This window comes from Eumetopias jubatus, unplaced genomic scaffold (genome assembly GCF_037043125.1).
Source record: "Eumetopias jubatus isolate StellerSeaLion01/CBP00866 unplaced genomic scaffold, mEumJub1_p1.0 scaffold_15, whole genome shotgun sequence".
NCBI classification, from domain to species: Eukaryota; Metazoa; Chordata; class Mammalia; order Carnivora; family Otariidae; genus Eumetopias; species Eumetopias jubatus.
This window is the reverse complement of record NW_028274821.1, coordinates 69,655,014-69,727,102: the sequence shown is the minus strand read 5'-3', so window position 1 is coordinate 69,727,102 and position 72,089 is coordinate 69,655,014. Positions and strand designations below refer to the sequence as shown.

Genomic DNA, 72,089 nt, shown 5'->3' with positions numbered 1-72,089 from the left:
TACTCTGGAGAGGGGGTCCCATCATCCCGCTTCTCATCTGCATCTGGGCATGCTGAGCAGTGAGGCATCAGCACCTTACACCCCCCTGCCCCGTGTGCCCTCAAAGACTTACTTGCAAAGCAGCCTCTTTTGGAGAGAGGTGAGGATGTGGCAGGAACTCAATACCATCCCTCCCCGCCCCCTGCCCTGTCCCATTACAATACTCCCCACTAACCTCTGCAAAGTCGTTCAACCCTCCTTCCTGATGGACCTCAGGAGCAGGCGGGAGTGACCCCAGGCCCCATCGCAGCCCCAGGCTCTGTGACGGGCCCCAGGGGGCTGCTTTAGCTGATAGAGCGGTGGGGGGGGGGGCGGAAGGGGAAGGGTCTCCTGCAAGCTGGGCCCACCAATCAGACCCTGTCTCTGCAGCTGAGTCTCTTGTGGAGCTCATTTGCATAATTCGGTTCAATATTTACTGAGCCAACCTCATTTTCTGGGCTGTCTCCATGGCCGACAGCTGGGAAGGCTGCAATTACGGCATTACTCGCACACAGGGAAGGCACGGCGAGCGCATTCTGAGAGGAGGCTTCCAGACACATGCAGCCCTCAGGGAGCCCCCGCTGTGGGCGACCCCATCCCCGCAGCTGGAACTCTGCCTGGGCCCCAGCTGCGAGCCAGGCTGCACCCAGGCGCAGCTGACAACAACAGCAACGGCAGCAGTAACAGTAGTCCTCACAGCCGGCTTCTGCTGGGTGCTCCGGTGCAGGCACTGGATGGGGAAAGTCGCTTCTCTTCTCCAGGGCTGCCCCTCCGGGACGCACCAGGGAGCGAGGGAATGTCGGGAAGGATCTGAGAACAGAAGGGCAGACGCAGGTCCCCAGCCAGTAGGCAGAGCCACTGAAATGCAGAGTTCACTGAATCTGCCGCTGGAATGCAGGGTCATTTAAAGCAGGGGCCCAGCACCTAGAAGTGTCAGAACATGGGAGGCTTTCAAATAAAGAGGCTGATTCCTGCTTCTTGAGGGACGGGACATATTTGAGGCTTAGTTTAGACAGCCATTAAATGTGGATAAAAATAGCTCTCCCGGGGCGCCTGGGTGGCTCAGTTGGTTAAGCCTCTGACTCTTGATTTTGGCTCAAATCATGGTTTCAGGGTCGTGGGATCGAGCCCCCCTGGGTGTGGAGCCTGCTTGGGATTCTTCCTCTGCCCATCCCCTCCCCTTCCCCCTTCTCTGTCTAAAAAAAAAAAAAAAGAAAAGAAAAGAAAAAAAAATAGCCATCCCAGTTTGGTGATGATTAAATGAAAAACTATAAGTAAACATGCCCAAAATTCTAGGTAACACACAATAGGAGCTCCATAAGGGGCTGTAGACTTTGTGAACTCATCCCTTTTCCAGCTGTCCTGACCGTGGGAATCTCCCCAGACAGACAATAGTGTCCAACAGATTACTTGTGTCCCCTGATATAATAAAGTGATTTTTAAAAATAATAACACTAACCATGTTATATAGCACGCTCTGCTATTTACAACGCACCTTTCCAATAATGATCTCATTTGATTCTCTCTAAACATCCATGTAAATTACCCGATAACTAATATTAGTTGAGAGCGTGTCCATGCCGGGCATGGCTCTGGATGCTTTGTCTTTATTGAGTCCCTTCATCTTCACAAAAGCCCTAAAAAGTAGCTGTTATTCTCCCCGCGGTACAGATGAGGGGGCTGAGGACTGGGAGTCACACGCGACCCTGCCCGCACAGCCGAGAAACAGCAGAGCCCCAAATCGTCGGGCCTCGGTGTGGCCTCTTTAACCCCTAAGCAAGATGCTGTTCTCCTTGGCTCCGTGAGAAAACTGGACGTGGAATCATGCAAAAGTCTCCCAAGTAAGTGGTGAGTGGCAGAGGTGGGAGTGGAGGGCAGTAACCCAGATCTTGTCCAATTCCCAGCCCGCAGAGTTCGGTCTCTCTCTGTCATTCCAGAGCAGAACGGTCATGTGCCTTCCGTGGGCAGCTCCCCGCGGGGCCCAGGACCCAGGGCAGACACACGGCAGGGAGCTATGTGGTCTGTGAGGCGGCTGCATGGTGTGGGGGCAAGAACAGGGATCCCCTGCTTCGCTCTTTTCTTCACACCAAACCTGCAGGGCCGGGGAGCCTGGGCAGCGGGCAGATCAGAGAGAAGGGGGGTAGTGAGCCGGGAGCTGCAAGCTCCGAGACAGCACCCGCCTCCAGACACACAGGAGAGCACCGGGAAACGTCTGAGGGGTGAAATCAAAACAAGCACATGACTGAACCGAGGCGGGAGTTTCCTCCACAGGCCAGCAGAGAGGAGACACAGAGAAAACAGTGAGCCAGTCAGCAGGTCACATTCTGGGGCTGCCCACACACACCTGGGGCGGTGAGCGGCCCCTGAGGGGTTTATAGCCACAGAGACTTTGTGGGAACGGCAGGTAGCCGGTGAGGGGACAGGTCAAAAGTTTATGCTGGAGAGTCCAAATCTGTGGGACACTAAATGCAAGGTAGTATCTTGGTTTGATCTCGGAACAGTAAAAGTATATTAGTGGAAAGCACATAAAGCCTCTGGTTTAGTTAATGGTAATATACCCGTGTTAATTTCTCAGTTGTGACAAGCGTAGCACGTTTGTGCAAGATGTTCACATCAGGGTACCCTGGGTGAAGGGTGTTCAGGAGATCTCTGTATTACCTATTCCTGAAAATTTTAAATTCCAAAAGAATTTTATTAAACTGGGACGCCTAGGTGGCTCAGTCGGTTAAGCGTCTGCCTTTGGTCCTGGGAGGGAGCCCGCATCGGGCTCCTTGCTCAGTGGGGAGTCTGCCACTCCCCCTGCTTGTGCGCTCTCTCTCTGACAAATAAATAAAATCTTTTAAAAAAAGTTAAAAAAAAGAATTTTATTAGACTTTTTTTTTTCATCTCCAGACGGAATGAGTCTCAATTGTGTCCCATGTTATGCAATCTTGACCGAGTCATTCAAGCACTCTGTGCCTCAATTTCTTCATCTGTGCCCACAAGCATGGGGATGATAATGGTCCCTGCCTTTGAGGATATATGATACTGAGCCTCAGCCTGCACTGTAAATAAATGTTAACTGTTATTATGATCAGTACAGTCTGCTTTCAAGTGTAAAGTGCGTTCCCGGGTTGTGGCTGACATGGGGAAGGCTCCCAGCACCCCCTTCAAGGAAGGACTTGCTGCCCAGCCCCAAAGAGCAGCCCTTCATGAGGTCATGAGGGGGCCGAGTGATGGGGGGAAGGGTGGTATAAAGACTCTACCACTTCAGCCAGATGGGGGACAACTCTGCCCAGCCAGGCTTGCTCCAGGCCTCCCAGGGGACCAGCCAAGGCCTTGTCAGGCCTGCGTCACAGGTGACTTCCCTTGCCCAGTTCCTCACAGGCATTGATTCCTGATCCACCTCTTGCCCCCACCCCCATCCAAACCCCATTTCATTGTTTACTTGCCAAGAACCTTACCTGCTGCAGCTGGTGCTGGGAGTGGTCCAAGAAAGCAGGTGGTTAGATGGGGGCTTGGGAGCTGTGCTAGCCCCTCTCAGCTGGCAAGGAGGACCCCATCACTGGCGGGGGGGGGGGTGAAGCGCAGGCAGGCCCTAGCGCAAGGTGGCTTCCCAATGTTAAAACTTGTGGCAGTGCTGGGGGCCCTGGGTGGCGCAGTCAGTCAGCTGAAAGGTCCTGATCTCAGGGTCCTGGGATCGAGCTCTGTGTCGGGCCTTGTGCTCAGCGGGGAGTCTCCTTAAGACTCTCCCTCTCCCCGCTGCACTCTGTCTCTCCCTCTCTCTCAAATAAATAAATCTTAAACCCCACACTGTAGCAGTGCTGAGTTGGATGGTGCAGCTGTGGGTGGAGTGTGGTAGCAGGCAGTGAATGCATCAGGCATTGGAGACTTGGGGGTCAGGTAGGGGCTGAGTAATAGTGGCTCTAAAGATCACAGTATTAGATGGCCATAGTAAGCACTATGGATGCCCCTACAGAAAGCTAATGAATAGCTGAGGCCAAGAAGCAGATAATGGAAAGTCAGGAATGGAAGCCACAGGGCCTCTTTAATTGCATCCAAGGAAACTTGCATCCCTCAAAGAGGGAAGGGGGAATGAATTCAGGACAAGCCTAAAGTAGTCTGAGCGGCTAAACTTCAAAGACAGTTGACTGCCCAACCAGGGGAAGTCTGTTAGGCCAAGGTAAAGGCCTGGGATCCTGGCCAGTGAGTTAGGGACACCTGGGTGGATACCTCTGAATGCTTCAATTCCCCAGACTCCTCTGAACCTTCTGAACCAGAAGCATGGTCCAGCCTTCCCCTCCCCTGAAGACAATACTGAGGTCTCTATTTGCAAGGCAAATATGCCCCACCCCACTCTCCAGGGCCCACTTCAACCTCCTCTTCCCCATCTGGAATCTCCTTTAATAAACCCTTAACCTTCCCTGAGATTAAAAGAATGTTCACATTCCTTTTTCCACCAAGAATCAATACAGCTTTTATTGTATCGTTAAGATACCACAAATAAGTCTGAAAAATCATCTGGCATCTTGCTGTTTCTGTAGCTAGATGACTTAGATCTTATTCATCAGTCTGCCAAACTGTTCCTTTTTCAGAAATATAGATACCATCCCAAACTTTTCTGATATCCTTGTTTTTAACTGCTGTGACTGGCTGAATCAAAGCAGCTGAGTTTTATATAAGTTCAATGTCATTTGCTTCAAGAATTAACTCATCTTTCTGGGCTTGAGATACTGAACAAGCAACACCTGGCCTCATCTGAGCCCTGTGGATGTATTTCAACAGGAGAACCATTTTCCTGAATAACAACATTGGATGGAGAAGTGAGCATTCCCAGACCTCATCTGGTAAGGGAAGCCCAGTATAACACGCCCTTGATCATGTTCTGTTCATGACTACAGATAGTGTGAACAGTAGCCAGTCTTTTTCTTTTTCCCACCATTTGTCAGCTAGGAGCCTCTTCTTTTTCTTCCCAAGGAGACTGAGTTCTACATCGATGTGACTGAAGCCCCTTCACAGGGCTCCTCCAGGGCCCTTCACAATAACACTGCATCCCTTCAGAGTGATGTTGACATTTTCTGGAATGTCGACAGTCTGATTGCTCAGAATGGTCTTCATTCTTGCAGATTTGGCAAAGAGAGGTATTTATATTCCTTTTATCAGTTTATTTTTTTCCAGCATCCAAAATCTTTTTAATAACAAGGCAGGATCTAAAGTTAGTTTTTGTAGCCACGGTGGGCCAGTTGGCCTCTGGTGCACTGGGACTTCTAGTCCTTGGAGCACTCATAGGGATTGGTGGGGCTGTGTAGGGTTCACAGGGCCTTGTTGAAATGCCTGTATACCTCTGGGCCCTTTTGAGGATCAGAGAACAGGATGGTGCCACAGCCCTTGTGGGAGTCCCGGGCCAACTGGTTGAAGGTGACAATCTTGTTCCTGGCCTTGATGTGGCTCATGCTCACACCTTTCGTTTGGAGACCTCTGGGACACGCACATCATCCATTACAGTTCCTACAAGCACAGTTGTTTTGTCTTCCTGGCAGCAAGCTTCATCTTCTCGAGCATCTAGGAAAGGAACAGAAGCTACCAGTTAGTGCAACTCATGAACAACCTCTTCAGCACAAACTGGTTGAAGGTAGAGCTGGTTTGTCCAGCCAGAGATCTGTACAGATTTACCAATAGCTTTGGTAGATGTCCTGGCTCTTGGGCTCCTTGCGCCAAACCTTTCAGTCCCTGTTGTGGTGGATGTCACCTCCCATGATGGTGCCGCCTGCTCAACCAGGTCTGTAAATCCCTTTTATTAGTTTCTACAGTTATAAGTTTCACATTTAGGTCTTTAGTCAACCAAAGGTAACTGAAGAACCACACACATAATAAGGTGCCTTTATTTTCATCTGGATAGAAGTCAGCTTCCCTAGCACCATTTATTACAGATTCCATCCTTTGTCCATTCGTTCTTGGTGTCACTTCTTTCATACAACAAGCTCTCATGTATTGTTAGATCTGTTTCACAGTTATGTTTTCTTCCATTTTCTGCTTTGTCCCATGCCTACTTCTTTGGCTATGGTTTTGTAATATGTCTTAATAGCTGGTGAGTGAGGTGAGCGTGAGTGATAATTATTATCATTACAGTTGAGGACACCCAAGCTCAGACAATCTAAGTGACTTGTCCAAGATCACATGACTAATAAATGGCCAAGCCAGGATTTGAACCCATGTCTGCATTATTTAAAAGACTGGGCTCTTTCCACTCCTCCAGGCTGTCCTCAGAGTTGTCTCTTTCCCTGGGAAGGAGGGTATTTTGATGACATTGGCTTCATGCTTCTGGCATCAAAGGAGGTCACGTTTCTTCCCAGAAGGAACTAACATTTCTTTTTGGCTCCTAGAACCAAAGGATGAGAAGCCTTATCCTTGGGAGCACCCACTAGGGTAGAGAGAAGCGGCCTTGAGCTCAGGGCCCAGAGAAACAGCCCTCCGGGAAGTGGGCTTGATGCTTCCTGTACTGTGGCTGCAAGCGAGGGCTGAGAAACCTCAGAATTATCTTTATCTTTTTGAAAATAGATCTGACCACATCTGTCTCCTCTGCTAAAAACAAAATAAAGAAATAACACTACACACCCACCTGCCACCACCCACCAAGAAAAAATAAAACCCGCCGTGGCTCCGCAATGAAGCAAGCGATAGGCTGCAGACTCTTGTGTTTGCGTTTCTTTTTAGTGGATAAATCTCTTTTTTCCCCCTATAATAGAATCATATGCAGAAGCCCCAAATGAAAAACAATAAAGTGTGGCTTTATTGAAGCATACTTTTAATTTATTCATTTATTTATTTATTTGGTGTAAAAAAGTCATTTTATTAAAGCACAGGGACGGCACCCGTGGACAGAAAGAGCTTTTCTGGAGCTACACTTTTAAAGTGTAGCTTTTAAAGTCTAAAATGTAGATCTGTTCAGCTCCCTCCTGTGCCGGACACCCAGTAGGTGCTCAGTAAATATGTACGGATTTGATGAAGTAGGCTGGGGGGGCCTGTCCATGGAACCCATTTGTCATCCACTGACCTTGAAGTCAAGCATGAGCCTCCATGATGGCACTGAAAAGCCTAACTTTGGCCGTGTCTTACCTTAACCTCCCATCTCTTAGACGGACACCAGAGCCATGCTAACCAGCTCACCCTTCCCAAATGTGCCCAGTCCTTTCTTGTACCTGTGTCTTTGCAAAAGCAGTTCTCTCAACCTGGAGTGTCTCTTCCTCCACGTCTCATGCTGTGTGAACCACCAAATCTTTATGACCCAGCTCACACATCCCCCGCTCCATGAAGCATCCCTGGATTTCTTGCCAGCTGCCCTGGAAGTCCATCTTTGTGCTAATTGGGTACCTGCTACTGTACTTGTTATGGGCTGGTAAAGCTCTGTCCCAGAACTCCTCAGGGCAGGGTTCAGGCCCTTTTCTCCCCATCCTCAGTCTAGCATTCAGTCTCTTGGTGCTCAACAAATACTATGTATATAAAGGAATGAAGAAGTGAATCAATACACGAATATGGAGACACTAGTCAACCCACTGGAGGTCGGCCATGGGAGAATCCAGCCCAGGACAGCCCTCCGAGAAGGACCAGCAGGGGTCAAAATCCAGCCATGTGCGGCAAGCCCCAGGAAGGTGGCTGTAGCTAGGTCACAGGCTGGGACCATCTATAGCCGTGAAGTGGCAGCCAATCAAGGGTCAGTTCTTGCAGGGGTGTGGCCTCTTCCTGCCTGAGGACTCCTCTCTTCCAGCACCCACACTTCCCTGACCTGGGCCTTAGAGAAATCACTCCTACCTCCATAGTCTCTGGACCACCCTGGGAAAGAGCCCCTTCCTCATTCTAAGTCCCGAGTTTTCTTTGGAGTCTCGTAGTTGGCTGTTCATGGGCAGATACCAACAGCTCCTCTGATCCCGGAGAACTTGCCTGAGGCTCCTTTCCAGACAGTGATCCTTCTGGAGGTTTTGGGTCCTACCTTATTAATCATTCTCTCTGCTGGCCCTTGGGGGTGCCTCGTGCTGGTCTTTGTCTTAGAGGCTCAGTGAATATTAACTGCCCAGCAGATCTGTGGGAACACAGAAAGGTCACCAAAACCATCAACAAGCTCTAGCCAGCCCTGGAGCAGGGACAGAGCCATGAGGAGCTCCACACCAGGGGGAGAGAGACAATGGTATCAGTGACACTGTGGTTGGCTATATACATAGGTACGCTTTCAGTGCGCACCAGTTTGATGCCAGACACTTGATGCTGTCATACATGGTGATGTCCTGCTCATCAGATTGTTGAAGAGCAAGTATAAAGATCCCCATTTTTTAGATGAGGAAACTAAGGCTTACAGAAGTAAAATTACTTGCCCAAATTTCCACAGTTCTGCCGTCAGAACCCACGTCTCTCTGTTGTAGGAACCTTGAAAATAAAAGCCATTCCCTGGTTTGTTTGTTTGTTTGTTTGTTTTCATGGAGGGAGGCAAGCATCAGGGAAGCCTTCAGGGGTGTGATCCTTAACCTGAGACTTGAAATCCCTGAACATTGGTTCATTTATTCAACCAAAATGTATTGAGCACCTGTTGGACGCCAGGCACTAAAGAGTACTTAGTGTAAGATACAGACCTTCCCTGAAGGAGCGCAGAGTCTAGTGATGGGGGAAAAAAAAATCAGACAAAGGCAAAGCTTGTGTCAGTGGCAAGTGTGACAGGAGAGTCCACAGGAGGCTCTCCATTCAGCAGCGGGGGGGTGGGTCATAGATAGTTCTCCATCCAGTATGGGGGATCACGGGAAGCTCCTATGACAGTCTGGGGCATTGTGGGAAACTCTTGGTTTCCCTCCAGGGTGGAGGATTGTGGGAAACTCTTTAGCCAGTGTGGGCATCATGAGAAATTCCTGGTCCAGTCAGGAGATCTTGTGAGGCTTGGGGAGGAGGGGCTATCTGGGCTGAATCTTCTAGAAGGCTGAATGGGAGAGCAAGGGGAAGAAGTGCCCAGGAAGACCCTAGAGCAGTTGTGCAAAGGTCTGGAGGCCAGGCCTTTTCCGAAGGCCCTGAGAACAGGTGGACAGACAGCCATCAGTGTATTGTGTATGTTCCAAGCCCACAGTGGGAAGTTTATGAGGCCTCAGTCAGTTGCTGGGGTTCGTGCAAGTCCAACGTTGCTCAGAATTGCATTGTGTAGTTTGAGATGATTAGTTCTGTAAAGTCATTAAGAAAGGGACACAAAAAGGTTGTAAAAGCATTCCAGGCCACAGGAAAAGAATGGCCCTTTGGAAATGTTGTCAGTTCACTTCTTCCAGGCACCTTCCTCTGCCTGGGGGCTGTAGGGGCCTCTGCTTGAAGAATCCACAGTCACGTGAGGGCCATTCCACCTCCAGTTGGAAGGTGGCTCCTGGACTGGGGCAGGGACAGCCAGCACGGAGCAGGGAGCTTCAGGTGATTCATAGCCCCTCAGAGGGGCCAGAAGATCCAGCACTCGCTGCACCAGCTGTCTCTGGATGGGTTTTGAAGGTGAACAGGCTGGTTTCTCTTTCTTCTTTTTAAAAAAAGATTTTATTTATTTATTTGACAGAGAAAGAGACAGCAAGAGAGGGAACACAAGCAGGGGAAGAGGGAGAGGGAGAAGCAGGCTTCCCGTGGAGGAGGGAGCCCGATGCGAGGCTCGATCCCAGGACCCTGGGACCATGACCTGAGCCAAAGGCAGACGCTTAATGACTGAGCCACCCAGGTGCCCCCAGGCTGATTTTTCTAAAGAGAGGGGCTCCTCCACCCCCACACCGCTCCATGTACAGTAATACACATTGGAAGGAAAAAAAAAAAGACCCATCTGACTTAAAATCCGTGGGCTTTCCATGTGCCTCTCCCTCCATCCATGTCGCAGGAGGGCGAAGGTCCAAGAGCAACTCCAAAGAAGAAAACCGCAGTCTCCCCACCCTCAACACTTGTATAGACAGAAAATTGGCATAAAGGGGGACTCGGGGGTGGCCTGGAGCCAGGTGTGAGCTCCCAGTCTCCCTCGGCTACATTCTAATGAGAACTTGGCAGATGCTCACTCTCTCGGAGCCTCGGCTTCCTCATCTGCCAGGCAGTTCTCGAAGAGGACTCAGTGAGTCAGTGCAGATAAAGCTTAGTGCCCACGGTCCTGCCTGGAGGTTTGGTTCCCTTCCCTCCGTTGCCCTGCATGGCGTGGGCAGTAGAAGTCCAGAAGGGCTGGATTTTCTAGCCTGGCCTCTTCCCCTCCTCCCTCTGGATGGAGTCCCCACAGCTCGCCTCGACTTTTCCATGACCCAGAGGTGCTGGGTCTTCCTCACCTGCCTGGCGTGCCCCACTTCGCCCTCCCAGCACGGCTCTCCCTCACCACAAGGGGGCATGTCAGGGCATGGTGGCGGGCATTCACCTTTCCTGCCTACTCTCTGTCAGGTCCTGGCTTTTCCCCGTCACTCACCTGGGCTTTTCATTTTACTTTTCCTTTACAATGTCAGAGCCGCCCTCCTCCCATCCCAACCCCATACCCAAGCTTTCAAAGCACAATTCCTCACAGGTCCCTTGTTAGCCATTGGTGCTGAGCTCCTACTGCCACCGATTGGTATGGCAAGTTTTGCTTTTGGCTTTGGGAAACAATGTCCAAAAAGCCAATGTGCAAATAAACAATTATGCTCAGCTAGGCACCTTTTGTGTGCTACATGATCAGAGAGTAGAACAAGGGGGCAGGCCTCCCCTGGCTCCTGGGCAGGGAAGCCTTCGCAGAGCATGTAACAGTGACATGGGTTTTGCAGGTTGAATAGGAGTTCCCATGAGGAGAGAGGAACATGGGAGAATTTCTAAGCAGAAAGAGCCCAGCATATGTAAAGGTGTAGAAGTGTGAATAGGCGTGGGTGATGAGGTCCTGCTGTATGTGGTAGAGAGGCAAGGAGACAAGGTGAAGGTGTAAACTGGAGCAGCCTGGACTGAAAAGGATGTGGGAAGTCAAGCAGAAGAGTTTCGTGCTTGTTATCCTGAAAGTAGGAATGGAGGGCAGTACGGCAGAAGGGCCTCAGAAAGTTCCAGGTGTCTGATATCCCAACTGTGTCTCCAGCAGACAAGAGGCAAACTTCACCAGTGCCCCAGGCACCTTCCCAGTGTTTTCTGGGTCACTGAACTGGTCAAAAGTGGAAAAACCATCACCTAGAGCAGTTCTCAAACTTTCCAGGACCTCTTTTCCCTCTTAAAAATTGTTGAGAAGCCCAAGATTTTTTGTTCATGTGGGTTCTATCAGTATGTACTTGATCAGAAATTAAAGTTGAGAAATCTAAAAAATATTAATTTATTTAAGAGAAACCCACATGTTAAAATTTTTAAAAAGTCTTCATGAAAAATAATTATTTTTAAACAGTGAGTGAGAAGAATGGTGTTGTATTTGGTTTTTGCAAACCTCCTTGTTGGTCTGGCTCGAGAGAGAGGCCCACCAGATGGCCACCTCTGCTCCTTTCCTATCCCAGCTCATACAGCCTCGGGCAAACTCCCCTACAGGCCTCAGAGGGTGGGAGTGCAAGCAGCAAGCAGAGTCTTAGGGCTGTTCTAAAAGTACTTCTGACCTCACAGACACCCCCTGGGAATGGCCCACAAGCCACCCGGCAAGAACTGCTGGCCCAGCAACAGCCAGGCAGGTCCCCAGAGGAGCAAAGAGCTGTCTGAACAGCGAGGAGGAATCAAAACAAAACAAAACAAAACATCATCACAGGAGGAACTCTTGGACACAAAGAGGAAGAGACAAACGTGAGGCACCTAGGGTGATTTGGGAGCCAATCGACATCGGTGTGCCTCCTGGCTCTGCCACGTTGGTCTGATTGACCTCAGTTGGCCCACCTGTAAAATGGCAACAATCCTAGTGCAAATAAAGCACTGAGCACAGGGCAAGACACCTGGACTTGTTCTCCTTTGGGGCCAGAAAAGGACTTTGTAAAAACAGCATTTGTTCAGGAGCTAGGAAATACATGTGATTTTGTGGCAGGCTGCTTTTGCTTCTGTAACACAGATCAGATGTGGACTCCAGATGAATGGAAACCTTGAAAACTCCGGTATATTAGCATAGCTGCTATGGTGTGATGTGGCTGTTAAACCAGCAACCTCAAAATCAGGCTGCATTAATAGAGGTATCACGCACAGAACAAGGGAGGCGAGAGCTCCTCCTAGAGTTCATACTGCTCAGACCCTCCCTGGAGTATTTTGTTCATCAGGATGGGGAAGGGACTTTACATAATTCATTCCAAGTGAAGGATTTTTTTCAGCATCTACAAGACTTGGCCAGAGGGTGAGAGGCGGTCAGGGAGAGACAATCACTCTTCAAGACCTGAAAGGTTGACAGAATGATTGGCAGAAGGGACTAGAGCCTGAGTCTGGCCTCTGCTGAGAAGCAGAGGGGTTTGACAACCACTAGAGTGTCTGAAATCTAAGGAGTCTGAGACGACAGTAAGTGCCACATCACTGGAAGTATTCAAGTGGAGGCTGGAGGTCAGGCATGAATGAGGCACTGTGCTTCATCACTGGAAGGCACCCACAGACCCCTTCCAAATCTGAGTTCCTCTGTCTCTGGCAGGCTGGAAAGACTGTCAGGGGAAATGGAAAGAAAACATGGAGAAGAGAGTCGCCAGGGACGTGTGAGAGGCGCAGTCGCCATTTTGTCAGGCAGGTTGGCTACGTTCTCTGCCAAATTTAATCTGGAGATGAGATGTAATGCCAATTGCTTGGCCTGGAAACTGACAGTAAAAATTCAGCATTGCTCAGAAACAGTTCATGGAAATGACATCTTTCCGTGCCTGAAATGCCAAGTGTTTGAGCTGTGCTGCCCAGCCTAGTGGGAAGCCCACCGGCCTCGTGTGAATATAGTGAGACCACTAAAGCAGGGAAGACAAAGGCACCGAATCAGACACACTCAGCGCTATCGGAAATAACTTAGCCACGCTCAGTCCTCTCGTGGCAACCTCCTCATTGGAGAGAGGTGGCGAGCTTCTTCCAGACTGAAGGATGGGCAGTCAGCACCCACATCAGAACACAGGCCTAGCCTTGGTAAGGGTACCCTCCCATCCAGCCTCTCACTCGAGGCAGGTTCGATTTGATGGATGAGGAAACCAGACCCAGAGGGAGAGAGGCATGGCTGACGTCACACAGCTGGGGCAGGGTGTGAAGGCAGAAAGCCAGGCCTGATCAGTCCAGGTCTTGACCCCCAAGGCCCTCTGACCTGGCCTTGGCCTGGGATTCTGGAGAGTGCAGCTGTTGGTCTGCTCTCCCCCTAAGTCTCAGATGGAGACCCATCTGGAATGTGTCACCAGCTGCCGCTGTGTCTACAACCAGCCAGCTCACTGGATTATGTCAGTCTTCCAGAATCTGCTGCAAAGGTCCCTGGGGTGAGGACACAAGACAGCAGCCCTGAGGATACTGTTCACTGTCCCTCAACTTCTTAGCTTTTAGAACAGAAGGGGTGGCAGAAGGCACAGGAGGGCCCAGAGCCCCAGGAGAGATGACAGATGTCCCGACTATGTGTTCACGGCCCATGTGTATCTGATATTGACTGGGCATCTCCTTTGGTCTAGCCCTACACCAGGTTCTGGGAATACAGAGATGAGAGGCATGGGTTTCCAGGAAGAGGGGCCTTGTAAAGTTTCAGATATATATTTGCTGAATGTATGAATCAGGAAAGCAGCCCTGTGCCGAGACAGACACAGGACAGAGCACAATTCATGGGGGCGGGGGGACTGGAGACCACGAAGAACCCTCCTCTCCCCCAGCTGGCTCCTCCTGCAGGCTCCCTGAGTGTTACCGGCACCCAGAACGCACGTTGGTCCCAAGTAGAAGAAACTGGGAAAATTCACCCAGCCTTTAAACTCCATGAGCATTTAAACTCCCAGGGCATTTAGAGATGGATCTGGTGGCCCAACAATGGGAACAAATAAGGCCTTCTCCAGAGTAGACAGGTGCTATTACTGGAGTGCTGAATTCAGAACTTATCTATGTTATCAATTCTATTTAAGTCCAGTGAAAAATAACACTTAAAATACTCATGTTCCAGCTGTGCAAAGAAGTGGCTGCACAGCTAATGGCTTGGCGCCCAAACGAGAAACGCAGCCTGAGTGCCTAAGGAGATGGGTTACACACGGAGCATGAGGAGAGCCAAGTTTCTCCCTGTCCAAGAAAGCAGACCACGGGCAGTGAGAAGCTAGACTGGGTCCTGTGGTGTTGGACTACAATGGAAAGTACCAGTGTGAACTTATCAGTATTCAGACGCAACTGTGTGCGCACACTCGTATACTTACTTTCCACGGGTCTACCTGCCCAGAAGACCTGGGAGCAGTGAGACTCCAGTAGCAAGGGGCACACCTAGCACCAAGTTGTGGTTTCTAAATACAATCTCCCTGGAAGGGAACCAGGGCTCCTTGAAGAAATGGCCAATTCCAGGGCTGGGGCACAGGGAGGACGAGAGCCTGGAACACAATACTGTGGCACAAAGCAAGGAAGGACTCGAAAGAGTGATGAGAGCAGGCCAAGCACAGAAGGCAGCCCTCAGAAGGCAAAGGCTGGGACAACGTATGCATCAAAACTGCAACACTAATGGATTATATACTACTGAATAAAACAGCGATCTGAGCCCATACCGATGCAGATTGTGAGCGGGGGAAAGAACGCCAGAATCCAGGAGATTGCTAATAAATGTACAAGAAACTATGCAGTCTGAAAATCACTTGGCAACCATCTTAGTAGTAATTCAGGCAAGAAATCAATGGATACTCAAATTAATGGGCCTAATTTTCATGAGAAATAAGATAATCTGTCTCAAAATACCTTATCATAAAACACTAAGTACAAAAGGACAGTGAGTAACAACTGTTCAGTGGAGAAGCTGGGCAGACACCACCTTCCTTGAATAATCAGAGTGAACCAGAAGTGGGACAAGCTGACACCCTGTGCCCTCATGGGATGCAGCAAAAAAACGCACAGCAGCACTTCTGTATTTCTTCCAAAACCACAGAACTGGAGCCCAGTCACGAGGAAACAACCAAACATAAATTGAGGGCCATCCTGGAAGACAACAGTCCTGTAATGTTAAAATAAAAAGTTAAGGTCATGAAGACCAAGTAAGGACTAAGGAAGGTACAAATGTGGTTTGTTATCCTGGATCCGGTCCCTTTGCTACAAAGATACTTCCTGGGACACCCGCACACTGAAATGGGTTCGGGGGTAATTGGGAGCACTTTGTATTGTCCCTGGGACTTTTCTGTAAGTGTGAAATTGTTTAGGGGTGAAAAGCTGTTAACGCTCTTTGCAAAAACGCAAACACGGTCTAAAAATTTTAACACCTAAGTTAAAAATATGAAACTACTGAACTTTCCTTTAATTTCCTTAGAACTGGAGACAAAATAAAAATTAGCAAAACTGCTATCAAACCAGCACAGGTAGGCCTAATTGACCAAAAAAGAAATTTGAACCCCCTCCCACCCCCAAAAAACCTCCTAAAAGTTGCAAAAATCACTCAAGGGTTCCTAACATCGTTCAAGACCTCCACCTCAGCTGTTCCAAGGCATAGCATCACCAGCCCCAATCATTCTCATCCAGTTTGTAGTCAATCACTTTTGAATAATCAAGTATTCTCCTAATCTGCTATTGCTGGCAAATTAAAACCCAGACTGGCTTCTAGAACTTACTGCCGAACTTTTAGGAGTTTTGAGACAACTGTAGACTTTGTTAAAGAGATGGAAGCTGTCAGTTCCACAGGCTTCCATGCGGAAGGCCCATTGGCTAAGATCAAGTGTGGAGAGCTAGCACAAAAGATAAAGCCTCCCAATGTTCTTGTCACGGCCTACATTAATAGTTGTCCAAAACATTGGGGAAAAAGACAAGGCTGCTTGAAAGGCAGCCAGGGTTGAGATCAACTTCCCCAAGTGCTCTGAAGACCACCTCGTTGCCTGGGAAGGGATTACGCACTCTCAACATCAATAACTCATAGCAAGCCAGCTGGGAAAGGATGAGGGCCTAGGTCAAGAAGAATGGAAAATAAAGTTTAAGTGATCTCTTTGTAGGCCCCAAGTCTAGGATGGCTATTTTCTCATCTGTGCTCCTGGAAGACAAGTTCTGCTACACCTGGTAAAAGAAATCATTACTAGTTAAATGTCACAGAATTTCAAACTCAATGGCAGAGACCTGGTCTCGTCATTCTGGAATTGGCAGCACCAGGCACATGAAGCAAACCTGTCACCACTGATGTTTCTTTGGTCATCCAGCCTCCTCTCCACTGAAAACCCTCCCCGGGGGACCATTGCTTTCCATACTGAACATCATGAAATGCCTTTTACAGCCAACTTGTCACCACCACCGTCCCCGTGGTTCCCCAAACACTGCTTCAGCGCTTGATCTTTTTCCTAGCAAGCCCAGGCCTTCTCTCCCTGTCACCGCCCCTCCCACCCTCCCATTCCCAAAAGACCCACACACCGTTCCGGAAACTAGTCTGCCACCCAAACAGGTCCAGCAGCTATACTCCCCCTCTGGGGTTCTACCCACTCTCTTCTTCCAGCCGTAGTTAAGGTGCTTCCTCCAGCTGTCTGAACTCTGATCCTAGGGCCCAAAGATTCCCAGATGTATTCATCGGACTGCTTTGTTCTGGCCAATTTATCGCCATGCTGTGTGCTTCTGAGTGTGTTTAGTGCTGAATGGCATTCTCTGACTTTAAGCGCAAGAAATAGCGCAGCAACAGCAATGAATTAATTTCAAGGTGGTACCCTAAGCCCCCACATACATGTGAGGCAAGCACATATGGAACACACTGCTTGATACCACTCCTCTGGAAAGAACCTGTGATGGTCACAAGTAATCCAAACTGAAGCTAAGACCCAAAGTCAAGAGGCCAAGATACCAAAAAAGCAAGAGAAAGCATCATATACTTTGATACAGGGTGGGCAAGTCACAGTTTAGAACAGGGGTGGCTAACTTTTTCTGGAAAGAGCCAGACAGTAATTATTTGGGCTTCGTAGGTCTCAGTCTCAGGTCCAACTATTCGACGGCAAACCTCCGCAGCCCAGAAGTATAGCTACAGGCAATACGTAAACAAGTGAGCATGGCTGTGTTTCAATAAAACTACAGACACTGAAATTTGAATCATCTTCCCATCATAAAATCCTTTTTTGAAAACCCTTAAAAACGTAAAGACCGTTGGTAGCTCACAGGACTGAAGTTTGCCAGCCCCTGGCTTAGAAGATCAAAGTAGAACAAAATGGACATGGGAGGTCAACTAAAAGGACATGTACCCAAGCCTCATGGCTAAGGGACTCACCAGAACAGACTTGGTCAGGAAGTTCTTACACCCTGAAATGGCTTAATTTTGGTTGAATATTTTGTACCAGTCTTATTAAGCTGGCTGCTATAATACAAGACCATGGGAAAAATGGGAATTGAACTAAAATTTCTAAAAGCCCTTTTGAACCTTGATTTATGGTCCATCAAGTATTCCAGCTGTGTTGATGTGTTGATGGAGAAAAACAGGAGACCCAATGTAACTGACCTAGCACCTGGCCCCCTACATGCCAATCACTGAAGAAAACAGAACTATGGGTGACAGAGGCATCGTCAACTCTCAATCTAAGATTCTATATGGCAAAAGGATCATTTTAAAAAATGAGAAATGCAATGGTGAATATATTGAAAATATTTTATAATTAATTCTCTAGAATCCTAGCCATGTAGTACAGGAAAAAATTATATGGTGGAACACTTCAGTATTTTTAAACAATGTAAAGACATATTTGACTAAAGGATGGCAGTAAGAATTTAACAAATTTAAAATTAAGCTTCCTCACATTTTCCACAGAGCAACTAAACAATAAAAATATTTCAAGAAATAGATGACAGAATACCTCAAACGTAAAAATTCCAAAATCAAAGAGCCAATTACATTGAGATTTACCAAAACTGTTTGTAAATTAAAAGATAACAGCAAAAGGTCACAAAAAGCCTATATTTTTCACAGCGATAGAACAAGGTAAAGAATGATCAAAACTTGGCCTCAACTGTTTTCTTGTAATGATTAATCCCACTATTTGTGGTTTTGTTGTCTGAGGACAAAAACTCCATGCCACCAACTTCTGCTGTCACTTTCCAGAGAAAAGAGGCTGCTGCTGGGGTTTTTTTGTGTTGTTTTTTTTTTCCTTTTTTCCAGTTTTCGCTATGCTGAGCAATTAGGTAGCAGACAGAATGACATAAAATAAATGAAAATATTCCATTATTCGACCAGAAATGCCACCCTCTTCCCAACTCATTGCTCTGCCTTGAAGGATGAACATATTTACAAATGCTCATTTTATTCTCCTGAGACATTTTGCATGATCCATTATAAAACATACAGGTAATACAAAGTCCAAAGGTGTGCCGTGTTTAAGGAGTATACATATGAAGATTAAACTACATGATAACACTGTGGGGAGAAACCATGGTCTCATTTATTTTCGTGAGAGACAGGTACGAGTGCATGACGTGAAAGCTTAAAAGTCATCCCCAAACTTTGCTAAGGATTATTGCAAGACATTACGCAGGGAGAAATCTGTGCAAATTCATTTACTCAGTATCAGATGGTAGGGGAAAAAATAATTCCTTTAAACAGTCTTGTTTATATTGAGGAAAAAATATCTGAAAAACAACAAGTAGACATATTCCCCCTCTTTACGATCAAATAGTAATGCCAATGAAGGAGATTCTAATAAAAAACAGAGTTGAAAAAAATCCAAATAAAAGCCAACACTGCTATTAAGATTTTTTTTTAATATGCCATGAGATATTCTTGATTGTATATTTTCCAAAGTACTTTTCCAGCTACATCTCCCAACCCTTCCAGAAGATTCCGCCAGTCTTTCCAATGCAATAAAAGATGCTGGATTATACTTTTGTCCACCTCCTCTTTTTGAAAGTAATATAATCCTAATGACTTTAATGGTCATACATTCTTATCTAATAAGGAAAAACACAAATATCAGAAACCCAGTTTTGGAACATCTGCATTACTTTTGAACTGAATCAGCATTTTGTGGGTTTAAAAAAAGGCAGCAATTTGAACTCACGACTTACTGACAAACACATTTCTGCAGAGGGATGGGGTAGAGAGGGAGAGTGAATGCTGCATTTCTCCATTGGCCCCAAAGTGCTAATTTTACAAAGGGATACATCAAAAGCAAACATGCAATGGTGGCTTTAAAACTTTTACTGCAATATAACAATGAAGTAAACAGTAATTAGACAACTACCAATTTCTTCCCAAAACAAACCAAAAAAAAAAAAAAATGTAAACAGGAAAATAACTCTGCCTATACTTGTACAGCTTCTCAAATCATGTTAGAAGGGTCTCACATTTGATGATCAAGAAATTTTAAAATAGCAGTAATTATTTTCATTTTAAGAAAAGGTTCCCCTTCTTCCTCCCCCACCCCAAGTATTTAACATGAAAGAATGGGCTTTCTTACACATTAATTCAATACGTATTTGAAGCAGCAACAATAACCATCAATAATTTGGCATTTCTGCTTACAGTTGCTCCAAAATTTTTTCAATTTCACAAAGCCATTATCCAGTGTTGCCATGAAATAGAGACTGTAAATTCTAGGTAGCAAAGATTCTTTCTGAAACCAAAGTTAAGTCAAAGAAATATAAAGCAGGGCATTACACTAAATTTCTGGATCTAGTACACTAAAAAGAGTGAAACCTAGGAAAAATTACCTACTGTTTTATAGAAGAAATAAAGACCTGCAAAAGCTGATTTTTGGTTGTATAGTATTTTACACACTGTGTGGATTTGCGGCATCTGCTAATTGAAGCAGACATGCACTGTATTTATCCCTGCCCTATATCCTAGATCCCTCCCTCCCCACCCCCAACAATCTACTACCTTATACCAAGTATTGTGGATATGAGCCCAAGTCATCCCAGACAATCCAGTGAACAAAGTTAGTGTAATGCACTGGTGTGAAGTGTGAGATAAAAAAAAAGTCCCTTTCAATCTTCATCAAAGTTTTGCTGTAGAAGAAAGTTGGCAGCCAAGTTCTCATTCTTCTCACAAGCAAAATACGCTTGTATCACAAGTCCTTCAGGAAATCCTAGTGCCTTTAACTGGAAGAAAAGAGAGAAAACTTTACACATGGGTTTCAGCACAGCAATAGGGGCAGATCAGCACTGAAAATACGAAAGGCACGACAAAACTCTTGAAGACATTAGGTGAACACATGCCTGCCTGAGTACGGATTCACTGTCCAACCCAAGCAGCTAGATGGAGCCTAGACCCCTTTATCAACCACCGATGAAATTCTGTTCCTAGTTAAAGCTATGAGACGAACAGCTACTCTGCTAACACTCAATGGCACTGACACTAAAAATTAGTTGCTGACTATGATGGTTTAAAAATAAATGACCCTAGAGCCTACAGAAACGTGTAAATCAAACAGTTTTTACTATGTAAGGGGGGGCAAAGATAAAGATGAGAGCAACAGGTGAGGAGTTTAACAACTTCATCCAATTACTTGTAAAGAAGGTCAGTCAGGTCAACTATCACTCTCCATCTCCTCACCTTTTGAAACACTTCACATACTAGAAAAATGGGTGATCAATTATTAATATTACATGATATATTTTGAGATCAAGACATATGGTGTTCTATTTATATCTGCTTACTTTTTACAGCACTTTAAATGGTGATACCAGCCACTTAGTTTTGTTTTCCTAGTCTATTACTGTGACTCCAAAATCACTGCTTTTAAAAGTCTTTAAGCACTCAGGTCAATTATCTAATTCACTAGGTACTATGTATTTGTCAACCAAGTATTTTTTATGAAGCCTCTGTTCAACTGTCTAAACCACCTGCATTAGACTATTATACCAAGAAATGACCTTAAGTTTCAATTCAGCATGATTCATGAAAGGAGAATGACTTTGTTACCTAGGTCTTATCCAGATTAAAGCTGGGCTAGCTGAAGTAAAAGGTAGACAGGGGACGATCCAACTATATGCTTCTACAAGGCACACACTTTAGATTCAAAGACACAAATATGCTGAAAGTAAAAGGATGGAAAAAGAAAGCTGGAGTAGCTACATTAATATCAGACAAAATACACATTAAGATTAAAAACTGTTACTAAAAACAAAGACATTTTATGATTAACCACCAGTAAGACTTTGTTATAAACACATGTTACAAGAGAACCCTGAAACACATGAAACAAAAACTGACAGAACTGAAGGTTCTGGTGATTCTACAGTAGTTGGGAGACTTCGCTATCCCCACATTCAATGCTGGACAGAACGACCAGGCAGAAGACTGACAAGAAAGCTGATTTGAGCCACATTATGAACCAACTTGACCTAAAAGACATTTACGGAACACTTGACAGAAGATCACACGTCCTTTTCAAGTATGTATCAAACATTCTCCATAAAGATGATGTCAGCCCACAGAACTCAATACATTTAAGAGGATTAAAATTGTGCGAAGTACATTCATTCTCTGACCACAACACAATGAACTCTGAAATCAGCAACAGAAGGAAATTTGGGAAATTCAAAATATGTGGAAGTTAACATAATCCTTAACCAATGGATGAAAGAAGGAATCACAAAGGAAATTAGAAAATACTTGAGATGAATGAAAACACTGCCAAATGCACTAAAACTTATAGGATGCTGCTGTAGCAGTCCCTTGAGGGAAATTTATAGCTGTAACTATCTATAGTAAGATCTTAAATAGATAATCTAAGGTTTTAGTTTAAGAAATGAGAAAAAAGAGGAAACAGAATCCAAAGCAAGCAGAAGAAGAAAAAGAATAAGGGTTAGAGAGAAAATAAGTAAAATAGAGACTAGAAAAATACAATCAGTAAAACCAGAAGTTGGTTCTTTTTTCTTCAGAGTAACAATACTGACAAATGTTTTAGGTGAAAAAACAGGTGAAAAAAAAATCGGAGGATTCAAATTACTAACATCAGAAGTGTGGGAACACTACTATTTTTTAGAGAAATAAAAACTATTTTAGGAAAATACTGTGAACAATTGTATGCCATCAAATTAGATAACGCTGACGAAATACAAATTCCTAGAAAGACAAAATCACTAAAACTGACTCCAGAAACAGAAAATCTGAATAGCCCTGTAACAAATGAAGAGGCTGAATTAGTAATCACAAAATTTCCCCAAAAGAGAAGCCAGGCCCAGAGAATTTTACTGGTGAATTCTACCAACTGTTGAATGAATTAAAACTATTCATCATAAACTCTTCCAACCAACAGAAAAGAGGGGAATACACTTTCTAACTCATTTTCTAATGAGGCCAATATTACTGACACCCAACCAGACAAAATCATCACATACACAAAAAGCTACAGACCAATATTCCTTATGAATACAGATGTAGAAATCGTCAACAAACATTGGCAGACCAAATCCAGCAACATACAAAAAGGACTATCCACCACAATCAAGCGGGATTTATCCTAGGAATGCAAGGCTGGTCCAACATACAAAAATCAATCAATGTTATTAATAAAGCATATTAACAAAAAAGGAACAAAACCACACAATCATCTCAACACATAAAAACCATCTGACAAAATCAATACTCTTTGTAATAAAAACACTCAATAAACTAGAACAGAAAGGAACTCCCTCAGACTGATAAAGGGAACCTAAATCTAGTAAAACCCAGAGCTAACATCATACTTAATGGTGAAAGACTTACTGCCTTCTCCTAAGATCAGAGACAAGACAAAGATGTTGGCTCTCACTACTTCTATTCAACAATACATATACACAGAAGGCTGCAAACAGGACGATTAGGTGAGAGTGCAAGAGAGAGAGAGAGACAGAAAGAGACAAAGAGGGACACCTGGATGGCTCAGTCAGTCAGACCTTAAGCTCAGGTCATGATCCCAGAGTTCTGGGCCGGCATCGGGCTCCTTGTCAGTGGGGAGCCTGCTTTGCCTTCTGCCTGCCGTTCCCCCCCTGCTTGTGCACGCCCTCTGACAAATAAATAAAATCTTTAAAAAAAAAAAAAAAGAGGGAGAAAGAGAAGAGAAGGAAAGAAAGGAAAAGAAAAAGAGGAGAGAAGAGAAGAGAAGGCAAGGCATCCATACTGGAAAAGAATTAAAACTACTTGCAAATGATATTCTATAATTAGGAAATCCTAAGAAACACACACAAATTATCAGAATAAATGAGTTCAGGAAGGTTGCAAGATGTAAGATCAACACATAAAATTAAGCTGTATTTCTATACAGCTAGCAATGAACAATCCAAAAATGAAATTAAGAAAACATTTCCACTGATAACAGCATCAAAAAGAATAAAAATACTGAGGAATAAATTTAACAAAAGAAGCACAAACCAAAGACTATAGAACATTTCTGAAATTATTAAAAAAAATGGAAAGGCATCTCATGTTCATGGTTTGGTGAGACTTAATATTGCTAACATGGCAATACTCTCCAAACTGATCTGCAGAAAAAACACAGTATTAAAATCCCAGTTTTCTGTTTCACTTTTCTTACATAAATCAGACAAGTGGATTCTAAAATTGATATAGAAATGCAAGGGATCCAGAAGAGCCAAAACAATCTTGGGAAAAGAAAACCAGAGATTTCAAAACTTACTACAAAAAGCCACATTAATCAAGACCGTGAGGTAGTGGCATAAGATAAACATATAGATCAATGGAACAGAACTGAAAGCCCAGTAAACCCTCACAATTATGGCCAGTTGATTTTCAAAAGGATGCCAAGACAATTTAATGGAAAAAGAGTAGAATTTTCAGTAAATGGTGCTGGATATCCACAAGCAAAAAATATGAAGTTAGACTCCTACATCTCACACTATAAACAAAGTTACTCAAAATAGATCACAGACCTAAATACAACAAGAGTTATAAAACTCCTCAGACAAAAGATAGGAGTAAATCTTTGACCGTGGATTAGGCAACTTCTCTTAGTAAGACACCAAAGGCGCAAGCAACAAAAGAAAAAAATTTCTTCTCCAAAACAGAAATCAAGAACAGATACCCCTAACCATTAAAAAAAAAAAAAAAAAGCTATAGAATTGAGGCAAGTGTCATTCACTCACTTCCCTTATTTGAAGGGGAAAAATATTAGCATTATAAAATATCTTTTAAGAAATATGTAATTATAAACCTTGAACACTTGAAATGTTTATATCATAAATATGGACAAATTATCTTTCAGATATTTTCTAAATATTAAGTTAAAATGAACTTTAACAGATTTCTATCTCAAAACACTTCAAAAGATAAGATGGGGCAAGTACTGTGATTCCCTATTTACAAATATTAACAATGGAGCCTAGAGAAAAACGAATGACTTGTCAGAGTATATCATATAAACTAAGTTACTGCAGTGCCTCATGAGAACTGGTTGACCTACTAAGATGGAAACAGAATCACATTATCAGGTTCTGATGTATTTAGTACATATTTTTTATATATAATTCATATACATATTACATTTTAGTGATAGTAAAATTTTTAAAAATGGTAATCTTGAGTTAGGCCTTCACTTTAAGATCATTTTCCTTCTTTTAAAGATTTTTATTTATTTATCCGAAAGAAAGAGAGCAAGAGAGCACAGGTAGGGGGAGCAGCAGAGGGAGAGGGAGAAGCAGGCTCCCCACTGAGCAGGGAGCCCGCCACCGACACAGGGCTTGATCCCAGGACCCTGGCATCATGACCCGGGCTGAAGGCAGATGCTTAACCGACTGAGCCACCCAGGTTCCCCTCAGGTCATTTTCTGCATAAATTTTAAGACATAAATGAAATTTTTAATTTTTAAAATATGTTTATAACTATCTTATAAAGCTGACTGGCATTCATTATTAGTCCCTTGGCTAGCACAAAGGCCAAGATGTGAGAGCGGGGATGAAAATACAGTCTTTACAGCAATCCTTAGGACAGTGCTGTATTTGGTTCTGTCCAATAGAACTATCTCCAGTGGCAGATGTGCTACCTAACGCAGCAGCCAGTAGCCCCGTGTGACTACTGAGCATCTGAAATGTGGCTAGTTGACTACGGAACTAAATTTTCAGTTTTACTTCAACTCACCCTTTCTATAGCTTCTTTTTCCTGAGGCGTTACTTGAATGTAGTTCATATGACCACTTCCAGCTTCTGCAATTCCTCCACTGCCACCTCCACCCCCTCCTCCTTGACCACCAGCTTCTTGAACTGGTTCATTTAACATCTGAATAAAATGCTCCTGGTGCTGGCTAATTTGCTGTGGTAATTTGAAGGACAGGAAAAAAAACAACAACAACAATACAATGATATAAAGTATCTTCAGGAAACTAAGAATTCTAAATACAAATAGGAGAGAAAGCTAGAATTTTATTATAACTGCCTTATTTTTAGACTGATTCTGAGTTATTTAATCTTTGGAAGGATGTGATTTCTTATATACTATTAAAGAAACTTGGTACTTTTCAGTGAGGCAAACAGTGAAGAAATAAGAGAATTCAAATTCTCTTTCATAAATGCGTCCTGTCCCCCCAAATCAATGTTAAAAAACTACTTGGGGACTATAAAAAGAAACAAAACTTCTATATCTTCCACACTAGTAGGCAGTACAACGCTGTATAAAACTCAAAATACTTCATGACTTGAGCATTAAATAAGCCCTTGGGTATGTCTCTAAAAGGCAATGCTCCACTAATAATAAGTTTGGGGAAAATAGATTTTATAAATGGTTTCTTTGATAAAGAGTTTCTCCAATTCTTTAATAAAGTGTTTCCCCAAATTATTATTTGACCAACTTAAATTAACCTCCCCCCCCGACCCTTTTTTAGTACATCTAATCTATAGCATATTCTATTGAGTGCAGCTCGGAAGAAGAGTTTATAGAACTTGTGGAAGGGAAGGGAGTACACATGGACTTTAAAAAAAGTATGATATACTCTACAAACCCACTTTTGAAATTAACTCTGATTAAATAGTTACCTGCAGTAATTGAGGATTTTCCCGACCTATCTGTTGTAGCAATGCTGGAAGCAGGGAAGGATTCTGTTGAATAATTTGTCTCATCTGTTGAAACTGAGGCTGATTCCGTAAAAATTCAAGAGGATGTCCTAAAAAACACAAACATTTTTAAACAAATGCAGCAATTACATATACAAAGAGCTGGTTCAATCATAATATTAGACAGCAAACACTGACAAGTAAAAAATATGATGAGTTCGCAGATGTATATAAAAATGAAGTAAATAATGACAAAAATCTTTCAACCGTACAAATGTGCAAGTCTTATACTATAGAAATTACTCCTATTAGCAAAGGTAGAAAGGTACAGAACACTGAAAGAATGAAGTTTTCCTATAATTGTCCCGGGCAGTCAATTATCATCAAATAATGAGAATTTATGACCTGCATGCACTCTATCAAAATAAAAAGTACTAACTGTTCCTAAGAAAAATATCTACTTAGAAGTAACAAAACCAAAAACTCCACCTATAATACAACCCCAACCTTTAAGGAAAAAAACAAAACCCCAAAACAAAAACGATCTGAGCTTGAATTCCTGAGAAATTCTAAACCAAATAAATGAAAGATAGTATTTAAAAGAGTTCAGATATGCAGATCAGAAGAAGTTTTATTAATACAAATTTAAATTACTATTAGAAAGACAATTTTGGTTATTACCATTAAACTTCAAACATTTATAATCTATAAAAGCTTGAGATAAATATGCTGTAAGTAGGGGCGCCTGGATGGCTCAGTTGTTAAGTGTCTTCAGTTCAGGTCATGATCTCAGGGTCCTGGAATGGAGTCCCACATGGGGCTCCCTGCTCAGCAAGAAGCCTGCTTCTCCCTCTGCCCCCCTCCCTGCTTGTGAGCACACGCTCTGTCAAATAAATAAATAATCTTAAAAAAAAATAAACTATAAATCAATCTAGTACTAATACATTTAGAACTCTTTAGTCCAAAATCCCATGACAATAATAAATATTAAGGATGCCAAGTAAGATAGAACTTGCAACTTTTGGGGGTAGTGGTGGTTGTCTGATTATACTACGTGAAACCAAAAATTGCATATAATTATGTTTTTGAGGTTGCTAATGAATTATGAGAATTTTTTAAATGTTATTTCCTAAATTATCCAAATTAAAATGGCCACATGAGTATGAGAAGTACCCTTCCTTCTGTGACACTGGTTTTACAGATGAAGAAAATGAGACTCAGAAACTAAATTAACCCACTAAGGGCTGCTAAATGGGACAACAGTCTGTATCTGAACCAAAGCAGTGGCCTCTTCTTCCCATTTTTATGCCAATCCCATAGAAATGAAAGCCTGTCCTCTGGGAGACTGTCCACAAAATGCTCAGGGCTTGTTGTCAACTAGAGCTGACAGTCATAAGTAGAGCTAGGAAAAGCATCAAAGAAGGGCCTCTTCAAAATTATCAGTTTAAATTACTTTATTACTACTGTACACAGAACAGGGACTGAAGGAGAATGAAGTAATTCCTGGGCCCCCCACAGGCTCCAGGGCCTCCTCTGTAGTCACACCTTCAGCAATGGACGGGTGGGTGCCGACCAGTAAAGAGAGGTGGATTCAAGATTGGGTTTCACCTCTAGACCCAAGTCTTCAAACTTCTCAGTGCTTTATTTCTTTGGTTGTATAACAGCCACTAAGATTGTCCTGGCTTTGAAATGACACATACTTTATGACATTCACAGGGAGAGAGAAGAGACAAGGTGAGCAAACGTTCTGAATCGCTTCAGAATGTTAACACAAAATGTGAACTGGGAAGCATCTCTTCCTCAGAACGGGCTAAACAGAATGTGCCCTTTGCCCAAACTATGGCGCCAAGGTCTCAGTGAGAAGGTATGCAAAAGCCCCTCAAGAGAATTTGTTTTAGGTCCTTCTCTAACATCAATGGATAGAGAACTTGTGTGAAGAGTCCTTCAGATGCTCCAGGAAAAAGCCTCAGCTCACACGAGAAACTCAGGACTGTGCCCCGCACCGCCCCAGGCCACTCTAACCTCCAGGGCTCGCTGTGGTTGTTGATGCCGTCGTAGTCGCCGCAGCGGCCGCCACCGAAGACGGAGGAGCCCCAGTGCTGACCGCAGGAGGGGTGTCCACCACAGCCTGACTCTCTCTATCTCCGGGTATCCCCTACAATACAATTTCCCTGCTTTAAAATAGCTTGTCATTCAAAGTTAGTTCAATACTATACAAAGTAAAAGATTTATTGATCTATTTAACATGCTTGTCTAATTTACAAAAGCATCAAACAGATGTCTGCTTCTATTAAAAGTAAAGGATTAAGACTTATCTGAAAGCTGCATATATTCGAATTACATTAGAAATCACGTGAGTGTGGTCTAGAAGAACCCATACTGCAATAATGTAAGGCAGCACTGTCCAGCAGAATTTTCCATTATGACAAAAATATTCTGTATCTGTGCTAATAAAATACTCATTAATCTCATGTAGCTACTGAGAACTTGAAATGTGGCTGCTACTAAAGAAACTAATTTTTAATATACTTTTCATTTTTTTAAATTCAAATAGCTACTTGTCCTGAATAGTACTTAATAGCTATTTTACTAGACAGTGCAGATCTAAGGTATAAAGAGATTTGTAATTTAAAACATGCATAAAACAATGTTTACATATAGCAACACATTATATCTAACATCAAAGATCCTAAGTTTGTATATAAGTAATAACGTACATTTTTAAAAAGCTATTAAAAAATTTTAAAATATCAATACAAACCTTATTAAAATTGGACATATTTGGTTTTTATGCTAGATATTACTCTAATTTTTGAATTTCATAGAAACTCACCAGCTCTCATAGAAAGGTTTGCATTTGTAGCCCTAGTCTTAAAATTGTCCAAAGAAACAGGTTTTGATGCATGTACAGTTCTGAAATGAACGCCGGGGAAAAAAAATCTAATGGAAACAGAGCAGGTGGCAACAATGGCCAAGCAAGAAGGATCTCCTCTATTGATCCATGGTTCTGAGAAAGCGTCCTCCAGAAAGTATCACATACAAAAAATTAACATTGATTATTCAAAATTCACAAAAGTAGATATAAGAACCTTAAACCTTAAATATTTCAATATTTTCTAAGTTTATAGCATTTGTCTTCTGAAGTTATAATTTAAAACTGCACTGAGACTTCTGGAACACTATACTGATGCATGATTTACAAGACTTTTCATATACAAAAAAGTCTTTATGAAATCCACATAGACTGTGAAGGAAGAGAATGAAGAAGGAAATATTACATTTGGGTAAGAGATGATAATGGTAAATGCTTCCATTTCCCAATAAATCAGAAGTCAAAATCATAAACATATAAAGAATTACGCATAATGAGCCACATTAAGGGTAATGGCTGCAGGCATTAGAAACAAATGTTTCTGAGAATCCCTTGACTACTACTGACAATAAATAAGCTAACAACTCAAATGCCAATGGAACCAGGCAAATAACATCATACACTGAATTAAATGCAATGATGTTATGTCAGGTAACAGGGAATGGATGGGAAGACAATGAATTAAATAGTCTATGATCTAAAATTTTTCCTAAACCCTTACAAAAATCCAGAATCCAAGTTGTCCAGACAAACCAGCTCTCTGAATTAATTAGTTAATTAATTAATCTTCCAAGTTTTTATTTTTTACATAGGCTCCATGCCCAGCATGGAGCCCAACTCAGAGCCTGAACTCACAACCACCCAAAGACTGAAACCCGATCTGAGATCAACAGTCGGACGCTTAACTAACTGAGCCACTCAGGCACCCCCCTCTACCAAGTTTTTATTTAGGATGTCAGTTTTTTTCTTTTTCTTAGCTATCTGAATTTGTAAGTGAAATCTCTTCATTTTTCAAAGTTGCCGACTAATTACAAAAATGTACACAGTACAAGACAAGTAAAATTAGGCTTGGGCTTCCAACTTGATACTTTTGCCCTCAACAGTATACCCAGGAGGGGTGCTCAGTTGGTTAAGCATCTGCCTTTGGCTCAGGTCATGATCCCCAGCTCCTGGGATCGAGTCCTGCATCAGGCTCCCTGCAGTGGGAAGCCTGCTTCTCCCTCTCCTTTGCCTGCAGCTCCCCCTGCTTGTGTTCTCTGTCAAATAAAATAAAATTAAAATTAAAAAAAAAAAAAGTACACTCAGGAGTATGCTGGCCATCAAAAAAGCTACTAAAATGGTAGATTAGATTTAAAAAATCTGTCCCCTTCTACTCTCCAAACACACAAACTGTCATCCTTTGAGGATAACATGAATGGGGTAGCAAATAGAGAGCCAATTTTACAACTCATTTAGCTATGTTGTTTCCTAACTAAAAATCACATCAAAATCTTTTGGAAGAGGTTACATTTTACCAACACAAAATATTAACAAACTAAGAAAAATAAAAACATTACATAAATTACTAGCATATATTCTCATTCTCCTGTGAATTGATATTGTTCCTTAAAAATCTTTGATATTTTGGTGTTAAACTACAATAAATAAAGTGAAATATTTCTCACCATTAAAAGATACTCCACTGCTCTGTCGGGGTTGTTGAAACTGGCTCTCAGGGCTGCAATCACTTGCTCTCGTTCATATCCCATTGACATGATCTCAGTTACCATATTCTCATAAGACTGACCTGTCACTAAGAAAAGGTGTGTGGGGTGGGAGGAAGGGAAAGAAAGGAAACATTTAATAAATATGCATTTCCCGCATATTTCTTGAGTGTATATGTATGTAATGTTTCAGGCACTACAGGACTAGGGGTACAAAGATGAGTAACAGTACAAACTACAACATGTATGTGGTAGGTGGAATAATGCCCCCCTGCCAATCCCCGGAACCTATAAATATGATAGGTTACAAGGCAAAGTGGAATTAAGGTTGTTCATCAGCTGACTTTCAGATAGGGAAATTATCCCAGATTATCTGTGTAGGCCCAGTGTAATCACAAGGGTCTTTAAAAGTAGAAGGAAAACAGATGGGAGGGTCAGAGAAACAGATGTTAGGACAAGAGGAAAGAAGCAAGGTCACAGATGCTATGCTGCTGCCTTTGATGACAGAAGAAGGGGCTCTAAGCCAAGGAAGGTGGGCAGCCTCCAGAAGCATTGAAAGGACACAGATTCTCCCCCTAGAATGTACAGAAAGGATGGTAGCCCCTTGATTTTAGTCCAGTGAGGACTATGTCAGACTCCTAACTACTGTGCCTTAAGATAATAAATCTGTTGTTTCCTACCAGGAAGTTTGTGGTAACATATTAATAATAGTAGCAACAGAAAACTAACACAGTATGTTTAATAAGTACAATAAAAACATCAGATACAAATGTATGATAAATATAGAACAGAATTAGCAGGTCAGAGAAGGCAACCTGGAAGAGACAGATGAACTAATTTTTAAAAACAAGTAGGAGGGACGTTTCAGGCAATCGATTCTATTTAACAACTTCAGTTTTCCTTTGACATCTTTTATTATCAAAGCAGAGGAAAAAAGGAGGTTAGAAGCAGGAAAGTCAGACTTTCATATACCATAGAGAGCTGGTGCAATGCCCCAAGCACTACTATCCCAGGAAGTCATTTCCCACACGCTGTCTCCAAACCAAACTCTCTCTTACAGAAATGGCAGACCACAGACAACAGTCCAAAAGAAAGCCAACTCTCTACACTTAACTTACCTCACTTAAGTCATCTTTTCTTTTACTTCTTTTCTGGGTACCATTCCCTTTCTTGTCTCCTCAAAGAACTGGACGCTTTAGTTATCCTCTCTCTTGTCCACCTCCCATCCTTCACTCTCCACTTAATTATCCTGATCAGCAGTTAACTATACCTGAGAACGTCATCCTAAAAACAGAAGCCTACCCCCCCTTGGTCGCATCTCAATTCCTCTTTCAGGAACTGGTCCATCTGTCTGCTGCCTTCCCTTTCCAGCCATAGCGATCTGCACAGGCTGTGTCCACTTCTCACATTCCACCCACTCCTTAGTCAATACTGATACGTGACTTTGAATCTCAAAAGATTTCCCCCTCAGATGTACCCCACCATTATCTGACTTCTCCCTTTCAATAACTAGCACCTCTATCCACCCAAGCACAAGAGCCAGGAACCCTGGTGACTGCCAAGTTCCCTCTCCCTCTGCTAGGTCCTATCTCTGAATTACAGTGCAAAACTACCCACTTCCCTCTTTGTCCACTGCCTTCACTGAAGACCAGGCCACAACAATCTCTCATCTGGATTACACTCTACTTCCTCTCCTGCCCCCGAGCCTATAATCTATTCTGCCAGCCGGAAAAGCAAGCTTTTTAAAAAGAAAACCTCATCTCATTTCGGGCTCCCAATATTCAACAATCTCTGTACTCCACACTCCAACCAAGCTGATGTTTTCCAGTTCACTTCACAAGTCATACCTTTTAGAACCAGTTCCAGAACCTTTACACACTTACACACACACACACACGGCTTCTCTGAGGGTCAGTTCCTTCACAGGCTCCAGTTCTCAATTTAAACTGAGAATACATCTCAGAGATGTATTACCTAACTATCCTAAGTATAGGTACCTTCCATTTTTCTTTATGGAAGCCATTAGTTTCCTTAAAATCATTAATCATGATTTGCAATTTACTTTGTTTCACCCTTCTTTATTTCCCCCGTCTGAATGAAAAGTTCAACTGTGAAAGGGACCCTGTCATTTTGCATCACCATTTCCCTGGTACAGGTGAATGATTTATTTTTTTCTGCAAAATTTTCAATAAAGGCATTTAATAGCTATGAAAGTATATTTTAAAAAAACTAAGTATCATTGAGGAAATTATTTTTTATCTTTAGAGTAATGACTTTAGAGTAATGACTTTTCCTTTCCCCTTCCATAAAGGACTTGTTAATGTATTTTTATTTCTTAATTACCCATTCATATGATTCTAGCACAAAGTCACTTGAGTGCCAATACCCTTTCAGTAATCTAGTTCCCAGGTACAGAAATCAGCATCAACATAAACAAAATTAAGAGCTGTGGAGTATCTGAACTACACTATTTTGACATGATGTTTCTCATTTAATTCTCACAATAACTCCATGAGAAAGGTTTATTGTGATCATGGTTTAACAATGGCTGGTAAGTCATGGTACAGACTAACAGGCTGTCAGAGTACAGAGCTCCCACACCTAGTCATCAAGCTACACCTCCTAAAATCATGCCTCCTAATTAAATTATAAAACTCAAAAAGAAATGCCTATAAGCAGTTTGATACTCTTCAGATAGTAATAGTACAAGGGCAAATGACTCATAGGAAAACTAGAGACAATGGACAACACAAGAGAGAGCTAATGAGGCTCTCTTGAGGAAAACAGTGAAAAAAAACAAAACTGATTTTGACAGACTAAGTGTGAAGGGGAGATGAAAAAGCAATATCCAATAGTTAAAGCTGGGACAGAACGGTTCGTTCACTCCAAGTACCATACAAGCAACAAGACAGAGATGGGACGCGAAAGGGCTTCAAACTGGAATAAAGATAAAGTGTAAGACAGATTTAGTAACATTTTATACCCATTTCACAAACATTTTGTAATAAACCTGTACACAGTTCAAACTTTGTTAAGACCTTGTTTAAAATTCACATTTGGAAAATTATCTGCTTTAACCCAAAGAATATGCTTAACTCTAATAGTACAATTTAAAGGATTCAATATATAACACATTAACTCACAGTCTTTAGTAACATTAATCGAATAATTATCTAAATCATTTAACAGCTTGATTATAAGCAACCATGAAAATGAACACATTTTCATGATCTAGAAAAGTGAAATTTGAACCTCTTCCCTATCTCTTATAAGGTTATTTACAATGTAGATACTTACCAAGTGCACTTGTTGCATCTTCAAAAAGGTTCGACCGAGAAGAATCTCCTGATGTACTGCAAAAGGTTTTTAGAAAACTGTGTATCAGAAAGTATATAAACCTTAGTTTAGAGTAACTGTCCAAATTTTAAAGAGATTGTTTGATTTTAATTAAATGTAAAGGTCTGGCTACAGTGTTTAAACCATCTTCTACATTAAACCCCAAAGCTTTTTCCGTAACATTCATGGCTTGTGAAGAATTTTCAATCTTTATATTCATACTGTTCTGCAAATGCATCATTTTAAATGTCCAACGACATAAAATAACAATTGAACAGAATGCTTACCATTTAAGGAATACAAAAAGATAATGCACAACTATTTCCCTAAAAGAATTTACAATGATAGGTTAAATAATCTGTAAGTCAAGTCACAATAGAAGAAATACCAAACAATACTAGTATCCTCCACTTTTCCAAAGTTCACATTCCACCACATTTTGCTTTTACAAAAGATCTACCCGTCTTCATTAACTAGAAGAAATCTGAAGAGAATTTTCTCTGAAGAGGATTTCTGCTTTTACAAGAAAAGTGAAAGTAGTGTTTCATTTGTTTTGCGGCAAGCCTTTATAGAGGCACACACCCTGAGAAGCAAGAGCAGCCCCCAAGCTCCTTCCCCAGAACTGTACTTAGCATCTCAGCATCAATTCTGAGCTGTGTCTGTGAGCATCTGTGCTTCATCTAAATTTATTTTGTGCCTCCATTACCAAGGTGTGTTCTAAGGTATCTGAAAAGCCTGAGAGGTTATTTTATGGGTCTGGGAATGATCAAAACTTTTTCCACGTAAGTTTATGGTAATTGCTTCTTTGCTTTATGCCACTTCAGCTTACAAAAGGTTTCATAGGAATGCTTTACTTTCCAATAGTGGGGGAAACCTGTACACAATAAACAGCCGAAGTAGAAACCACATTAGGCTGGAAAGGCCTGGGAAATCTTTACATAACAGAATTTCAGTTAGGTCTTATAGGTTAAGTTTTCAACACAGGAGCTGAAAGAAGACATTCAAGTCAAGGAACATGGCAAAAGCAAAAAACGGAGAGGTGTGATAAAATCCAAGTTGTAACCGAAAGTAAACCAATTTAAAAGGACTAAGTTTCTGTTGGGCAACTGCAGAAGATGAGTCTGGAAAACAAAGTAGACAAAAACAAAATTATGAAAGACCATGAAGAGTAGGCCAAAGAAAAATAAGTTGAAATTTACAAAGTAGTAAAGGTAGCAGTTAGCAGTTTAGATTAAAACATACATACAACACAACACACACTTATACCTCTGTCCCAATTTTAACAAATAAAACACAGTACGGGTGCCTAGGTGGCTCAGTCAGTTAAGCGTCCAACTCTTGATTTCGGCTCAGGTTATGATCTCAGGGTCGTGAGATAGAGCCCCATGTCAGGCTCCACACTGAGTGTGCAGCCTGTTTAAGACTGCCTCTCTCCTTCTTCCTCTGCACCCCCCCCCCACCTGTAGCATAGGAAGAGCAAGAGATATATCTAAGTTTGAATTCATAAATTATTTTCTAATCCTCAGTTTCTTCATCAATACAATGAAGTAAACAGTAATATCCATGTATCCCAAAGTTGTGTATGTAGGGTTACTGCTGGTAAAGTGTTTAGCAAAGTGCCTGGCATCATAACAACCAGTATGATTAAACTAATTTTCTGGTGTAATTTTTAAATTATCTTCATTAACTAGATAGTAAAGCTAACTTATATAGATAGAAGACAAAACTTTGAAAAAATTATATATAGAAAAAATAATTCTCCTGCCCAAGATCCCTACCCAGGGAACAATCACTACTACCAGTTTCTATATAACAATGACTATGCCTTACCTTTGGGTGTGTTTTATTTAACTTAATTATCTCATGTTAGCATAACAATGACCTCATATTTTCCCCACAGACACACAGTATTCAACTTAATTGACCAAATCAAGCTCTTCATAGGGAATTTTTAGTTTGGTTCTCAACTTTTAAATTCTTTCTGCAGTCAAATTTATCAATTGTTCCTTTTATGACTTTTTTTTTTTAATAAGGGTAATTTTGTTTTGTTTTTTAAAGATTTTATTTATTTATCTGACAGAGAAAGACACAACGAGGGAGGGCACACAAGCAGAGGGAGTGGGAGAGGGAGAAGCAGGCTCCCCGTCAAGCAGGGAGCCCGATGTGGGGCTCGATCCCAGGACCCTGGGATCATGACCTGAGCCGAAGGCAGACACTTAATGAATGAGCCACCCAGGCGCCCCCTTTTATGACTTTTTTGATTAAGATTTTTATTTTTCCCATTTTCTCTAGTTTACGGTTTCCTTTTATGTTGATTCTTTATCTAGAATTTATTTTTCTGAGTATAAGGTAAGTGATCCATCTTCCCCCTTCCATCTGGCTAGGCATTAATCCCAACAGCATCTTCCCCACAGTGGTTTGAAATTACATCTTTATCTTACGTTAAGTCCCAGGTATGTATTCTGGTCTGTTTCTAGACTACCATCTATTTACCTAAGCAGTGTTTCTAGTAAGAGCCATTGTAAATTATTGCAATCATTACCACCACGTATAATACACTTTACTACCTGGCAGGATTAATCTCCTTCATTCCAGTTCTCTTACAGGATAATTTGTGCTGTTTTGCACACTGCTTTGAAATTTCTTTTTACATATCTCAGATAAGAGTGGGGTATGGCTGAACCACAATTCTTCAACCTTGATTCCACCTCACCACTTCTCCTTCCTCATCTGCAGTTATCAGTGTGCTGTCCCGTTGCTACTGTTCTTCTACACATTACTATACACAGCCATAGAAAAGAAAATATACGATGTTGTTTTGTAGCTTTTGCTTGGTTTATGGTTATTTCCCATATTGTTTTGTAATCTCTTTTTCTCACTTGATAACAAAGCCTTGAAACCACATTCACTCAATATGATACATACTACATACTTTAACTGGCCGGTAATATTGGACATTAGGGCTTCTCAAACTTTAGGAAGCCCAAGAATTTACCAGGAGAGCTTGTTAAAATACAGATTTCTGGGATCCACCCCCAGATAATTCTGATTTAGGTCAGGGGTTTAATTTCAAAGAAACTCTCACTAACGCTGATGCTGCTTACCAACACTTTGAGTAGCACTGCTCTCTAATATGAATAAATTACAGGTCAAGTCATTCCCTTACTAATGTATTGAGGTTGGTTCCAATTTGCCTTTAACTATAAATAACGTAGTCTTGTGTACATGGGCAGTTTCTCTAAGGTAAAGATAAACAAGTAGAATTTGCATTGTAATTGGTGGTTTTTAAAGAACAAAATTGGCCTAAAGACACAAATGCCTATTGAAATGTCAGGCCAGTGGTGATGAATAAACTTTCTGATGTCCCTCAAATTTATACCAACATGTCTATCAACAATTATCTCACTAAGTTTCGTGCTTTATAGGACACTCCACGTTGTACAATACAGATGAAAGGACGAAGGCACATTTAAGCAGCCAGTTTTCTGAGCTTCTCTCATTCTTCCTTTCCCGTGTTATCCTTCTCTAAGGTAATAATTTGGGGACATAAAAATAAGCAGTTGGTGTGTAAGGCCAAACCAAGTAAGTAACTCTAGTGTCTGCTCTATCACTGACCATCTACTGATTTATGCAACTTCTATAGGTCTGAAAATGTAATACTGACTCTTGAGAATGGGTAAATGGAACTGTACACCCAGAAAGAAATTTTAAAGAGATAATAAAGAAATTTGGATAGATCATATTAGCACATTAAAATTATTGATCAATTCTGAAATTCTCACTATGAACTTTTCAAAGAGCTGAAAACATTTAAGAAAATAAAATATACTGCCCTGAATGAAGACATATTTAATTACAGTTACAATATTCATATGATCTGGAAAACCAACGTGTTAAATTTGTTCAGTTCCCTCCCATATACAGAACTGATGAACAACCTTTTGATAGAACAGCTTAACCTGAGTCTAGGTTGTCTCCCACTAGGTAAGAGTGTTGAATGCATTTCTAAATACACATGGGATAAGCATCAAGTTAGGCAACAGTGTCTCAGAATGCCTAAAGCGAAGTTTAGCAAGCAGGCATAGGGGAAGTATTTTATTACCTGAGCCTATGCTCTCCTCACAGGGAATCAATTCCCTGGAAAGAGGCCCTAAGTGACCAATTAATCAGATGACTCAAACCCCTCCAAACATTGTGGACTGGGTCAGACACAGTAACCAGACATAAAGGCAAACACTAAAATGAAGGATCCTAACTAATTTTTTTCTAATCATCGTTGTCTTTATCACAAACATGCTTTCCTATCAGTGTTTCCAATTCCTGTATAATCTCTACTCCATCTGGTTCTGATTCCAAGGACTCTAACTACTGCCACTGAGGTCCCAAGTTGTACTGAAGTCACAAAAGACAAACAGCTCCAGTGCCAGTGCACACTGGACTAAATACAACCCATGTTCTCAGATAAAGGAGAAATTCTCTATACGAGTCCACCCAAGAGAACCAAAGCACTTGTTTTGGTTATTTTATTTATCCTTGGGGGGAAAAAAACCTTTGTCATAAACTACTCGATAATCCTGCCAACTTCCCACAAGAAAGTATTTCTTGCTCCTCAAATATCCTGCACCTTTTGTTTTAAAGATCTACACTGGTAAAATTTAAATTTCTACAAAAGTTCACAAAAATATAGCTAGAACAGTGGAAAAGTCAAACAATCCATATGTTCAACAAAAGGTAGGTTACTATGCATAATAGTTGATACTTAACTGCTGTGAACATGTGCTATTTCACAGCCTTTACATCCATTATTTCATTTAATAATTATAACAACTCTAAGAGATAGGATATAACAAGAAATAGATATAACAACTCTAAGAGACTGGTCCTATACATCCATTATTTAACAACTTTCATTCATTATTTAACATCCATTATTTAACAACCATATAACAACTCTAAGAGATAGGATATAACAAGAGATAGATGTAACAACTCTAAGAGATAGGTCCTATACATCCATTATTTCATTTAATAATTATAACAACTCTAAGAAATAGGATATAACAAGAGACAGATATAACAACTCTAAGAGATAGGTATAACAAGAGATATATATAACAACTCTAAGAGATAGGTCCTATTGTCATCCACATTTTTTTAAATTTATTTATTTGACAGAAAGAGAGACAGCGAGAGAGGGAACACAAGCAGGGGGAGTGGGAGAGGGAGAAGCAGGCTTCCTGCTGAGCAGGGAGCCCGATGTGGGGCTCGATCCCAGGACCCTAGGACCATGACCTGAGCCGAAGGCAGACGCTTAACAACTGAGCCCCAGGCGCCCCATGTCATCCACATTTTACAGATGAGGAAAATACCCAAAGATGTTATTTTTCTAAGGTTAAGTGCCAACAAATGTTAGATCCAAACACAATGCCTCGCAGCAACTGGAAATATTTAGTGGCATGGAAGGATATTTACAATATAAATGACAATGATCAGAAAAGAATATGGATCAAAATATAAATAATGTGAGGGGTCAAGGTCAAGTTATTTATATTGTCAAACTATAATAAAAGAGCAAGTTATTTTTATTCTTGTAAGTCATTTGTATTTCTTAATTTTTCTACACAAAATGAATAATGACTTTGACCCTCTTTCCCCTCGCCCCTGGGGGAAAAAAGTGCAGAGTATACAAATCTGAATTATGGAAATTTAAACAGGCACAAGCATGCTGTTTTAGTCACAGTTCAATGGTTAGAAAAAGTTTAACATAGCAGAAACAAAGTTTGATCAAAACAATCATCAAAATCAATACTCGCGTCAAATTCTTGTCATGAACTTGTGTTGAGATATGATTTCCTAGGTTGCAGGTCTTACCTGTCAGTTGCTGTTGGACTCGTAGCCACTGGTGTCTCTGCTGGCTTTTCTGCAGGCTTCTCTGGTTGCGCTGCACTAGTAGGTGCAGGTTCAGAAGATGCTGTCGTTGGTGCTGGAGTGACGGATGCAGGGGAAGGAGTGGGAGCCAGAGTGGGAGCAGGGGCTGGGGCCTGAGCCACAGCTGGAGCTGTGGAGGAGCTAACTGTGGTAGTGGTGGCAGGATTTGACTGCTGGGTTGTAGCTGGTGCTGGTGTTGTCACTGCTTTGGGCTAAACACATTAAAAAAGTAAAACAATGGATTATGATAAAATACATTACCTGATCTCTAAGTAGACTGTATAGTTACAGGAGGCTACAAACGTTAACACTAACACAAACTTGAAAATAATTTCATAAAGTAACATAATAAGTGATCAATATTAGCCATCTGAATCACTACTTAACGTTACTCTTTCAAAGCCAGTGACAGCGTATATATTATCTATCAACCTTAATTAGCTTTAGCTAATAGTGTCAGTCTTTGTTATCAAGTTAATATGAAAAAGAACCATAATCAGCCACTAGTCAGAAATATACAGAATGTGTACTAAGAACAAGAACCATAAAATTACTGTCCCACCATCCCCAAACATTACACTTTAAGTTCCTTGGTTATAATTTTCAAGTATTTATTGTCATTTAAAAGCGTCACCAAAATAACTTTGTTTGATTTGCGCTGGTATAGAGCACACGGGAGAAAGCATGGCTTGTGCAAGGTAGGGCAGGGGAATTAAAAGAAACACTAGCAGCGTTCATTCCCTCCTTTCTTTATTCTAAGAGACCTGTGTTTAGCCCTGTAACTTTTAAACTGCCAATACTCTGCAAATTATTAATGTTCTAAAACTCCAATCTAGATGAAATGAAATTTAAATGCATTACTACGCTCATTTATTATTTCCCTTAAGATTACTTGTGATCAATATAAACAGTCACATTCCACGCCCTCAAGGTCTCTTGTTGCCATAGAGCTATTTAAGCCTCATTCTAAATGGTATCAAACCCATCTACTTTTTGAAGTTTTTCTGCCTACTTTTGATCTAAATAGCTTTTTCCCGTCTCTTCTTTATAATACGGTCATTTCTCATTGCTTCCATAATGCCTAATTTTTCCCCTTCTAATAGCTGGCTTCTATTAACTTGAAAATAAAACAACCGGAAATATCATTAGAATCCTATGTAAAATAAGAAAAGGCTTGGCTCTAAGTAGCTATTCTTCAAATGCATGGATCTATTCTGAGACCTATCCTGCATAATTCTTAGCTATGTTCTAAATAATCAAGGTTATTATAATACTAAAGGAAATAAGACCAATAACATACATATCCAAATATGTGGCTACCACATTTTCCATTATGTACTATACATGATAAAACTAGAAGAGACAATGGAATATTATTCAGCTCTAAAAGGACACAAATTCTGGCATGTAGCTACAACATGGATGAACCTGGAAGACATTATGCTAAGGGAAATAAGCCAGTCACACAAGGAAAACACTGTATGATTCCACTTATATGAAGTATGTAGTTAAACTGAGAAAGTAGAATGGTGGTTACCAGGGACTGGGGGGCGAGGGAAATGGGAGTTACCATTTAGTGGGTATAGAGTTCTAGAGAGGATGGTGATGATGGTTGTAGAATATGAATGTACTTAATGCCACTGAACTGTACAATTAAAAATGGTTAAACTGGTAAATTTTGTGTTATGTGTATTTTATCACAATTAAAAATACTAGACTGAGACAAAGTTTCCTCACATGATTCTGTTCTCTATATGTAAAGTTTAACATTTAGTGAGAATAAGTGCTTTAATATAGCAAAATCACTATGGTTCTTAATGGATTAAAAACTTTTAAATCCAACACCTATGTTTAGCTGCTTTTTCTCAGGACAAAAATATGCAGTTAATTAAAATTTACTTGTTCAACTACTTTCTATGCATATATTACCTTAAACTTAAAAAAAAATCCTCATTTATTCTTTCAGTCTTTGATAAACTGTCTTCCAGTTACTTATTTAAACTTATTTTCAGTGTCACAAGTATCACTGTTCTTCTCAGACTACAACTCAATCCTAAAAATTCATGTCATGAATACCACCACATCCCTATTTAACTCTCCACTGCATGCTTATGTATCTTTAAACAAAAATGTAACAGAACCTCTGAAAGAACCCAAATTCACTCTCTGCTTTAGAGAAAAACTCTGACTTTTATAAACTGTCCCAAATATATTTCAATCCAGCAAGTCACAAAAAATTCCCTTTAAAAAACTTTCTCAAGGGGCGCCTGGGTGGCTCAGTTGGTTGGTTAAGTGTCCGAATTCTGGTTTGTAATGATCTCAGAGTCCTGAGATTGAGCCCCACGTCCAGCTCTGTGCTGGGCAGAAAGCCTACTTAAGATTCTCTCTCCTTCTGCCCCTCCCCTCTAAAAAATACCACCAAACCAAAACCTTTCTCACAACAATCATTCTATCATTTCTTCAGCTGCCTTTTCCTTTTTTAGCATCTAAAAATCTACCCCTCCTCAACTAAGGAATATCACTGAAATTATGAGTTTACATGCCTTTTCTGCCTGAGGAGTCAGTCAGATCTAGTACATAATTTAGCAAGTCCCTTTAAGGCACCCTTATTAAAAACACAAAATAAGAACTATTTACTCAATTACTAAGAGTCACACTTTAAATTACATAATTACCGATTTTACTACTCCAGCAAAACTTAACAATTTTTACATGACATTTTATCAACTGTTTCATTTAAAATTATGTTTAAGCTATAAATGTATAAAATAATTAACTTTATGGCTGACCCAAAGTAGACTTAAAATCTTTAAATAACAGTTTAAGTACCTGCCATATGGATGTGCACAAACTGTATACACAGTTGGGATCACTATTTAAAAAAAAAACACCCAAAAAACCAAAAAACCCTCACATGCATAAAGATATACAGAACAAGGCTCAAACTTACTTTTGTCACCATAACCACCACAAAGTTTTTCTCATCAATTTTATATTCTTTTAGAGCAGTATCATCATTGAGGATTTTGCCTAGTACATTAAGAAAAAAAGAACACATTATTTGAAGCCCATAACCTTTGTCTTACGCATTAACTGAAGTTAAAATAATCACCAATGTCAATTCTATCAATGAATACTTTCCCCAAAGAAAAACATTAATCAGCCAAGATAAATATAAACGGAAATATAATCAGGTAAAAAGGCACTAACATTTGACTAAAAGATATCAAACACAAACACCGTATATATTTCTGACAGACTCAATTTGTATACACAATTGTAAGATGACAGTTTCTAAAACCAAAGACTGTCACTGTAAGCAAGAAGATGGCATATTACTTACAATATTTAATTCATACCTGCATAAATTAATTTTTGACCTGCTACAGGAAAGGCATCTTTCCCCTTTTCAGATTCAATCTTCTCTTTCAGTGCCTTCACCTACAGGAAAAACAAAGATTTTTTTCCAGAAAGTCTAAACAACAAATGACAATCCAGAATTTGAATAAACAATGCAAGGTAAAATTTTATGCATATTATTAATATTTCCAAAAACTTAAAGATCTTGTCTTTACAGTATTATATTAAAAGACCCATTCTTAATACATATCGCTAGGCATAATAGGTATAAACTTTGTTTTACCACAGATGCTAGACATACACAGATTAAAAGAAAAGACTTTACCAGTTGACTTAATAAATCCATTCAAAATAAAGATTTCAACATCAGAAAGTTCTGATTCTCATTATACTTTATGGGCTTATTTCCCACAGAGTAAAAAAGTAAAGAAAAACTCTCTAACCTAAAAGGCCTAAGAAATGAAATAGTCACTTCTACAATAATAATAGAAGTTAAATATGAATGTTAAATGGCAAATGATTCACTTTAAAAGTGGGATACGTTTCATTATAATCACACCCAAGGGGGCTTCATAAAGACCAATTAAAACAATTTCTGGGAATGTGGCGTGACCATCTGTATTTTTTTTTAAAGCTTTACAGGTGGTTCCAAAGTTCAGCCTTGGCTGAGGACCAGGGTACCACTTAAATGATCTTAAACAAGTAGCTCGGTTTCTCTCAAGTATCAGTCTCATCTACAAAGTATGAGGGGCTGAAACAGATGATCTTTATGGTCTCTTTGATTCCTAAATTTATGTGACAATAGGCTCATTATAAGGTATTCTGAAAATGAGTCCAATCAATTTCTTGACACTGATCAGAAAACAGGGTGGCAGAGGAGTAAAAGAGGCAAGAAGACATAATGGTACTAGTTTCATTACTTGAAAGGCACAAGAATCAAGAGAGAAAATTCTATTCCTTCTATTTCCGAGAATACTTCTAAAAAGTGTCCCAGTTGATAGGTCTGAGCTTTAGGGGAAAGACTGCCTGATAGGGATACAAAGAGAGAGTACTAGTTTCATTAAAGACACAAGAATCAAAGGGGAAAATTCCATTTCCTTCAATTTCCCAGAATACTTCTGAAAATTGTCTAAGTTGATAGTTCTGAGCTTTAGATGAAAAACCCTCTGAGATATAAAGAGAAGGTCCCTTTGTACAATTAAAAAGCAACAATGTATCTTTCAAAAGAAAAAAAGACGATAATGCTTCTACAGCTTTAAGTACATTAACATACACAATTTCAAGTAATTCTTAAAACTCTGGGACAAATGGGAATATCATCCACTCAATGTTATAGATGAGAAGAGAGGTTAAATCTCCTCCCCAGGTCACACAGCTACTACGTAGTAGCTGAAACCCAAAACAGCTTTCTGACTTCAGGCTTTAAAGCAGAGTTATTTTGCACACACCATTATAAATTGCTGCACTTGCTGCACTGATCTTCCTGAAATGAGTGAACAGCATCACCACTATTCTTATGCTCCCCAAAGTAGAAATCCATCACAAGAATCCAAGTCCACTATTTTCTATTGTTCTGAATTTCAAAGGTTAAATGAACACAAGTAACAACTTTAAAAAAAAAGCACTCAGAGATCTCAACATCAGTAAACTCAAGCTATAAATTCCATGGCCTTATTCAATTTCATTTAATGTTCTTTATCATATGGTAAACTCTCTGCTATGTGTGCTTCAGAATAAAGAAGTACAAAGACTTCACAGCTTCAATAACTCTACAGTTCGCCCTTGCTTTAAATTAATGTTGACAGTTCTGATTTTACCTATACATTCAACTAGCACTTCATGATAAGAGCAGGAAATAAAAGATACTATCCAAATTTCTAAGATAAATTTTAAAGATCATTTCATTAAATCCCTGCACTGCTATGGATGCTAACGCCTAGAGCAATGATTCTCTAGGTATGGTCAGGGAGCCATAAAGGTTCGTAAGACCTTATCAGGTGGTCTGCAAGGTCAAAGACATTATTTGCCTTTTTCCATTCTAATTTTCTCACAAGTATATACTTGAGTTTTCCAGAGGTTACACAGCATGTGATTCCACAAAAGACTGAATGCAGAAGCAGGTGAGAAGCTTCCTATCTTCTATTAAGCCAAACATTAAAGAGTTCTGCTGGGGTGTCTGGCTGGTTCAGTTGGTAGAGCATGTGACTCTTGCTCTCAGGGTGGTGAGTTTGAGCCCCATGCTGCGTGTGAAGCATGACGGTACATTGGACTAATCATGTCTGACTAAAAAAAAGCAGAACAACAATAACAAACACCTCCAATTGTTTTGCTCCAAAGAAACCAAATTGGTGATCAAAGAGTATTAAGAATATAACAATGAGAACTCTACAGACATCACTATCTATATAATTTGGCTAAAAAAGTAATCACAGACTAATACTGTAAGTGTTTAGGGGCGCCTGGGTGGCTCAGTCAGTTAAGCATCTGCCTTCGGCTCAGGTCATAATCCCAGGACTCTGGAATCAAGCCCCACAGACCCAATTTTCTATCATCTTAAAAACAAAACAAAAACTTCCCAACTGGGGTACCTGGGTGGCTCAGTCGGTTAAGTGGCTGCCTTCAGCTCAGGTCATGATCCCAGGGTCCTGGGATCGAGCCCCGCGTCTGGCTCCCTGCTCCGCGGGAAGCCTGCTTCTCCCTCTCCCACTCCCCCTGCTGTGTTCCTACTCTCGCTGTGTCTCTCTCTGTCAAATAAATAAAACCTTAAAAAACAAAAAAACTTCCCAACTCCCCATATCTCTTGTCAGCTACACTCTCCTCCCCTTAGTCTCACGCATTTTTCAAAAAATTAACTACACACACTCTAGAACTTACTGGTAACACCGCACCTATTACTTGCTGACAAAAGAATGCACTTTATTCTCATTCTGCTGCTTATTTTCTCCCCATCCCCAGGATTCCATAAGCCTGCTCTTACCAGTTATCACCAAATTCAGCAAGAATCATAACCAGACACTTCTTAGTCCTTCCTTACCTTACTTGACTGGTCACATTAAACAGTACTGAACCTGTTTTCTCCTGTTCACAGTGCTTCCCTTTGGCTTCTGTAAGGTTCTCTTCTGGATTTCCTCCTTTCTCTCTGTTCACGGCTTTGTGAAATCCTCTTCCTCCGCTAGCCCTTTAAGTGCTCCTCAGGATTATACCCAAGGCTGCCTTTTGTTCTATGGAAACTTCCCAGATAATCCATCTCCTTTAGTTTTAAGAACCATCCAGGTGTCACTTCTTAGCCCTCTCAACTTGAGCCATGCATACCTAACTCTATCCCATAGGCATTCAACCATAATATATTTGCTGAAAGATGGCCTACAGACTAGTTAGTCTAAATCCTAACCTGATCAAATTGAACACACTTTAAAACAGCTTATTAAGAAAGGTCTTGGGGCGCCTGGGTGGCTCAGATGGTTAAGCGTCTGCCTTCCGCTCGGGTCATGATCCCAGGGTCCTGGGATCAAGCCCCGCATCGGGCTCCTGGCTCAGCGGGGCGCCTGCTTCTCCTTCTGCCTCTGCCTCTCTCCCTGCTCATGCTCTCTCTCTCTCTGTGTCTCAAATGAATAAATAAAATCTTAAAAAAAAAAAAAAGAAAGGTCTTCTTTCTGGATGTGGCAAAAAAAGAAGACGTAGCACCTCTGCACGTGGCTTGTCTTGGGAAAGTTATGACCACCAACAGATGCAGTTATGACTCCTCTAACTGTGCTGAGCCCCATGCCAGCGCTCCTATTTCTTTAAGTAGTAAACAGGATGGATCTAGAATTGATCACCACAGTCCCAATAAATAACGAAGGCTATCCTTTCATTTTGCTAAACTTTCATTTTGCTGTTTAGGTCCCCCTAAAGAATGAGTTTATCATCAACCCAACCATCAACAAAGCATTGTTATCAAGAAACCAAACTTTTTTCCTAGCCGCATATTTCTCTTATGAAATTATGTGCATTTCAAAAGAAAAACATATTCTTTATCTAACATTAAACATGGCTGATATGGCTTTTTTCCCCCAAAGGGAGACAATCACAATTAATAATAATAGTCTATTAAAAAGTGCCAACACAAAAGCTGATCAGTTATCCTTTTTCATCCCATTCCCATGAGGAGCTTGTCTCTTCCACATTCCTCACATCAAATCATTCATCCAGTGGTTCCAACTTACCATCTAATTATTTCCCCCTGTGAATATTACATTGCATCCCCTGGCACTACCCTAGTTCAGGCCAATAACCATTAAAAGTAGTCTTTTCCATTCAACAAATTTAAGTTGTATGTTTCAGATATCAAAATGTCTTACAAATTATATCCCCATGATAGTAACATAATGTTTTGCACCTCAGTCCTCTTACACAGCACTTTTGCACAAGATTTCTAGGACTACAGCTTGTTGATTAGGTTAGCAACTGAATATTCATATGATAACCCAGCTTCCTCAATGTTACAGTATATTTTCCTTATTTCTGCTTTAACTATATTGTTCCTTATTACTGTTATAAGTAGTAAAAAAAAAATTATGCAAGCTTTAATGGGTAGCCCTGAAATACAGAGGCTGAATGACTAACAGCTCATGGGTGCCATGTTCTTACCACATGCCAGGCAGTATATGAAGAGCTTCACAATATTTAACTCATTTAATCTGTGCTACATCTCTTATTTGAATACTGGCTAGTTACTCATGTGGAAGTTGATTATTTGTGAGCACTGATGCAGGCAGGCAATTTTGAAGCAAACTGACGCCTTTGATCCAACAATTCTACATCTAGAAATCAATGCTAAAGACATGTTCACACAAATACTTCAAAGATACATGAACAAAATATGTGTACCACACTACTGTTTATAATACTGAAAACCCTAAACCTTCAATGGTAAAATACACGATTGTACAGGCATTCATTTGAATACAATGCAAGAACAATCGCTATACATGCAAGGTATTCACTGAATGCATGCATATATGAATAAATGACATCTATAATTATCTTTAAAGGGCAAAAGCTAGTTGATTTTTAAAAAACACAGTGTAGTTATGTTTATGTGTTACACGTACATTAAAAAAATGTCTAGCAGCATATAGAGTCCATAGAGGTTATCTGGACCAGGAGCATAAAGCCTTCTGCTTTTTTATACACTTTACTAACTCTAACAAGCCTGGATTATTTTAGTAATTTAAGGGAAAATTTTAAAAGTTTAAAAAAAAATCATTGCACCCTGTCTCTCAACCATTGCTTACTAATATTATACAAGAATACACTGCAATTTTGGGGCGCCTGGGTGGCTCAGTTGGTTAAGCGTCTGCCTTCAGCTCAGGTCATGATCCCCGAGTCCTGGGGTCAAGCCCCACCCACATCAGGCTCCCTGCTCAGTGGGGAGTCTGCTTCTCCCTCTGCCCCTTCCCCCTGCTTGTCCTCTCTCCCTAGCTTGCTCTATTTCAAATAAATAAATAAAATCTTAAAAAAAAAAAAAAAAGAATACACTGTAATTTTGGGAGGGGTCATCATTAAAAAAGCAAAGTCTGGGGCACCTGGCTGGCTCACTTGGTAGAGTATGTGACTCTTGATCTCAGGGTCTTGAGTCTGAGCCCCACGCTGGGCACCGAGATTACTTAAAAAAGAAAAATAAAAAGAGAAAGGTCTGAGGCAGTAGTCTAATACCTAGCTAAATTTTTGAAAAATAATAAAGAGCAACCAAAATTTGGCAATTAGCCATTAGCAAAAGGAGAGTCCCAAAGCAAAAGGGTTTCAAAGATTTACACTGTGGGCAATGCATTTTTTGTTTTTTTGGGGGGGGATTCCTTGGGTGGTATACTTCCATTTGAGAAAGTGGCAGGCACCACGGAGTATTTCCTGGATTCCTCCCCCAAAGTAGTCTCCCGCTAATTCTAAAAATAGAATTGATTATAAAGAATCAGCTGACTCTAGTGCAACAGGAAAAATCTTCCCACTAGACCCACGGAATGGAAAAATGTAGCAAAAGAGATTTTTTATTACCGAGAGTACAGGATTAATAATGCGTGAGTAGACAGTAAATAAAAGCCATTAATTCTCAAATTATGATTATGATCCAAAAGGCTATGATTTTAAAATATACTCTGAGGGGCGTGTGGGTGGCTCAGTCAGTTAAGCCTTTGCCTTCAGCAGGGGTCATGATCCTTGTCAGGCTCCCTACTCAGCATGGAACTCGCTTCTCCAGCTCCCTCTGCCCCTCCCCACCACTTTATGTTCTATCTCACTCTGTTCTCTCTCTCTCTAATAAATAAACTTAACAAATAATCTTTGAAAAAAATGCTATTTGAAATCCAGAATCTATTTTTCCCATAGAAACTATGATATTTAGGCTCCTAAGCCAAGCTATTCATGCCAATTTAATCTATCCCAAAATATATTCTTAACAGTATGATTTCAACAAGATAAAAACAGACACAGACTTTGAAAACTAAGTAGAGAAGTAGAAATCTCAAGATACCTATAACTTTTAAAGTTTCTATATAGGCAGAGAATGGATCTAACACACTACAAAAAAAGCCACCTACCTAATTCAACCAAAAGTTTGAGGGGGAAAGGAGAGGGAGAGACACAATTTTTATCCACCTGTTGAAGTATTTAGGATCTGTTCATATATATTAGTCATTTGTAGCCAGTCTACCTCCTCTGCTAGAAAAGGTTTATGTAATGTTTAAAGGGTTTATAAAGTTCACTGAGTTATAAAATTAGCTCTTGGAGACACTACATAAGGAATTTATCCAAACTTACAGGGACCAGATGGTGTGATGTCCTTCAGCAGGATTCTGTGCTATGACAGGCTCAATTTTAGCACATTTCTTTCCAAAAGTAACAGAAATTTTATACATTACCTATCAAATCATCTCACAATTTCCAAACTAAAAAAAGGCAGAACATCACTCTTAAAAAACTGAAATTGCTGATTATATCAAGTTGACACAATGAGAGGAAACCACATCTATACAAACCTTTTTAAGATAGTGAAAGCATTGATCGAAATAATGGAAAACCATTGAAAAAGCAGGATTTGTTTAAAAAAATTGCATACTTTTATTTTTAATTTCACAATTCACTAAAAATTTTCAGATCCATGATCTCATTTGATTTTCACACCAACTCAAAAAGGCAGGAAAATTACTATTACTCCTATTTTACTATGGAGAAAAAAGATATAAGTGCTCAAGGACACAGGACAAATACAAAATGGGAAAAAACTCACCCCTAGGTTGGCCATAGTGTGATGTATTTGAATGCGAGCAAGATGTAAAAACAAGTAAACAGACTCAAGAGCTACCCTTAAGTTTTGCTATGAAGAGCAGCAGGGAAATGAGGTAGTAGCCAAAGAGGGATACGGAGACAAGGTGGGGGGGTTTAAGATGAAAATGTCTGAATATTCTAGAATGGAAAAATCAATGAGGCAGAAGAGAAAAGAACAGATGGAGTGAGGTCCTTCACAGACGACCAAGTACAGGGTATAGTGGAAAAGTAGAGGCGCCAGCCTTAGCACCACCCCTAATAGATATCAACCCCCAACAAAAGGGGACTATAGGAAGTAGGAAGTTCTGGTAGGACTCTGCAAAAGTTCTGTCCTGACTGTTTCTATATTCTCAATAAAATCTAAAATCTCAATAAAATCTAAAAGCTAGGGTTATTGGCTGAAAATGAGGACATTCAATGAAATCTGCTTATGACAGTGGAAGAGTGAATGGATGGACTAGTAAAGTGTACACTAGTGAAGTACACTTAACAGGCAGTACAGAGGACCCAATTACAGTTAATGTTCATGAACTTTAAGTGAGACAAATCAATGTGGCTATGTGTTTGTCTTCTAGCTACACAAGTGCAAGTACAAACAAAACTGAATTTAATCACATTTGGGGTTTTCCAAGAAAAAACAATGAAGTGAGATTGGGACCATGTTGTCAAGCATGGTCACGGTTTTATGTGTATGCTCTCAAACTCGTAAAACCTTCCAAACAACCACGTGAGGTTAGTACTTCCAGTGGCAGTACTCTCATTTTAAGATGAGGAAACAGACGCATTATTAGGTAACTTGCCCAAGGTCACAGAGCAAGTGCTACAGCCAGGATTGAAACTCAGGCAGTCTGGCTCAAGAGACATGCTATGCTGACCCTTCCAAGAGAGTGATTATAATCACTGACCCTATTTTAGCCGGGCAAGAGTGGAAGCAATAACATGAAGGGAGGGCCAGCAAAAAGAAGTGTGGATCAAAAGAATTATAGGTCTCATTAGAACTGGAATCAGAAGAAAGGTAAAGTAGGTTACTAAAAACAGATTACTGGGAATGGGGGAATAGCTACAGTTACTAGCAATAAGATCTAGTTACCAGTCATGGGACTGAATAATTGAGGCAGTGTAGAAGGAACTATCACTGGATGAGAGATTAAGGAAAGAAGACCAGGGTATGAGCAAAACCATCCTTCACAGATACTGAAACTACCGAAGCCATTGACTGTGTGATGGCAGCAAGTTACTAATCACCCTGGCATTCATTTCTTTTTTTTAGAACATACACTAATACATTATTTTCCACAATTCTGGTGTGGATGTCTTTTTTAAACAATGTCTATCACATGCTGTGAAGATCAGAATTGTGATCATTGTCACATGTTTTAAACACAAAGATAAAAGCAGCTACATCAGGGAAAATGACAATGTCAGGATAACTAATATATGTCCATAGTTACTATCTACATTTCCTCATCTCCCATTCATTCCTCAATCCACTTAAACATAACTTTTGGCTCCACCATTCCATGGAAATTACTTGTCAGGGTAACTAATAATCTCCAAGCTGTCAAAACCAAAGGGCATGTCTCTTGAATTCTCAAGCAGTAGACACATTTGATCCTTTCCTTCTCCTTGAAACATTTTTTCTTGGATTCTTCCCACCTCAAAGATTGTTCCTTGACTGACCTCTTCACTACTCAAGCTCCAAATCCAGGCTTCAACCTCAGGCCCCATCCTATTACCCAGCTACATTCTCACCATGGTTCTTCAATTCTAGTAGAATACAATTAATTACATATAGTGGATAATTTAGGGTTCAAATTACACAAGCAATGGACACTGAAAAAGATTGCTAGATGATCTCATTTGGTCCCATGGACTGAAGTCAACCACACAGGCTGCCTACCGTCAGGGCTCTATCTCCAACTCAAACTTCTCTCTGGAATCGAGATTCGTTAACAAATCTCCTTGTCATCTTTATTTGAACACGTAATAGGCATCTTAGACTTAAGTCTTGAGTTCCCACCACAACCCCAAACCTGCTCCCTTCCCAGCCCTCCACATCTCAGGAAAGATCATAAGTATTCACACAATTTATACAACCAAAATCTAGGCTTAATCTTCAATTTCTCAATTTTCCCCACTCCAACCCATCAAAAATTCTCTCAACTCTATGCTCCCAAGCACATCTCAAATCCATCCATTTTTCTTCATATCTGTGGCTCCTACTTCCCTAGTTAAAGCCTTGACTGTTTAAGACTACTATATAAGCCTAACTGGTCTCGCTGCTATCCCTCTTGCTCATCCTATTATCCATTTCCCATACAGTAGTCAAAGTAACCTTTAAAATCAAAGAAGAAATTTTTCTCCTCTGCTTAAAATTCCCCAAAGGCTTATTTTACCTTGAAAACCCCCCCTTGCCTAACTCTGATCTATTACCTCTCTTTTCCCTCACTTACTAGATTAGCAATACAAGCCTTTTTTGAGTCCCAAAACACACTCTTAAAGGTCTTTCCCTACAGAAAACACTCTTCCCCATCTGAGTACTTATTATTATTCAGATATCAGTTTAAATGTCACTGTATTCAAAAAGGCCTTCAGTGACTAGTCAATTTAAAAGTAGCCACCCAGTCATACACTATCACATTACCTCACCCTATTTCAATTCTCTACATAGCTCTTAGCATTATCTGATCATTAAAATTTGTTTTTTTAACGGATTTATTCCATTGTAACATATGCACCGTGACAGTAGGACTGAAAGTTTAGTAAGTACTCAACAAATATTAAATAAAAATCAACATGCAAATATTGAGGGATCACTAAAAGAATGCATTCAATTCATTCAAAAGATGTTTATTAATGCCCACTATGTGTCAGGTATAGGAAGAGCAAAAGTCTGGCAGAAACCGTATCTGATTTTCCAGGTACTTCCCGTATTATGCTTTACCAATATGCCAAGAAACCTTCATTTCATCTCTGTGATACAGTTTTTTAAAGATTTATTTATTTACTTTAAAGAGAGAGAGCATCTCAAGCAGACTCCCCGCTGAGTACAGTGCCCAACTTGGTGCTCCATCCCAAACCCTGAGATCATGACCTGAGCCAAAACCAAGAGTCAGACCCTCAACAGACTTGGCCACCCAGATGCCCCCGTAATACAGTATTTTAATACATTTATCATTCTTAATGTATTAATAATCTAGGAAACTCCTAAAATAAAGTACTATCTCCAGCACAACTATATTAAAATACAATAAACCACAACAGGAACAAGTTGCTAATAAATGATGGCTAACAAATACCATATACAGAACAAGTACTAAACAATATTTTACAGTATAACCAATATTATACAAATAAACCACAAAGCAAGTATTTCTTTACACATTACAGTACACTAAATGTGCTATCTATAACAATTAAAACTATATCTTTACAGTTCTTTTATCCAAAATTTCCAACATATACCAACAACAGCTTTGATGTCACTTATGTACTATTATAATTGCATTTCAGCTTCTTCATTTAAAGTCTAATCTCACACTTAGCATTGTTCTTCCACTTATTGAAAGCACACTACAGTGACAAGGGTTAGCATATTGAAGAATTATATCTGAGTATCACATAACTTTCTTATCATTTTTAGTGATACAATAAAACCTGCAATGTATTACAATCATCTCAATTTTTGTTTTTTAATATATTTGTTCTTAATTAAGGGTTGAAGTAACCGCAAAACAAAATTAAGTGCCTTTGGATTTGAGCTTTAAAAAAAACGTGTACTCCATTTTCCTCTATATGTCCATCCATCACATCACCAACTTTCAGAATTTTTAAAATTTTATTCAAGTAGTAGTCTATTAGACATCAAAGAATGCTTTGTATAGATTAAATTTCTCCAATTTTTTAAATAAAAAATATCTTTAAAATAAAACCACACAATTAAGAATATTCTCTTTTAGCAATGGTCTTCCCATCCAACCTTCTTATTGTGTTTCTGTACTGTTTGACTATAAGAGGAGACAGATTACTATCGTAACAGTAAAAAGACCTGCACTGATTACACTAAAGGTGGCGCATGGGAATGGTCAAGTAAATGATACAAAATGGCTAGTAAGTCTTAAGAAAATTTTGGTATCTGAAAAAGGGGGAGAGGACTTTCAGCATTCAAAAACTAAAGCAAATACAAATTCCACTGCTTTCCCCACTTTGTACATCTACTCTATAGCTTTTGAGAACTAGGTCAATAGGGTTCCCAAAAGACCCACCACATTCCACATGTGCCCATACTCCTCCAGTGCTGACACTCAAAAGACAGCTAAACATATACATGTTCAACAAATGAATCACTCCCATGATTCCTCTTATCTTAGTCTTTTCTTGCATTCATTTTTGTTCCTGCTCATCTCAAGCTCACGAGTTTCTATGCTGGCCATTTCAAATTAATTTTCTTAGTTCCTTCTAGGTAAAAATCAAACAAGGACAAAACTTCGAGGAGCCAAAATCAAGGTCTCTGAGAGCAAAAACTGTTCTTCACTTTATGTGGCTCTCCCTACAGGTCTCACTAAAATCCTATTTTCTCCCCTTTATTTTAGATCTATTTCTAATATACTTGGTTACCTAGTTTTCACAATAAATTTTCACAACAGGACACTTAGAGTCTCCTTATATTATTATTTAATTATTTCTTTTCTTACAGAAATTTTACCTAAATACTGTAACCAAAATAGATACTAAAAAAACCACTAAAGGGCGCCTGGGTGGTTCAGTTGGTTAAGCAACTGCCTTCCGCTCAGGTCATGATCCTGAGTCCCAGGATGGAGTCCCAGGATGGAGTCCCAGGATGGAGTCCCGCATTGGGCTCCCTGCTCAGCAGGGAGTCAGCTTCTCCCTCTGACCCTCCCCCCTCTCATGTGCTCTCTCTCTCATTCTCTCTCTCAAATAAATAAATACAACCTTAAAAGCAAAACAAAAAACCCCACTATAAACATCTCTGAAATTTAAGTCCAGTAAAATGAAATCCTACAAGGGGCGGCTGGTTAGCTCAGCCCGTAGAGCACAGGACTCTTGATCTCCGGGTTTCAAGTTAGAGCCCCACATTGGGTGTAGACATTATTTAAAAATAAAATCTTAAAAAAAAAAAAAAAGAAAGAAATCCAACAAGTCATTTTAATGTAAATGCTCCTGTCTTCATTTCTTGCTCCAGACTAACAATATTAGTTTCTATATTTATATAAATAAGAACAAAAATATATTTAGACAAATAGGAACAAGAAGCTGAAGCCACTCTCTGTAACAATGTTCTTTCTGAACACACACTTTTAGAAGTATATTTATAAATCATGTAACTCAAGACATTCCTTGGAAAAAAACTACTAAACAACAAATATATTGAGTATATACAAATACAATATTGGCTCTAAGATAGTCAATGCACAAAGTGCCTAAAGAGCTATCCAAGTATCATAGAACATTCAGCGGAAATGTAGAAAAGTTACTGCATAACTTCAATAAACCCACAGGTATTTACAAAAACTCCTTTAGGTTTCAATAATTCTGGAGTTAATTCTGAATATTGTAAGCTGGGAAAGTTCCTGCCGCACCAATATTACTGCAAAGAACCAAAGCCAAATAGACGTTTTATGAAAAGTTTTGTCTGAGGGAACATTAAACAGTTGCACTTTAAACTTTCATCCTTTAACTTATTAGTACACGCTTGGCAATAAAGAAAAATTCAAGAAAAATCTGACTTCTATTAATTACATCAATCCACAGGGCATTGTCAATTACTTCTGACAACACTGAAAAGTTTCTCATCTATAATTGGTATCTCCTGTACCTTTAAGAACTTATCACAAAGCATACTTTCACATATTCTTGCAATAAAATTATTTTGTGCCACAGTTCCAAAAAGATTGGGAACTATGTTTCTTAAATAACTGAAGAGGCACAAAACTTCAGATTAAATGAGACAGGTAAAACATAATACTATATCCTCACCCAAAGGTATCTGTTCCTTATCGACTGATTTCATTTACTGACCACCAATTAAATACCATTTAATCCTCACATCTCCGAAAGGCAGGTAGGTACAAAGCAAATAAGTCACAGAGACACAAATGGAACTGATCTATTCAACACCAAGACCCCTGATCTCCACCAAAACCAGAATCAACTATTTTTTATTTTTTTTTAAAGATTTTATTTATTTATTTGACAGAGAGAGACACAGTGAGAGAGGGAACACAAGCAGGCTCCCTGCTGAGCAGGGAGCCCGATGCGGGGCTCGATCCCAGGACCCTGGGATCATGACCTGAGCCGAAGGCAGACGCTTAACTGACTGAGCCACCCAGGCGCCCCCAGAATCAACTATTTTTTATAAAATAGATGAGGAGAAAGCAGCTGGTTTAAACTAAACATGACAATCTTAATGATGTACAGAATCACAATTCCAAAAGAAAAGCAGATTTACACCGGTGGCATATTTAGATTCTTGGCATAAAGTTGTACTGACTTCAACACAGTGGCTCTTTTTGCAGTCACAAATACAGAAGATGGCACGAAAATCTACCACGTGGACTTTTGAAGTGTTCGAGGGTTTAACTGCAGAAAAGAGTCAAAGTTTTTATTTTCTTTTTTTCTCCCCTGAAATGCTATTATTTGGGTGCTGGGGGAAGAATGCAGGGTAAGTACCTACATTACAGGACTTCTAACACAAGAGGAGTCTTTAATCTGAAGGTGAGTTTGAGCCTGGATATGAAGGGCTCTAACACACAAAAAATCTTCACCACCGAAGAGGCCTGGAAGTGCCATCTACGTATGAGTGTGGGCTCGGTGGCGGGAGAACTGCGGCTACAGGATTCAAGATAGTATATGCGAATGAAAGGGTCACCAATTCTGGGGAGGAGGGGGCAAATAATTCATTTTCAACACCCCTCTCCACTCACCACTCACCTTTCACTCTGGGGCTGACGGAACCTGCTCTTTTTTTAAAGCTCATTCTCTCCAGTTACCACCTCCTAGACTTTAGCTCCTAACCGGGTCCACTCAGGAGTAGTGACGACGCCTACATCTCCCTCCCGCACCTAAGGACCCATAAAGGCGGACTCCATCACCGAGGAAGCCTTGACCTCCCCTCCCCCCCGGCCCCACTACCGAGAGCTTCTCAGGTCCAGGCCTCCTGTGCCCCGCGGCCGTGTGCTCCACGCCATCTGCCACCCAGGGCTTCAGCGTCCGGCCACCGCTTCCCTTACTACTGCCACAAAGCCCGCGGGCAACTCCGAAGGCTCGGGTGGGCCGCACGCCGCCAGAGCCGGGACCCCGGGCCCTGCCCGTGCCCAGAGCCGGCAGGCCTTATTCAGCGCCCGGGGCCCAAGCCCTACGCTCGCCGCGCACTCCCGGGGGTGCTGAGGGCTCTCCCCGCTCGGCCGCGCTGCCGGGCCCTGCTCGGGGCTGAGGCCCGGGCCCAGGGCACAGAACCGCCGCGCCGCCCCCCGCCCAGGCCCGGCGGGCCCCTCGCGCTCCCCGCGGCCCGCGCGCGGCCGCCTCCGCCCCTCCCGGCCCCACGCTCCCCGCCGCTCGCACCGTCTCGTCGGGGTCGATGTCGATCTTGAAGGTCTGCTGCTGGAGGGTCTTCAGAGTGACCAGCATCGTGCCAGGGCGCAGCTCCGCTGCCGGGCCTGCTCCGGGTGCTGGCCGCTGGGCGGGGTCTGTGGCCTGGCGGGGCCCCGGGGTCGCCCGCGCTCCTCGCGCACTCGGGAGGAAGGCGGTGGGGGTGGGGGCTTGTCACATTCGCCCTGCGGAGCGGCCTCTCCCCCAGCCCTGGGCCCAGGCCGCGCCGCTCCCTCCGCGACTGCGGCCTTCCTCGCGAGTTCTGGCCGCCGTGCTTCTTCACGCGCCCAACGCCGGCCACTGAGTCTGCAGGAGGCACGAGGGGCTCTGCGAGACAAGCAGAGAATCCGCTAGCTCACCACAGGCTGGTGGCCGCCATCAACGTGACTCGCCGAGACGCGCCCCCTCCCCCACCCGAAAAAAATCTGGGGGATGGGAACGAGCTAGCGAAGCGCGCAGGCGTAGGGTGCGGCGAGGTTGTGCGCAGGCGCGGCCAAGAACTCCGCCCCGGAATTGGGGCGGGGCGGATTGCGGCTCTGGAATGTCGGTGGCCTGGATCGGGCGTGCGCAGACGCAGTCAGTGGGCGTCTGGAGGGCTCTCGGGGCTTCCTTGTGGCGTCTGCAGCCGGGGCGTTCTCCCGCCTGCCACTGCTCCGCCTACGTCCAGACTCCTCCCGGCTGCCTGAGTTGCGCAACCCGTAGCCGGGGAAGCGCAAAGTGGAGACCGCGCTAAGTGGATGCCGAAGTCTGGAGCTGGGGAACTGGAGGGCGGTAGGTTGGGGCGGGCTTTAAGAGAAAGGCTCGTGGTAACCACGGTCCTGGGCCGGCGCTTACCGGGAGCTTTCTGTGTGGATGAGCCTTTGTGGTGGCGACTCTGATTCTTTACTCCTGAGAGTGCAGACCCCAGTGCCGGACTGCCTAGGTGGACCTTGGGCCTAAGTAGAAGGACGCACAGAGGAGGTCAAGTTCTCTCACTCCTTCGTGGACAGAACTGTCCAGTGGCTCCTGTCACCGAGAAGTCAAAGTCACAGTTTTTGGAACTGGATACATAGACCCAGCCTCTCACCGCATCTCCCTCCTCTCCCTGGCTCTTGGGGTTGTTGATGGGTACTAGGCACTTGCTCCCGCCTAAAGGCCTGCCTTTGCACTTGCTGTACCCGCTTCTGACTCCTCTTTACCCAGATGGCTGGGTGGCTCACTGTCTCAACTCCTTCAAATCTTTGCTCAAATGTCACCTTCTCAGTGAAGTCTACCCTGATCCTCGGCTTAAAACCAAAGCTTCCCTAGCTCCGTTATCCTATTCTGTTATTTCCATAGCATTTATCATCCTCCAGTTACCATATAATACAGATATTTATTATCTTTGTCATCTTTTCCTCGAAGCCCCAGACTGAAGCTGGACAAAGTCGAGGATTTTGATGTGTTAACCGATGTATCTCTAGCATGGAAAAACGTGCCTGGCAGCAAGCACACAATAAATATTAGTGGAATGGTAAATGTGTTTCCAGTTCCTCATCAGTAAGGTAGGAATAATAATAGCACTCAACTCCATTGATTATTGGTGGGGGGTATTGAATAATGTATGTAAGGACAAGGAACATAGAATCGCATAAAGAGTTAGCTATTTGTAGTATGCCCATTTACAGATAAAAAGTGGAACACAGAGATGCTGAGTAATGTGCCTGGAGTCACCCACCTAGTAAGTGACAGATCCAGCATTTTAACCCAAGCAGAATGACTGTAGAGCATGTGCTCCTAGGTGCTGGGCTATTCTGCCTCTTAATAAGGTACCATTTGACATAAGGTGGTTCAAGTATAAAGGAAAGTTACAGTTAGATCACTAACCATGTGACCAATTGCAAATTACATCTCTGTGCCATCATCCTGACTGATACAGTGTCACTGCTTGGTTTTTCCTGTATTTAAGAGCTCAGATATAATCCTTCCATGGAACTTTCCCTGACCAACTTCCCTCTCCACTAACAGATGTCCCTGTATTGTAATTCAATATCTAATCCTCTGCCCTCTGCATTTCTGTATATCTACTGTTGGTCACCAGGTGATCTCATCTTGTCCTTTGTTTTGAAATACCTCCAGCCTGGACCTGTCCCCTTAGCTGTAGATAGAGTTAGCCAGTTACCTATACAATACCTTCACTTAGAGTGTAACAAGCGCTGAAGCCTACCATGGCCCAACAGAACCATTGATTTTTCTCTGGACCTCTCTTCCCCATGAAACCTGCCCCTTTACCAGTTTTCCCCCATTTTAGTTCATGGCACCACCATCTACCCAGGTGCTCAGACCAGAAATCTAGTCATCATCTGTGGTAAATCTCTCCTCTGTTCCTATTTCCTCACCCACCACATGTAATCCATTATCGAGTCCTGTCAATTTTATTCTCCAAAATATATCCCAAATTCAGCCATTTTCACCATTTCTAATTCACCAACCCTAGGCTAATCCATCATTATCATCTGCCTCCCAACTGGTCTCTCCGCTTCTACTCTTTTCCCCTCCAGCAGCCTCCCCAGCAGTCAGAGTAGTCTTTTTCAACCATAATTCAAATCATGTCACATCTATTCTTAATACCTAATTACACTTTAGAATACAGTTCAAACTCTTTACCCGGCTTTGAAGAGTACACATGATCTGGCTCCCGCCAAATTGTCTGGCTTCACCTCTTTTCTTCTCTCTCCCTCTTATTCACTGTCATCCCTCTGCACCTCCCTTTCTTTCGTACCTCAGACAGGCTAAGCTGGTTCTAACCTGTGGGACTTTGCAGTTGAGGTCACTTCAGCTTGAAACTCTCTCTTCCTACATCTTTGAATGGCTAACTCCTTTCCATCTTTCAAATTCCAGGTCATATTTTACTTCCTTAGAGAGAACTTCTCTAATAACTGAAATGATAAATGATAAATATTAACTCTTTAGGTGAGGCACTAACCACTTTACAAGGACAGTCTCACTTGAGCCCCCACAAAACTCCATGAGATAGGTGTAACATTACCCTGGCTTAAATTTTTTCATGGATCTACCTGAAATTATTGTTTTTCAACTTGTTTATGGTCTATCTCACATTACTACTCAGTTCCCATCTCTGCTTTGTGGGGAGAGGAGAGATTAAAGGACTTGCCTTACGGCTCTTTCCCAGGCACCTAGATCAGTGCCTGGAACACAGGTGTTCAGTAGTGTATGTTGACTGAATCCTCAACTCAGTTGGAAGCTCCATGAGGCCAAGTGTTGTGTCAATCTTGTTCAGATGGTATCTTTAGAGTCTAGCACAATGTGAATGCTTAATATACATTGGCTGAAAAAATAGTGAAGTCACTTTAATTAAAATGAGTCAATTTAGTTGAAATTTAAACAGTTGTAAGAAACTATCTGAAACCATTTTATAATTTATTATAGTTTTATTATAAATTTAATTCATTTATTATAATTAAATTAGAATTTATTTTTATAATATTAAATGTATTTTGTTATACCTTTATTTGTTATAATATTAAAACCTTTTTCTGCTACAACTGCTATTATCCATCTGCAGAAAAAGGGGGGTGAGAGATGCCTCTCCATATATTAGTGTATATTTTTTAAAAAATCTTTTGCTCACGGCAAAATAAATAAATAAACAGTATACAAAGGGATCGATTGAAAATAAATCCCCCTGTCCACTTCCTAGAAATAATAATTGTTTTGAGTGTCTTTAGACATATTCTAGATATGTACAAGAGCGTATCCTCCCAAATAGTTGTAGGAACAGTAGATTTTAAATGCCAATTGAAAGATTCACCTGATATATTTTCTAAAGTATGGTGTTCAGATAAAAAGTTGTTTTTGTTTTCTTTTAATTTCTGGTAAAACTGTATGCCAGACATAACCACTCTTGGCCCAATAGCTCAGGTTGGACCGGCTCTATGCCTCCTTGTTAGACGTAGTTGCCTTTACCTAGAGTCTCATAGTTAACATGACAGATGATAGGACCCCACCCCTGACCCTCCCAACACAAAGGCCACCCAGGTGAGGATACTTGTGAGCAAGGCCTTGTAGGATACCCTTGGGCTTCTCTGAGAGCTATTGGGCCAAGATAAAAAGACGGATGGGAGTCATTGGTTCCAAGTACTTGGGAACAAGCCAAGTAATTTTGCTTGTGTTTTTGGAAATCAGTGAAATGATTTCAGGGAAGAAGATGAGCAAGCTGAGATGCAGCAACTGCTGACTTGGAAAATACTAGTGCAAAAATGCCAGACTTCAAGCCCTTCATTCAGCAGATAATTATTGAGACTCTCCATGCCAGGAACTCTTCTGGGTATTGGGGATACAATAGGGAAGAAAACAAAGTCCCTGCCCTCATGGAGTTTATATTCTCGTGGGATAGTAGATAAATAGATAATGAACTAAAAATCAAAGATATTTTTAATCTATCAGGTGATAAGTGGTATTTTTTAAAAAAGCACATGAAGAGGATCTGTAGTGCTCAGAAGAAATAAAGTTGCTACAGAGAATGGTGCCAGGTAGCTTTCATTCTTTTCCCCATCATTCTTTCTTCCCTCTTTGCCCAGCAATTGGTTCCAAGAAGGCTGACCTATGTGGCCTACCACAACTGCCTTCCTGGGGAGTCCCTGCAGGAGATAGGAATGAGCAAAAAGAATGACGTTAGGGAATTTATTCTTCTTTGTGGTTGGTAGTGCTCTTGATACAAGGTCATTGCTTCTGTAGGGTGCCCCTCCAAAGGTGCAGAAAGGTACCCAGTGGGTCACTGGGAGTGGTAAATGGAACTACTCCTGCTTCCGTGCCTTGGTTCCTAGACCCAACTGGTCTTCCTACTGGGGACAGAGTGCCCTACAGGGTTCTCTGATTCAGTGTGCAGATTGCATCCTGGAGAATGAAACCCTCCTGCACAGTATTGCCTCAGACATGGTACTTCAGCTGTACCATCAGCAAGCCATTCCATTGCTCTCTCAGATTGGCTCTTCTGGAAAGGGTGGTATATGAAAAGACCAACAGGTCCTATGATCATGGGATCACTCCCAAACCTCCACTGTGAAGTGGGTCCCCTGGTTGGATGCTATGATGGGTGGGGTTCCATGTCTGTGGATCAGGTACTCTGTAAACTCCTGTACGATGATACAGGCTAAAGCTCTGCTGGCAGGAAATGTAAACCTACCCCAAGAATAAATGTCTATTCTTGTGAGAACAAATTGGCCCTCCAGTATGCAAATGACCCAACACAGTCAACTTCCCACTAAGTGGCAGGTTGATCATTTAAAGAATAGTACTATACTGAGAATTCAATAGTGGTCTCTATTTCTGGCAGTTTGGATATTCAGAGGTGATGGTAACTAGATCAGCCTTACTGAGATTTCATGCCAAGAGACTGCCTAGTCTCCATCTCTACCACCATGGTCACTCCATTCATGTGCCCATCATATTTCTACACTTGCATCCTTAAAGTCTATTCTAAATACAGTAGCCAGATGAGTTCATTTACACGCAAAACCCTGTAATGGTTCCCCACTTCAATCAGCAAAATCCCAAGTCTTTACAATGCCCTTCCTCCTGTTCATTACTTTCCTGACTTTGTTAGCTACACATTTCCCCAAGTTCACTGTGTTCCAGTTGCACTGGACTCCTGACTGTCCCTTGAACTGCCCAGGTCCACTCCCGCCCTGGTCTTTTGTTGTCTCCCTGAAACACTCCTCTGTAGATAGATAAACCCTCTCCTTCACCTCCTCCAGTCTTTGAATTTCACCTTCTCAGTGAAACCTAACCCGACCCCTTTATCCTACTTATTAATATGACAAAATGCCCCACACTTCCCCATCCAGCATTCTCATGCTCCTTACCCTGCTTTCCTTTTTTCCCCTATTAAACTTACTGTCTTCTAACATGCTACTTTATTTATCTGTTGTATTTCTTGTGTAGTGTCTGTCTCCCCTGCAGACAGGGGAGAAGACAGGGCTCTTGGTCTGCTTTGCCCCCTCACATACTTTAAGCACCAGGAAAAGTGCCTGGAAACAGAAACAGAACTCAATTAATAATGAAAGGAAAAATGAGCTACCCATGAATAAAAGCAAATTAAAACAAGGTGATACTTTTGTATTAAAATTAGCAACTAAGAATCCGTAACCTCCCCAAATACCAAAAGTGTGTGGGAAACATGTTTCCATAGTTTGCTAGTGAGTTTACAACCTTTTGGAAAGCCATTTAGCAATATAGCTGGTTCTTAACTTCTCAAATTTCAGTTCTCATACACTCTGCATGAATACCTCCAAAACTACTTTCCTCAGCCTAGCTATCTATGACTTGAAAAGTTGATTTAATGGTGTAGTCATCCAGCCACTGGGGCAAAGGCCTGGCATTCACATGTTTTATGTTTAAACAGTATCATTTACACAACCCCAACATTCCTTTTTCTCATTTGAGCTGATTTTCTCATTAATTTTGCAAGACTAGGAAAACTGTTAGCAATAAATTGTGAAATAGATCTTTTGCTAAAGTCCAATATGTTTAAACAGTTTTGGTACTTTTGTTTTCTCATTTTTCCCAGCTCAACATTCTGTTTCTCATTTGACAGGCTTTTTCATTTCCAGCTAAAGTTGATTTTAATTCATGGGTTTATTTCAAGTATACCTGACTTGTCTTTGGAGCTAAAAATCATAGCTGGCTTTTTGTTGAAATCATGTTTGTTTGTTAATTAGTTTATTATCATTTATCTTCCAGTATTCATTGGGAAGCAGTTATATGCCAGGCCCTACCTAGTTCAGGCTGTCTCTGCCCTCAAGAGATTACTAGGAGAAACAAGCAAGTTGCTGTGTGATGTGCTGGGATTGGGGCAGGCTCCAGGAAGGCAGTGAAGCTTGATTAACTCTGAGTGGGGTGGGAGATGGACACAGGGACTCAGCATCTTTTCAGCTCTCTCTTCCACAGCCAGTTATCTAGTCTATGTATTGGCCAAATGTTCTGAAAATTGTATTAGAATTAGAATGTTATCTTGTCATAAAGGAAACTATGAATAAATTAATACAATTCTATGAGCTTCTCTGAAGAAACTCTATTTAAACCATTTAAAAAACATCTTTTTTAAACTTTAAATGGAAAGTGTGCGTTCCTTTTCCATGGACCCATGTTGATTATTTCTGGTTTTGCAATATATGCCCGCTTGTGTTTTGCAGAGTTGTTACACTATATATTAAGAAGAGCCCCAGGACCCAAAGTGTTTGAAGTTTAGATAGCAATTGTCCCACTGACTCTTTTCTTGTGTATTTATTGTTGTATGAAATTGGTTTTATAGTTTCTAGTTGATATATAAACTAGTTATATATTTAATTATATGTAGACATATATATAATTATATATAATTAATAGAATTGACTACATAAAGATTTCCTGACCTCATCATGTAATAACAATGTAAACAGAATAACAAGCATGCAACCAACTGGAAAATATTTCCAACATGTGACAAATTTAACATCCTTAATATATAAATTACTCACAAATTGGAAAGAAAAACATTGTGATCCAATTAAGCAAAAGCATGAAAGGTTTATACAGAAAATTCGTGGAAAAAATACAATTAGTAGTGCTTATTATGTGCCCAGGTGTTTTTCTAAATGCCTAATAGATTGACTTTTAACCTTCAGGTCAATTATGAGATGACTCTGATCAAGTTACTTAATTTTCCTGTGCTTCAGTTTCCCTCCTCTGTGCACATGTCTAAGAATTTTTCTGTGAGGGGTGCCTGGGTGGCTCGGTCATTAAACGTCTGCCTTCGGCTTAGGTCCTGATCCCAGGGTCCTGGGATGGAGTCCAGCATCAGGTTCCCTGCTCGGCGGGAAGCCTGCTTCTCCCTCTCCCACTCCCTCTGCTTGTGTTCTCTCTTTCGCTGTCTCTCTCTCTGTCAAATAAATAAATAAAATCTAAAAAAGAAAAAAAAAAGAATTTTTCTGTGAAAAATGCAAAGAAGTAAAGTTGTTGGGTTGTAGAGATTGTGTATTTTTAATAGGTCCTACCAAAATTCTGTCCACATTGCCATGTCAATGTATGTTCCCATCAACACTGTTTGAGATGACCACTTTCCTCTGACCCCAGCCAACACTTAATAGGCTCTGTAATTTCCTTTTTTTGCCAATGTGGTGGGCAAATCACTTCTGCCTCTCAAGAATTCAAATCCTGCTGAGCATCTTTTTGTGTGCTTCATGGCCATTTGTGTACCTTTTTTGGAGAAAGGTCTATTCAATTCCTTTGCCCATTTTTGAATTGGGGTGTTTTTTGTTGTTGAATTCTAGGTGTTCTGTATGTATTCTGGTTGTTAATCCTTAGTCAGATATGTGATCTGGAAATATTTTCTCCTATTCTGTGAGTTGCCTTTTAGTTCTGTTAATAGTATCTGTCTTAGGCTATTCGGGCCACGATAACAAAATACTGTAAACTGGGCAGTTTATAAACAAAAGACATTTATTTCCCACAGTTCTGTAGGCTGGAGAGTCCAAGATCAAGGTACTGGAAGATTCGGTGCATGGTTAGAGCCCACTTCTTGGTTTATAGATTGCAGTCTTTTCATTCACTGTGTCCTCACATGGTGGAAGGGATGAGAGCTCTCTCCGGAGTCCCTTTTATAAGGGCAGTAATCTCATTCATGAGGGCTCTGCCCTGATGCCCTAATCACCACCCAGAGGCCTCACCTCCTCATGCCATCACCTTGGGGGTTCGGATTTCAACATGTGAATTTTGACGGGACACAAATATTCAGATCATAGTAGTGTACTTTGATGCACAAAGCTCTTTAATTTTCATGAAGTCCAGTCTGTCTATTTTTCCTTTTGTAGCCTGTGCTTATGGTGTCTTGTCCAAGAAATTGTTGTCAATTCCAATGTCATGAAGTTTTCCCCTATGTTTTCTTCCAAAAGTTTTATAGTTTTAGATCTTATGTTTAGGTCTTTGATCCATTTTGAGTCAAATTTGTATATCGTGTTATGGAGGGGCCAGTTTCCTTCTTTTGCATGTGGATACTAGATGTTCACTTTTATTACATTTGATAATTTTCCATATTGCAAAGCCCCTTGAAGAGTGCTGTGTCTTATAATCCTTTATATCCCTCAGTACCATGCATTTAACAAGAGTTCAATGCACTTTAAAAAAATAAATGCTTTGTAGTTACTGACTATTGAATTGAAAATATTACCCAGCACCTTAATTGTAGGACCAGCTCATAATAGGCACTTAAAAAATGTTTATTGAATTATGGAATTGAATATACTTATTCTAAGGGATTTCATTGTCAAAGAAAAAATATTTTTTTCAATTAAGTGATATTGACAGGATTGGAGAATGAGGATTATTATAAATGTTGTATTACACAATATAAAAAGAGAATGATATAAATACCCTGAAATAATGTACATAGCCATTTTCAAAGCACATACTCAACTTCTACTTTGAAGATGGTGAATTAAAACGAAGAATTCACTATTTTTTTCTCTCCTCCAAATCTTTTTGAAATAATCCGATTAAAAGAAAAGCCATAAGAACTCTGGAAAACCAAAAAGGGTGATGTAATAGTTACATAAAAATGTTCCCAATGAACAAGGCTTGTTGGCACTACATCCTTGTATAGTCCCCTCCCACATCAAAAGCAGGATTTTAGCCAGTAGATCAGTGAGAGTGATGCTGTGCCATTTGAATCTAAGCCTTTAAAAGTCCTGGCGACTTCCTCTTTTACACTGATGGGGAGAAAAATAGCTTTTTTCCTCTATCCATCTTAGGTTCATTGGCTAGGGCCCTGCAGATTAGACCAACCAAAGGCAGATTAACAAGAGAGAAACAGAAGAATTTAATAACACCTGCATTGCATATATACATAGGAGAACTCAGTGATGATAACTCAAAGGGGTGGTTAGAACTTGGGCTTGTATAGCATCTTAGAAAAGCACAATAAATTCCTAGAGAAGTGACAAGATGAAAAGGGTTATAGGCTTCTTAGGGTGGCATACTATGGGAAGGTAACGTTTGGGGGAAACTAATGGAGTAGGTTTGTTTGTGCAGGTCCATCTCAGTGTTGGCTTTCTGTCTTTTTCATGGCTATAAAACTTCCCTGGGAGAGGGGAGTTATGGCAGTACTCATTTCTCAGAAGTTCCTACTTTTAGTCAGATAAGGGAGGCTCTGGGTAGATTTCTTTCTGCATCTGTCAATTCTCATTTGCCTCCAGCTCAAAATAATCCTTATGCCAAAGTGGCATATTTTGGGGTGGCATATTCTCGTCCCCTACACACTCTTAGAAGCTGGCAATATGTGAAAAGGTCTTTAAGATTTTTTTATAATTTTTGGCATAATAACTTTATTTCTAGGTATTATTCCTAAGGAAATATTCAGAAATATGAACTCCCTTTTACAATTAATATTTACATATCATTGTGAATTACAATTATAAGAATTGGAAGGTGAATGTAGCCCTACTGTTGAATGCTAGAAGAATGTTTAAACAAATTATGTTGTATACATTTGTTAAAATTGCTTAGTCATTGAAAGTCATGATTTTGGAGCATATTTACTGACAATGAAATGCCACTCATTCATTTATTCATTTACTCTGTAAATATGTGTAAATAATGTGTGTCAGGCACTATTATAGGTACTGGGTTTTCACAGTGAACAGAACTCTCTTATGGAACAACTACTCCCCTGGAACAGTCATTCAGGAGATGACAGAAAATAAATACGCAAGTATATTATGTAAGGTGGTGAGAAATGCTAAGAAGAAAAATAAAATCAGAGGAAAGTTACTACTGTTAAAATATGATATAATGATACAATGTTAGGAGATTTTATATAGTATAATCCCGTTTTGTAAAGAAATAACAACCATTACCACCACAATAAATACATGTACCTAAAGACAGAATAATGACTTAAAAAAATTAGAATATTCATAGTGCTTAGCCTAGAGTAGGAGAATAACTGGTAATTTTTTTAAATGTGCCCACTTTCCAAAATGTCAATAATGAACATTTATTTAGAATCAGAAAGCCACAACACGAATCTTTGAAAAATCCATAGAATTAGGTTTAAAATGAAACTATTAATTTACACATTTATTCTTAAGTTCAATTGCTTAAAAGAACGTGACATTTGTCAGAACCCATAAAATGTACAAGGTGGCCTGGACCCTAATTTATACTATGAATTTTGGGTGATAATAATGTATCATTGTAGTATCATGGAACATAACAAATGTACAACCATGGTACAGAAGGTCCATTGTGGGAAAGGTGGTGTTAGGGTGGAAGATAGAGGATATATGGGAATTCTCTGTACTTCCTACTTAATTTTGCTGTGAACCTAAAATTGCTCTAAAAAATAAAGTTTATCTTTTTAAAGATTTATTTACTTGAGAGAGAGAGAGTGCATGTGTGCACATGTATGAGTTGGAGGAGGGGCAGAGGGAGAGGTAGAGAATCCCAAGTAGACTCCCCACTGAGCACAGAGCCTGCTGTGGGGCTCTATCTCATGAACCACAAGAGCATGACCTGAGCCAAAATCACAAGGCAGACACTGAACTGACTGAGGCACCCAGGTGCCCCCAAAATAAAGTTTATTAATTAAAAAAAAAAAAAACATGGCCGCTGTAACAATGTCAAGCATAGAATTTCTTTAGAGAGGAAATTTTGGAAATACCCTTTATCTCAGTAAATTTGGCACAAATTGTATTTCTCTTTCTCACAATTCAAGAAGCATGGATTTTCAATATCACATGGCAAACACATCCATTTAAAAGGGGCAAACCATATTTACCAAGCTCATCAAACTGAGATACAAAACCAATGCCTGTTTAATATTTAGAATGAGAAAGTACTGTCATGTCAGATGGAATACATGTGTTGGTGGAAGCAACATTTTTTTCTGTGAAGGCATGGAAAAATGCTTTATTATCAGAAGATTGCTTGGAGAGCCTGAAATTAGAGGAAGTAGTAGCTAGTTTTATGATTTGATTCTCAAATGAAGTGTTTGATCAAAGTGTAGGTTCATGGACTTCCTACATCAAACTACCAAGGGTGTTTATTAAATGCAGATTCCTAGACACTAACCTAGATTTACCTTATCAGAATCTCCAGGTATGGACCCAGAAACTGCATTTTTAGCAAGCACCCAAGGTGATATTTATGTGCATGGAAGTTTGTAAACCACTGATACTTGGGTATAAGGTAATGATGCCCTTTCTCTGCAACAGGGAAAACTTTGCTGATGGGAAATTAACAACTCGATGGTGTTGGTGAGACATACTTTTCTCTAAATCTACTTCGAGAGCACTGGTAATTTTAAACTCTGAGCCTCTGCTTTTCTCTGATTCCTTGACTATGTTAACTTTATTTAATTACTGTCAAGTCATCATAGAAAATCATTCCTTTTTCTCTTTATATCACTGCCCAGAGTTATTATATTCTTTTTATGTACTCTATAGAGGGATAATTACATACAGTGACAGTGACAGTTTGATGAGTTTTGACAAATGCATGTATCCATGTAACCAACATTCCAGTTGAAAAATAGAATACGGGGTGCCTGAGTGGCTCAGTCGGTTGGGCGACTGCCTTCGGCTCAGGTCATTGTCCCGGAGTCCTGGGATCGGGTCCCGCATCAGGCTCCCCGCTCAGCGGGGAGTCTGCTTCTCCCTCTGACCCTCTCTCCTCTCATGCTCTCTCTCACTCTCTCTCTCAAATAAAAATCTTAAAAAAAAAAGACTTTTAAAAAAAGACTTTAAAAAAAAGAAAAATAGAATATGCTATCACGCTAGGAAGTTCACTAGGGTTCCTTTCCATTTTATCGCTGCCCCATCTATCCTGGCAACCACTATTATGATTTATATCCCCACAGATCAGTTTTACCTGTTCTTGAATGTCATAAAATGCTGTATTGATTATGGGCTAACCCCATAGTTGTTGTAAAAGATGACAGTCATTTTTCTAAGTTATTTTAAGAGAAATTACTCTAGACAACTCTTAAGAAACTCCAACATATTTCAATTTTCATTGGTAAAGGTGGAATACCTTAATTAAGATTTCTTTGCCTAGAGATAGAGATATAAACAGGATCCTGCTGAGGACTTTACAAACTATCCTTCTGTAGCCAGTTAAACCTTCAATTAAAACCAGCTTTAATGTATCCAGTTATAAAACTCTGATAGTAAAAGAGAGAATGCAATTGGGAGAAGTTTTTCTGACCCAAAAGAATGATATCATGTAGCTTCTGCAAGAATTTTAAGATCAACTTGCTGAAATATGATTAATAATACTTAGTAGGAAGAAAGTTTGGAGATAGGCAAATGTATGCCACTTGATCCATAGACTGGACCACCAAGTCTGGTCCCAGATTGGATTTCAAAAGGGATCAGTAACGTTTTCCCCAAACTTGGGTTTCACCATACTCTTACACACTTTTGTGTTTTCAGCCCCATAGTCGCAGTTCTTATCAGAGCCTAAAAGAATGTGACATCATTTGAGAAATATTACATCCTTTCTACCATCCATTATCATAATTCCCTGGGTCCATAACACTTTCTCTGGTTCTTACCATTTTTGCATGCTTTCATTCTTCTAGGATTTGAACATTTCTGCTACTATTTGTGTGGTTCCATGTCACTCTTGTAGAATTGTCATTTGCCTCTATCTTTCTCATTGTTCATTCTGTATCCTAGCTTAAAGAGCTCTATGTCATCACTTTAATTTTTTTAAGAATCTCCTCACATTTTTCTCCTCACTGGAGTTGCCCAAGGTCATATTTCTGAGCACTTCCTGGTTCTGTCTTCTTCTGGAAACTTGTGGAATTGTGCCTATATTTTAAAAAAATTAAAAGATAGGGGCGCCTGGGTGGCTCAGTTGTTAAGCGTCTGCCTCCAACTCAGGTCATGATCCCAGGGTCCTGGGATCGAACCCTGCATCAGGTTCCCTGCTCCAAGGGAAGCCTGCTTCTCCCTCTCCCACTCCCCCTG

The 72,089-nt window shown here is 40.8% G+C and overlaps 1 protein-coding gene and 1 pseudogene across 2 annotated transcripts; both read right to left on the bottom strand.

Annotated features, from left to right (window-relative positions):
• Positions 1–5,213: 5,213 nt before the first annotated feature.
• On the bottom strand, positions 5,214–5,753 carry LOC114213435 (large ribosomal subunit protein eL18 pseudogene; annotated as a pseudogene).
• A 12,998-nt stretch (positions 5,754–18,751) lies between these two features.
• RAD23B (RAD23 nucleotide excision repair protein B) lies at positions 18,752–58,545 on the bottom strand. Of its 2 annotated transcripts, XM_028108748.2 has the most exons (10): positions 58,078–58,544; positions 43,194–43,275; positions 42,785–42,864; positions 39,778–40,046; positions 33,868–33,923; positions 30,532–30,659; positions 28,018–28,150; positions 25,978–26,105; positions 25,088–25,258; positions 18,752–20,109 (listed from the first exon to the last, which is right to left on the bottom strand). In XM_028108748.2, the coding sequence occupies exons 1-10, from the start codon at positions 58,141–58,143 to the stop codon at positions 19,996–19,998; spliced, it is 1,227 nt and encodes a 408-aa protein (XP_027964549.1). In that variant the 5' UTR covers positions 58,144–58,544; the 3' UTR covers positions 18,752–19,995. The 2 variants fall into 2 exon arrangements, with proteins under 2 accessions (XP_027964549.1, XP_027964550.1); XM_028108749.2 differs by lacking the exon at positions 25,088–25,258 and having other exon boundaries at positions 58,078–58,545.
• Between the last annotated feature and the right edge of the window lie 13,544 nt (positions 58,546–72,089).

Bases quoted from the DNA above. Each gene is read 5' to 3' on its own strand.
- RAD23B (XM_028108748.2), bottom strand. From the start codon at position 58,143: ATGCTGGTCACTCTGAAGACCCTCCAGCAGCAGACCTTCAAGATCGAC. The intron at 43,276-58,077 runs GTGCGAGCGGCG...TTTTTCCTGTAG, and splicing joins ACATCGACCCCGACGAGACG to GTGAAGGCACTGAAAGAGAA. The intron at 40,047-42,784 runs GTAAGTTTGAGC...TAATGTGTTTAG, and splicing joins TGGTGGTTATGGTGACAAAA to CCCAAAGCAGTGACAACACC.